This window comes from Thamnophis elegans, chromosome 1 (genome assembly GCF_009769535.1).
Source record: "Thamnophis elegans isolate rThaEle1 chromosome 1, rThaEle1.pri, whole genome shotgun sequence".
NCBI lineage: Eukaryota > Metazoa > Chordata > Lepidosauria > Squamata > Colubridae > Thamnophis > Thamnophis elegans.
In genome coordinates, this window is record NC_045541.1 from 116,107,491 (window position 1) to 116,161,028 (window position 53,538).

At 39.6% G+C, this 53,538-nt stretch overlaps 1 protein-coding gene across 1 annotated transcript; it reads left to right on the top strand.

Annotated features, from left to right (window-relative positions):
- Positions 1–362: 362 nt before the first annotated feature.
- Positions 363–34,970, top strand: LOC116505914 (cytosolic phospholipase A2 zeta-like). Its single transcript, XM_032213412.1, has 18 exons — positions 363–434; positions 3,744–3,816; positions 4,984–5,120; positions 6,809–6,946; positions 13,880–13,946; positions 15,395–15,567; positions 17,067–17,180; positions 19,054–19,091; positions 19,516–19,657; positions 20,639–20,775; positions 22,300–22,522; positions 23,949–24,063; positions 24,360–24,497; positions 26,684–26,791; positions 28,742–28,936; positions 30,949–31,115; positions 33,036–33,222; positions 34,753–34,970. Exons 1-18 carry the CDS (start codon positions 363–365, stop codon positions 34,968–34,970), a joined length of 2,442 nt encoding a protein of 813 aa, XP_032069303.1.
- The last annotated feature ends 18,568 nt before the right edge of the window (positions 34,971–53,538 follow it).

Sequence of the window (53,538 nt, forward strand, 5' to 3'; positions counted from 1 at the left end):
CTGTCAGTATAGGAAATAACTTCTGTGGAATAAATTGGGTCCTAATTTAAAAGGACAGTCATTCTCTGATTAAGAATGAGGGATAAAATTGGCATTTCCTGGTTCTGAACACAAATATTTCACTCAAGTCCTTAAAGCAAATGCTACAAATCTCTAGAGGCTATTTTTCCAATTACTCTGTTGTTATTTTTAGAGAGTCAGGAGTCAGAGCAAGCTGCAGAAGGTAACTTAAATGATGGGCTAGGACATAATTACATACTTAACGGTTTGGTGACCTCAAAAGCTTTTCCATTTTCATTGTGTTTACTATAGGGTCTGCATGTTCCTCAGCCTCCTCTCCGTTGCTGATGTTATCTTCAGCAATGCTTGGCCGATTATCAACTCGAATGCTGCCACTTCTGGCTGTTAATATTATCAAGAAAAAAGACATGGAAGTATGTGAATATAAATGCATTTATATTCTTAATAAAATTTTAAGCAAGTATTGAATTAGAGAAAATTAGATTAGTATCTGCTTCCTATGATAAAAAGCAGATAACTAAATACAACTATAGAGTCCAGACTTGGAGGGGGTTATGTGGCTCATCTCATTCAACTTCTTGTTCTATGCAAGAATCCAAATTTAGTCATTCGTGACAGATATTTATTCATTTATTTAATTCTTTAATTATTTTTTATTTCATTTTAGAAAATTTAACCCTACTTGCACCTAGTGACTCAAGGCAGCTTACACGAATATAAAAACACCATATAATAAAAATAAAAATAATAAAAATAAAAATAATAAAAAGAAAAACAGTCAAATGCATTTATAAAATAATAATCCATCATGGCAATGACAGACATTAATACAAGCTATTTATTTTTATTTTTTTAAATAGTATTTATTAAATTTTCCAACATTTAAAAGACAAACACAAAACACAAATTTATATTTATAACAGCTTTTCCATATTGATATCAATATCATTTGTAACAATCCTATTTACAAAAATTCTATCTCTATATCACTATCCTGAGTTATATCCATATTTAAATTATAATAACATTACTCGCAGATCAATATCATATATTTCTTATACATTTTACATTCTATATATTATACTTTAACATTTTATACCTTAAGTTTCACGTTTACTCTCAAGCCAGGAATACCATCTATTCCAAATTTGATAGTACTCAGTTTCTTCCCTCTCCTTCATTTCCATAGACAGTCTATCCATTTCTGCACATTCATAGATTTTCCTTCTTATAACTGGGTCTGGAGGACTATCTGTTTGTTTCCAATTCTGTGTTAAAATGATTCTACTTGCAGTCAGTATATGTAATGTTATGTATTGTAGTTTTCTCCCCATTTTCCCATCAGAAATACCCAGGAGAAGCCCAGTTCTGATTTCAACTCTATCCTCTGTTCAGTTATCTCTTCCAGCCATTTATATCTTCGCCAATATTTTCTGACCTTAGGGTAGGTTCACCACATGTGGTAGAACATTCCCTGCTTGTACCCACATTTCCAGCACTTGGTTTGGGAACATCTTAGCCCATCTGGCTGGTGGTAGATACCACCGATAAAACATTTTATAGAGGTTCTCCTTATAAGCAGCTGACACCATTAATTTGTAGTTTCTCCCTCATAATTTATCCCATTGGTCTAATTGAATACTATGTCCAAAATTTTTCGCCCAACTGATCATTGTCTCTTTCACATTTTCTTCTTCCATTTTAAACCATAATAAAAAATTATATACTTTGGTAATCATTTTCTCCCCTGTTCCTAATAGTATTTTGTCAAGTTCCAATTGTTCTCCAAAAATGCTATATTGTTCCCGATCCTTTTTTGTGTTTTGTTTAATTTTCAGGTATGGCCACCAGTCAATTTTTATACCTTGATTTTTTTAGATCTTGCTCCGATTTTAAGTTTCCTTGTTCATCTAGTAGTTCTGGATACCTTACCATTTTGTTTATGTCTAATACATTTGGATAAATTATTTCCTCCATTGTTGATATCCAAATTGGAACTTTCATATAATGATTTTTCTTAATTGTATCCCAAATGTTTATCAAAGCATTTCGCACTAGATGCCTCTGAAGGTAAACTTTATTTTTCCCTTCCCACAGGAGCGCTGCCATCCCAATTGAAGATAGTGACCCTCTAGTGTTAATACCTTCTTTTATTGTTGAACATTTGGCCATTATCCAAATTCCCAAATACTTCACTTTTTTTAGCAATTTGAACCCCCAATTTCTCTTCCAATTCCTCATGTTGCCTTTTTGTAAGGTTCTTAGTCAAATTTTTAGTTTTTTCTTTGTTTATTTTGAGCCCGGCCATTTTACCAAATTCTTCAATTTCATGCACCAGTATGGTTCCTGCCTCCAGGGGTCTTCTATAATAAAAGCGAAGTCATCCACGAAAGCTTCATACAAATCATTTAATGGGCTCCATCCCAGTATGGGTTCCCCAGGCCCGTTGGCAGAACTATGTCTTCAACACCTTCCAAATGAGGATTAGAATGGGGGTCTGTCTAATTTCTGGGATAATGATGTTCCAGAGAGAGAGAGCCACCACAGAGAAGGCCGTTCTTCTAGGCCTACCAGAACAGTGGTGGGATTCAATTTTTTTTTTTACTACCGGTTCTGTGGGCATGGTTTGGTGGGCATGGCATGGTTTGGTGGGCAACACTTGGTGGGTGTGGCAGGGGAAGGATACTGTAAAATCTCCATCTCCTCCCCACTCAAGGGGAAGGTTACTGCAAAATCCCCATTTCCTCCTGATCAGCTGGGACTTGGGAGGCAGAGAATAGATGAGGGCAGGACCAGTCACAGGTAGTATTTACCAGTTCTCCAGACTACTCAAAAATTCTGCTACCGGTTCTCCAGAACTGGTCAGAACCTGCTGAATACCACCTCTGTGTCAGATGGCCTATAAATCTTAATAAATGAGAAATAAATGAGAAATGAGATGGAACAGATCCATCCCTAGGGGATGGAACCCGCAATATTCCTTGCCTAGGTCTTTGCCTTTTCCTGAAAACAACCATTGAAGTGGAGCTTACCATCTCCCTGATTCCATGGCCAGGTTACCCTTAACTGCTTTTGTTTACCTTCTTATTGTAGCATCTACAAAAGGAGCTAGCTCTTAGCTGACCTTGATTGATCTAAGAAACTTAGAATGGTTGGGTCTGGTTAGTGCCTAGATAGAAGATCACAATGTTGCTGTGAATAAAAGCAATGACAAACCATTTATGTACTTTAGTATATTATAGTACTGCTGTGTTATTCATACCTAATTAAACTGATGCTCATCATAGCTCTGTTCCAGTATTTTTAACGTAGTAAAATAAAGAATTTAATTAGTTTAAAGTGCCCAGGGATAGATCCAGATGTGTTCCAGATATTTTGGAATAGCATTCCCACAGTTCTTTGCTATTGGTCATGATCATGGGGAACAGGTCAGAGTTATCTAGAGGATATCAGGTTGGGTATACCTTCTTTATATAATATGTAACCAATAATTATTTTAATTAGCCATTTGGTTAAAATATCAATTTGTCTCTTATGCTTATATTTTTTACATTTACATGTTGTCTCTTACATCCTTCTGCAATCTGGAGCCTTCTAGAGGTTATACAGTTAACACAGTAGAGGTTGACTAAGGGGCTAAGAATTCCAGGAGCCCAGAAGGCTTTCCAAATATATTTCTTGTTTTCTTAAATTAAAATAAATTATCTTTCTCATTGTTTCAGTTTGAGGTGCATCCTTACTATAATCTCACAGTAAAAATCCTGAGAGCCAGAAACATCCATGGCCTAGATTTATGTAAGTAATTTATTTATTTAAATTGACTCAGTGGACTCAGTGTTCAAGATATAAATGTTAATTATTGTCCACAGCACACCAATTCACTATCTATCATCAAGTTGGTATCAACTCTGTCATAATCTAAAGTACGATACTTGAGATTGGTAATTTGTAACTCAAGTGGGAATTCAGAATTCATTTGTGCGATGATCCATTTGTTTACTTTAGCATCTCATCAACATACTGGTTCTATTTTTTCAGACACCATGGCCTTTAATAATTTATTTTTCCCATGACCTCTGATGAGAAGGGTCTCAAAATAGCAAACCCAGTTAGTTTTGGAAAACACGGATGTGCAATTTTTAGGAAATGCATTGTTGCAGTTGGACACAGTTGGATAAAGTTGCTGTGTTCTTGGAGAAAATAATGGCCCATTAGGCATATGTACAAGCACACGGTATGCTTCTAAACAAAATTCTCTAGATATTAAAACAGGCACTTAATCAATTATATGGAAAGAAGAAAGGCTGAAGGGAAGTGATGAGAAGAAGCAGAATATATACATGTGGAAATTCCTATTTAATTGTTTAATATCTCCCCTGCCTAGAAATTATTACACAAACTAATTGGCATGAAAATTTGGCACTGGCATGAAAATTTAAATGCTTATTTTAATAGCAGAATCACTTATATTCAAAAGGTGGTAGGAAGCTTCAGTAGGCAAGAATCAGACCAGCATAGTTACAACAGTATTTATTGACTCAAAATTGGAACTAAGGAACTGTAGGTAAATGCCTGTCATTTATACTCTAGGCCCACAGGGCCTCAGCCAATCATAGAACTAGAAAAAGCCTGCCCAAATATAAATGTTTTAATTTTCCCTCCAAAGCTGTTGGGGTCATCTAAGGTTAGCTTCACTTTAGCACAGTTAGCAGTTAGGATCATCTAAAGGTTAGTTTCACTTTAGCACAGTTAACACAACTATATACTGTAATGTTATGTATAACATTAACAGTACTTGCTCAGAAATAAATACTGCAGTATTGGTCTGTTCAGGTTTAGGATTTTAGCCTTGATCTCTCTTTATACCTGCTTAGCTGAAAGAGGTTACAAAATACTATTGCTATATGAAGAAAAATAATTTTTCTAGGCTTTCCCTATCCTAGCATTTTTTTATGATTATAGTGTCTAAATCAGATTGTTATGTGGCCTTAAAACTTCCTACGGCATCGCCATTGATAAAAAGAACTCCAGTTGTCTATAACAGCAGCGATCCTGAATGGAACGAAACTTTCCAATACCGAATCCATAGTGCTGTAAAGGTGAGTTTGTTTGTTATCATTCTTATTATTGATATCAGCCCAGAGAAGCAAAGCTTTGTCAAACAAGGTATACTCAGTTAGGGTTCGTAACTTAGGAGTCCTTCTGGACCCACAGCTGACTTTCGACCATCATTTGTCAGCTGTGACCAGGGGGGCATTTGCCCAGGTTCGCCTGGTCCGCCAGTTACGACCCTACCTGAACCGGGAGGCCCTCGCAACAGTCACTCGAGCACTTGTGATCTCTAGGCTGGAATACTGCAAAGTGCTCTACATGGGGCTGCCCTTGAAGTGCATCCGGCGACTGCAGTTAGTTCAGAATGCAGCTGCGCGAGTGATAGTGGGCGCACTGCGGTTCGCCCACATAACACCCATCCTCCGCGAGCTGCACTGGCTTCCTGTTGATCTCCGGGTGCGCTTCAGGGTACTAATGACCACCTATAAAGCTCTCCATGGTAGTGGATCTGAGTACTTGAGAGACCTCCTCCTGCCGATTACCTCCCTCAGACCAATTAGATCGCACAGATTGGGCCTCCTCCGAATTCCATCCGCCAGTCAATGTCGACTGGCGACTACGCGGAGGAGAGCCTTTTCTGTAGCAGCTCCGACCCTGTGGAACGACCTCCCCGTCGAGATTCGCACCCTCACCACCGTACAGACCTTCCGCACAGCCCTCAAGAACTGGCTATCCCGTCAGGCCTGGGGATAAGTTCCTAATTCGCCCCACCCGAGTGTTGAATGTTGAATGCAAGTTGTGTTTTTATTGTCTTATTTTACTCACCTACTGTTTTTGTTTTTGTATTTGCACCCCCCCCCCTTTTTGATTGTAAGCCGCCCTGAGTCCCCTCAGGGAAAAGGGCGGCCTATAAATTCCAATAAAATACTAAAATACTAAATATCATATGACAAAATGGGATAGGACTCATTTTTTTTTCAAACTATGCTACAAAACTATGATGAACAAAGTAACCAGTTGAGATTTTTACTTCTACATAACATTCTGTAGTTGGTCACTATATGATAATCATGCTCTAACAAGAGTGAAAGTTTGGGTAAATTAATCCAAGGTGTTCTTAAGATCCTTGTTTCTTTAGTTGGGGGAGAATATTGGTGTATTTAGGTCCATGTGTGGGTAAAAAGTAAGACAAATGAATTGATGAACCACCAGCTTTGTCTATCAGTGTCAAAAGTGACTGACTGCTGAATTGAAAGTAAATGAAACAGCTATGTATAAACGTTAGCAGCTGGCTTACAGCATATGATTTATATGCTGATATTATTTATACAAATAGCTGATCTGTAAATAGAATGAACTACATTTTCAATTAGCCTATCCCTTGTTAAGAAATTGAGCTGTAAACTCTGGAATGAGCTCCCTTCCCCTTTTCTAACAATGTTAATTAGCAATAGCAATAGTACTTAGACTTAGATACATCATCATGCTTTACAGCCATCTCTAGGTGGTTTACAGAGTCAGCATATTGCTTCCAACAATCTGGGTCCTCATTTTTCTAACCTCGGAAGAATGGAAGGCTGAATCAGTCCTGATTTGGTGAGAATTGAACTGCTGGCAGTTGGCAAAAATAGCCTGCAATATTGCATTCTAACCACTGCACCATCACGGCTCATTAAACATGACTAAATGAGAAAACATGTGTTTGTTAAAATAGGCTCTCATTTGCACTTTGCAGAATATTCTGGAGTTATCATTCTACAACAGAGGCATTTTGCTGAGCAGTCTGAACAGTTATGATACTTCCGTTGCTTTTGATGTAGGTAATATTGCTCCAGGACAGAATCTGACACATACATTTGTGTTAAATTCTGAGGTGAGACTCTCTTTGTAACATGGGGAAGGGCATATGTTGGAAATCAAACTGTGCAAGAATGATTCAATATTGAATAGCTCTACATAATTCAAGTATATCACAATTATTGATCTAAGATAAATTAGTATCTAATAGTGAGTATATGATCAGTTCAATGCCATTAGAATGGTATCTGGGTTTTCTATCAGGTAGAAATCTTTATGTGGGGAGGTCAGAGATTCTGAATGTTTCACTCATCTATGGGAAATGTTTGAGATGTTAAATATTTTCTCTGTAGACAGATGTCTGTGAGGATCCCTCCCAACCTCCATTTTCATTGGCAGAGGCACTGTGAGCCAGTCCTTCACTGTTTCCATGGTGACCCCACAGGCCAGATCTAAACACCCTGCTGTTAAATATTCATGAGCCATGTAAATAGGCTCAGTTGGTTAACAATTGCTTCAGCACCTTTTGGAGGTCAGCAACAGCCTCTTGCGTCCTGATTGGCCAGGACGCGGCAGGAGGCTGTTGCCGGCCGAAAGATAGTTCGGATTGGACCAGGGACTTGACAGCAGTTGCTGCCCAAGTCCCGGGCTCCTATTGGTTGCCTTGTTAGTATAAATAATTTGGCGCGCATCGCGTCCTTCGGAATCGCTGTCATACTCTACCTGTTAATAAAGAAGTAGTTGTCGTTCACCCTGTGGTCGCGTCCCTCCTTTCAGTCTTCAAAACTGGCGACGAGGATGGGATTGGCGATTCCGCGACGCTAGGGTGAAAAGAGAGAGAGAAGCAGTTAGCTGCCGCCGTGTAGACCGGCAACGAACACTGCTGGAAGAAAAAAAAAATTTTTTTTTCCTCATCTTCTCTCCCTTCATCACTGTCAACATGACGTCTGCGCTGCCTCCATTTGCCCCCTTTGGTTCTGCCGGAGAATCTTGGGAGGGTTTTATGGAGAGGTTTGAGTGCTATTTAATAGCTTCGAAAAATCAAGCCCAGACCGAGGAAGAAAAGTGCAGTTTCTTCCTCTCCTGCTGCGAACCTTCAATGTTCGCGTCTGCTAGAGCCCTGGCCGCCCCAAGGCCAGCGTACAAGCTGGGGTGGGACGAACTAATGGCAAGACTGAAAAATCATTACGCTCCCACCCCATCTGTCATCGCACGCCGCTTTGCCTTTCGCCGCCGGGTCCAGAAAAAGAACGAGTCAATAAGTCAATTTTTGGAGGCTTTGCGCATTGTGGCCGCTCAGTGTGAGTTTTCGAATTTAGAAGAGAACTTGGTGGAACAGTTTGTGTGCGGGGTCCGCGATGTCAACCAGCGGAGCCGCATGTTCCGGAACCACCGCATCACCCTAATTCAGGCCGTGGAGACTGCCAGAGCAGCCGAACTATCGGAGCAGTCCACGGCCAATATTGAGCAGCTACAGCTATCTGCGCCTGAACGGCCACCTCCAGAATCTTCAACGCAAACTCATATGGTTGAGGACGAGATGCCTTTTGAAGACCTAGAGGAAGATGTTGTGGCACAAATGAGGACTCAGCCTAAACGAAAGCCCAAATCGCAGCCAGCGGCGCAACCTGCTTCAACGGTGCCCTGCCGGGGGTGCGGAGGCCGTCACAAACGCCCGGCCTGCCCCTTCCTCAATGCCATCTGCCTCAGATGCAAAGGGGAAGGCCACCTGGCAAAGGTCTGCAGGGCCCTACTGCCGGCACCGTCGTTCCTGCAACCTTCAAGCCGATCCCAGGCGCAGCCGCGCCGCCAGCAGCCGCGGCCCGCGCGGCGGGCTGAAGATTGTTATTCCACCTGTCAACCTGTTAATTCTGACAGTGCAGCGAACCAAGCCGCTGCGGGAGCCCGGAAGGTCTCAGCCTCCGTCCAGCTGGAAGGTCAGCCTTGCCAGATGGAGGTGGACTCCGGCTCTTCCCGGTCCCTCTTGCCCTGGTCCCTTTTCTCTCGACTCTGTCCTAAAGTTCCCCAGAGCCACTTATTACCGTCTGAGGTTTCCCTGAGGGATTATCAAGGGAGGTTGATTCCCACTATGGGCTCCTTCCCTATCTCGGTTCGCTACGGGCTGTTCCAAGGGAAACTGCCCATTCTAATCGTTAGAGACGACCTACCGGCCCTCTTGGGCCTGGATTGGTTCCCAGCCCTGGGATTGTCAATAGGGGGGGTACACCGGGTTGTCCCCTCTTCCATCGAAGACATATTAAAGGAATTTGCCGACGTCTTCGATGGCCAGCTGGGTTGTTATAAGGGCACCCCCATCTCTTTAAGTCTAGATCCCCAGGTTGCTCCCATTAGGCTGAAAGCCCGTAGGGTGCCTTTTGCCTTGAGGGCCAAGGTTGACGCCGAACTGGATAAACTGTTGGCGCAGGGAGTCATCGAGCCCGTTGACCATTCTCGTTGGGAGACACCCATTGTCCTCCCAATCAAGCCAGACGGGTCGGTGAGGATCTGCGCCGACTACAAGTCGACGATCAACTTGGCCCTTCAGGCAAACCCCTATCCAGTCCCTGTAGTGCAACACCTGCTCCACTCCCTGGGGCAGGGTTGCACATTCGCCAAACTGGATATGGCGCAGGCCTATCAACAGCTCCCGGTGGATGACGATGCGGCGGCTGCCCAAACCATCATCACCCATCGTGGGGCTTTCCGTTGTCGCCGCCTTCAATTCGGCGTTTCCGTGGCCCCGGGGATCTTCCAGAGCCTCATGGAGCGGCTGCTCCATGGGCTACCGGGCGTTGTACCGTATTTCGATGATGTTCTGATCGCTGCTTCCAGCTGCTCAGAACTCATCGAAGTACTCAGGAAGGTTCCTCAGTCGTTTCAGGGGCGCGGGCCTAAAACTTAAACGCAGCAAATGCTCGTTTGCTGTCCCTAAGGTGGAATTCTTGGGCTTCATGATTGACGCCCAAGGCATCCACCCCACACCTTCAAAGGTTGCCGCCATTAGGAACGCCCCAGCACCCACCTCCAAGGCGGAGCTGCAGGCGTTCCTAGGGCTCCTGAATTTCTACGCCCCCTTCATACCTCACAAGGCGTCACTAGCCGAGCCGCTGCATCGGTTGCTCGACCGATCCGCGGCCTGGCGCTGGGGGAGCCGCGAAGCGCATGCGTTCACGGCTGTCAAAGAGACTCTGACGTCAGCGGCAGTCCTGATTCAGTACAATGACAGGATGCCACTGACGTTAGCGTGTGACGCCTCCCCCTACGGAGTCGGGGCGGTCCTGAGCCATGTCCTCCCGAATGGCTCGGAGGCCCCTGTGGCCTTTTATTCCCAGACACTCTCCTCGGCGGAGCGAAATTACAGCCAGATCGACAAGGAGGCTCTGGCTGCAGTGTCCGGGATTAAGAGGTTCCATGACTACCTCTATGGTCGGCCTTTCACTCTTGTCACCGACCACAAGCCACTCCTTGGGCTTCTGGCAGGCGACAAGCCGACCCCCCCCATCCTCTCCCCCCGCATGACAAGATGGACGGAGTTCCTTGCAGCGTACTCGTACACGCTGCAGTACCGTCCGGGCAAGCAGCTAGGGCACGCTGATGCCCTGAGCCGCTGCCCCTTGCCGGAGACCGACACCGCCCATGTGCCCAGTCTCTCCATCCTCACCATCGCGTCTTCCGGCCTCCCCATCTCTGCCGCGGATGTCGCGGCCTGCACTAAGGCCGATCCAATCCTCTCCCAGGTCGCTTCCTGGGTTTTGAGGGGATGGCCCACAGATAAGGTGGCAGAGGGCTTCCGGCCCTTTAAATCTCGACAAGCGGAGCTCTCCCTCCACGGGGGGTGCCTCGTTTGGGGGGATCGAGTAGTGATCCCTGCTGCACTTCGGCCACAAGTTCTATCCCTGCTCCATAAGGATCACCCAGGCATAGCGCGGATGAAGGCATTAGCCCGTAGCTATGTCTGGTGGCCCTTGCTGGATTCAGAGATAGCGGCCTATGTAGGCCGCTGCACCCCGTGTCAACAGTCAAGGCCAAATCCCCCCGCCGGGCCTGCTCGCGAGTGGGAGGCTCCGAGAGGCCCATGGTCACGCCTCCACATGGATTTCGCTGGTCCCTTCCACGGCCAGAATTTCTTGATTGTGGTAGACGCCTACTCCCGCTGGGTGGAGCTGGTCCTGATGGGCTCCACCACGGCCGAGAGTACGGTCCGGGCCTTGAGAAGGCTATTCGCAACACATGGGTTGCCGGACCTAGTAGTTTCGGACAACGGGCCCCAATTCATGTCCACCACGTTTCAAGAATTTCTGGCCGAGCAAGGGATCCGGCATGCGCCCATAGCCCCGTACCACCCGGCCAGCAATGGCCGGGCGGAGCGGTCGGTCCGCTCAGCGAAGGAGGCCCTGGGCCGCATGGACCGGGGCGACTGGCAGGAGAGAGTGGCGGCTTACCTGCTAAGCCAACATTCCACTCCCTGCCCTACAACCAACCGAAGCCCCTCGGAGCTCTTGATGGGCCGGCGTCTGCGGACTCCCCTGGACCGGCTCCACCCGCTGTATTCAGGGGATCAGCCGAGCAACCTGGGGGTTCTCCCTCCCCGTTCGTTTGAACTGGGGGACGCAGTCTGGGCCCGTGCATTTTCCGGGCCTACGCAATGGGTTCCGGCCACCGTAACCGCCCTGACAGGCCCCTGTTCTTTTAGGGTCGGACTGGCTGATGGATCCCAATGGAGGCGCCACCTGGATCAACTAAGGAGGCGCCTCCCGCCACCGGCCGGCAGCCCGGACCCTGTTGAAGTCAACACCGCCCTTCCGGGGTTGCAGTTTGAGGCCTTTGCCACACCAGGCCTCTCCTATCAGCTACCAGAAGCTTAATCCGGAGGGTCGCATCCTCGGGCCTTCACCACACCAGGCCCGGCCTACCCGAGCGCCCCCTGCAGGGAGTTCCAACAGAAAGCTCAAGCCGCCGCAGAACAGGCCCCACCTTTAGCTACATCCTTTCCCAGTGACACTCCTCCCAGACCTAACACTATTATTCTGGACACGCCACCACGTCCCAGCTTACCATTGCCGTTGAGCCCGCCTTCTGGGCCTTCTCGAGAAGGCGTGCCTTGGAGCTACACCCCCTTCCGGGAGGAGCTACGACAAGGAGGTCCACCTCCGCCGACGACTCCTGTGGAACTGCGAAGGTCGGGGCGGGTCCGGCGCCGCCCCGCCTATTTACAGGACTACGCATGCTCCACCCGGGGAGCATGCGCGGAACTGGGGGGAAGGGGTGTTAAATATTCATGAGCCATGTAAATAGGCTCAGTTGGTTAACAATTGCTTCAGCACCTTTTGGAGGTCAGCAACAGCCTCCTGCGTCCTGATTGGCCAGGACGCGGCAGGAGGCTGTTGCCGGCCGAAAGATAGTTCGGATTGGACCAGGGACTTGACAGCAGTTGCTGCCCAAGTCCCGGGCTCCTATTGGTTGCCTTGTTAGTATAAATAGTTTGGCGCGCACCGCGTCCTTCGGAATCGCTGTCATACTCTACCTGTTAATAAAGAAGTAGTTGTCGTTCACCCTGTGGTCGCGTCCCTCCTTTCAGTCTTCAAAACCTGCGGCCCTTGAGTTTGACACCCCTGTTCTAAAATATCTCAAATATTGATATTTCTATCATACAAACTTTCCATATACTCCTTCCATATTTTTTGATCTTCTTGGAATCAGTTATTATCTGTCCATTGACATCCTTAACATGTTAGTTTGAGGTTAGAACCTCCTTCTGGATGATAGGTTAAATAAAGGAATGTAGTAATGCTACATTTTTCAGACTCCCAGGATTTATGCTTTTATAGATTACCACATGATAATCCATTTTATACCTAGATTACTATAATTACACATCATTCTAAATAGTTGAACCCTTATTTGTGAACCAAACAAATTTAATGTGTAATATAATCAGCTTCAACCTGGTGTTCTCCAGAAGTGTTGATCATATTACTCACTCACGGCAATATCTGGAAAAATGCTGGATATTTTCAACAGAAGATGATTTGATTTTTTTGTTTTTGTTTTAAAATAAGCTGAATGATATGAATCAATCACAAGATGCTAATTAAGTAGTGTAGTATATGGCAACACAAGAAATTAAGTTGTAAACAGCTACATTGGTAGAATAAATACATATTTATGTACTTTAGTTAACACTGATATAGACAGAACTATAGTAAAAATTAGTTAAGGAAGCAGAGATATGCATAAGTATTTGTGTAGCTGTGAATATCTTGGGACTGACTTGACACTTTTAACTTATCTTTTGTCTCACCGTTCAAGGAGAAAAGAGCAGAACTGGATGTTGAATTTTCATTGGAAAAATGGTGAGGTGTTTCCTTTCCTCCATCATGATGTAATAACATGCAGGCATATTCTTTAATCCATGTTTCGTTTAAACTTAAGCTATTAATGGAGTATTGCAATTATTTGTCAGCTGTTCAGAGTAGGTCAAATCGAGAAATAGACATTACAGTAATTCCATGAATGATCTTATATTTTTATAAGGTTTATTAACAGAATCTTGAAAAATCAAGATTCCAAAACCTTTCCAATGTAATGCCCTTCTGAGGGCAACATGCCTGATACACTTGTGTCTTTGGTGTCAGGTGAGGAATTCCATTTATTCTGGACATTTCTATATTTTTTGACTAATTTTCTACTAGAACTGCCATTTTTAGAGTTTATGTTTCTAGTGAATGTTATTATTTTCATTGTACTGTTATTTTGATTTATATAATCAAAGAAAATTAAGCCATCTTTTTTAATTTCCACAGCAAGCATCCTCCCTGTAGGGTCATTACTAATAGAGTTCTTGTGGTGAGTAAAGGGAATAACAATGGTTATGGAAACTCTTAATAGATAAATGATTTGTTTATATAAATCATAATCCTATTTTATAATCCTAAACAAAAAAGAATAATTAATACATTTGCAGTCATTTCTTCCCAATTGGATTTTTACTTTTTGTTTTTTTATGTAGGCACAACCTTGTCTGTGTATTAAAGGAACTATCAATAAAAGTAAGATGGCTCCATGGATAATAAGGGGTAAGTCTTTTGCAACCACAGTTCTTGGAAAGAAGGCAATGACAAGTTTCCCTGACTTATAAACCAAGCAATAATATAATTGAAATAAATATGGTTAATCAATCATATTAATGATTGATCAATCAATCAATCATATCAATCACAATTAATCACATTTTTCACACATTGTAATCGCTGAAGGCTGGTATATGGTACAGATACAGTGATATTGCACTGGAATTATTGCAGAGAGTTTTATCTGTAGAAAGTCAACTATTAAGCTGTGTTGTTGCTTCAGGCCCCATAACCAATGGAAAGCAAACCTACAAAACTTAAACTGATCTTCTTTACTTAGGGCTTCTAGATCTGGGTGCACAAATATGTTTAGCAATAGCAATAGCAATAGGAGTTAGACTTATATACTGCTTCATAGGGCTTTCAGCCCTCTCTAAGTGGTTTACAGAGTCAGCATATTGCCCCCAATAACAATCTGGGTCCTCATTTTACCCACCTCGGAAGGATGGAAGGCTGAGTCAACCCTGAGCCGGTGAGATTTGAACAGCCGAACTGCAGAACTGCAGTCAGTTGAAGTAGCCTGCAGTGCTGCATTTAACCACTGCGCCACCTTGGCTCTATTGCTTTTCTTTGCTGTTATGTCGCTAGGATGTTCTGGATGTCTTACTTCGTTGTTTGTGCCACAGTGATGTTTCCCAAACTGGCATTCTTAGCTATAATTCCCAGAATCCTAAAGTACATTCCCGAAGAGTCTTTAGCCAGGAACTTTTTTCTTATGAAGATACTCTACAGATTGTGTTTGCTGGGCTGCTGCTCTTCCCTCTATGACTTCGGATTTTGTGATTTATATCATATTATACTAGTCAACTGAAGTCTCTGCTGCCTTATCTTTTTTTAAAGGGAAAGTACTTGCTCACTGTAACAGGGTACAATTTGCTTAGAATTGCTTCTTGTGATACAGTACAATTTTTCAAGAGAGATTTTCTTTAAAAAATGTTTAGACTCACCTATGGGATAAATAATAGTCTGGGTTTTCTTAATGTACTGCTTTACTTAGTATCATTCAATTGTTGTATTCATGTTACTTTAATAAGAAATTATTTCTTCAGCAGAAAATGTAGTTGTTTGCTAGAACTTAAATGCCACTTGAATCCCCAAAGGTGTCTGAGGACCTTCATTATAACCAAACAAAGCAACATAACAACAAAGCAATACTGTATTAAACTTGCATTGCATTATAAACACAATGCCTTTGACACTTGAAGAACACTCAAATTATTCACACCTACACCCACACACAGCCCACTATCACCACTATCACCTCCTCCTCCATCATCACCAGAAAAGAGGATTGATCTATAACCATTCTGTTTCCAGGGTTCTGTGGAAAATTCATATTTTTCCATGGTGTTCTTAAAAGCCAGTTGGTTTTAAATGCTTCTTTTCACTTTTAGATAATTGCCAAATTAACTTATCAGTACCAGGGTCCTTTGAAAATCAGTTAACAATGTTCTGTGGAGAAAATTTAGAAGAAAACCATGAGGAGATTCCATTTATCTTTCATGTGAACAAAGAAGTGTCCTCTCACCTGAACCTGAAATTGTTACAAACCATAGCAATACTAGAGGTAAGATGGTGCATTTGCTTGTTAGAGCCTCAATTATTAGAGAAAGCATCCCCATTTCAACAAGTAGGCCAGAGGTGGGTTCCTACCAGTTCGCACCTATTCAGTAGAACCGGTTCGTCAAATCTACCGAACTGGTTAGAAGAGGTTCCACCAGTGGACCCGGAAAGCAAGCCACACCTACAGAAGAGGTTACAAAAAATTTTTGAAACCCACCACTGGTCTTTGGATATGATTATTCTACACTATCATGCTCATATTTATAAAACTCAGTGGCTCTGTGAAAGGTAAGGATGACTACTGCATTTGTGGCGCAATCAGAACATTGCGTGTGTTGAAATTGTTTTAACGCAAACCAAAGATGCCTTTTAAAAAACAAGTTTACATCATATTCTTATGCATGCCAGTGCTGTGTGTGAGGTAATTTAAGGTGGTTCTGACAAGTGTTGTTGGCATCTTCATATCCGGTCACATGGGCGGCAAGCCACTCCCATCCAGTCACATGGGTGGCAAGCCACTCCCACAAAGGAGGCTACGCCCACAGAGTAGGTTCAAACAATTTTTGAAACCCACCACTGAAGTAGGCATATATAATGGCTCTATAATAATTAGACATAAATTTGATACAGATTCATAAGGAGAAAATAAGTAAATTGATCAGAGGTATTTCATCTGCCAGCAGTGGCTTTATAAAGATACCCATCAGCTCGGGTCTAGGACTGTTCTCCTCATACCCTTCGCTGCCCCCTTTTCGCCCCCAGGTTTCCGCCCCCAGCCATTAACCTCTACTATCTCACCTCTGCTGTTAGGGCCCTAGCTGTTCGTGCCGGCCAATGGGACCCAGCATCTTTAGTCCCAGGCCCTTCTTCATGGGCTTTTGGGCAGAACACTGTTCACCCTGGGCTTTTGGGCTCAGGTGACACTACACCGCCAGCCAATCAGAGGAAGGGAGCGGAGAAAGAGAGAGAGAGGGAGAGGGAGGGAGAAAATGTTCTGTGTGGATTTTCCTCTCTGGCATAAACTGCTAGGGCCCTAACAGCAGAGGCAAGATGGTAGAGATGGTAGAGGTTAATGGCTGGGTGCAAAAAAAGGGGCGGCGAAGGGTATGAGGAGAACAATCCCATTCCGCATCAACTCTGCCTTAAGGATGCAATTTTATTTCACTGAGTCCTGAAAATATTTTTAAATGAACCCATAATAAAGTTAAGTAACCCCATAACTGAGCACAAGTTATCATTATTTCTCAGTGGTCTTCGACCCACCTAGAATAATTTTAAAGAAACAAAAAAACATCCCCTGCATCTGTAAAAATGTGGGATGGGCAATAGAAGCAGTAGCCCATGAGAAGATGCTTGTGTTCTAGGTATCCCAGGCATTTTGCTTCCCACATTGGCCTTCTGCTAAAGTTTGCATTCCCATTTTCCTCTTTTTGGATGGTCTTCCCGCTGGCATGTACGTAGCTTTGTATAATCTGATTTACAGCAACTTTGTTTGGTTCCTAGGAAGGATGGAGTGAGGATTTACAGGTGAAGACTTCATTGGTTGGGAATGCAATTATTCCAGTCTCAGAACTCCCTCTTGGAAAGGAAGTTGAACTGACTGTACCCCTAGGAAGGGTAAATGTTTAAATCTTTGTGTCAAAGTTAGGCATAATATAAAACCTGGTGCTGAATCTGTACTGTACAATGTTGCCTGAGAAAGTACTTTTTATATCTCATGTTCTCAGATTTCAGCATCTCAGAGAGAGGACATTCTTCCATTATATTTCCTCTGATTTCAGTTAACAACCTTTGGTTCTTTTATTTAGCATCCCATTAATTTTATATTGAGATCTTTGTAATATGTGCAATCAGACTTTTATTCAAGAGATCTGTATATACGTTCTCTTTCCGTCCATTTTCTCCCTTCTATTCAATTATGTCTGATTCCCAGAGACTCCCTGGATAAATCCCAGAAGTCTTCCTGACAAGGTTTTACAGGAATGGCTTGCCATAGCCTCCTTCCTAGGGTTGAAAGGAAGTGACTGGCCCAACATCAGTTAGGTTGTTTTATGCCTCAGACAAGGCTAGAATTCACCATCTTCTAATCTAATACCTTACCCACCACACCAAACTGGCTCTATTTTTTTCTTGTTATTGCATGATTTTCTAATTGTCCTACTTTATTAAATTGGTAATTAATTGATACCAAACTTTAATTTTTATTTTGGTTCTATCTCATTCCCCCCCGCGCTCTCTATACAGCTTGGGGTTCCATATTATCATTATTACTCATTTTTTTTATCATTATAATTTTGGCCAACTCAAAGCAGTAAACATACCTACTATTCCTGCCTATTGTTTTTCTCACAACAAGAAGGTAAATTGTGCTGAAAGGCAGTGTGTGACTGGCCCAAGGTCACTCAGCTGGCTTTCATGCCTCAGGGAGAGCTAGAATTAAATTTCTTGGCTTCTAGGGCAGTGCTTGAACCACTACAATAAACTGGGTCACTATTATGGGGATGTGTGATTTTCTTTGTAATATCTTTTATAAAGCTAGCATGGAAAAATATATCTTCAAGAGTATGGAAACTACCATATATGTATATTGCTTCATATCATCTCCTGGCTCCTTAGCAGGGGTGGGTTTTAAAATTTTAGCAACGGCTTCTCTGCCCAGTTGTTGGGTGGCCGTGGCTATGTTGGGCATGGCCTAGTCAACCTCCTGCACCATGGTGGGGGGACATTTTTGCCTTCCCCAGGCTTCTTAGGCCTCCCGAAACTTCTGACAGGCCCATTTTTCCCCTCCCCGAGCCTCTGCGCGGGCCCTGCAGTTACCTCACATCCAAAATGGGCTGTGTGGAGACTCCTGGGAGGGGTGGGAAAGGTGGGAGCAGTGGGGCGGGGCCAGCAGTGGGGTAGGATTTGGAGGTTGTCCGAATTGGCCATAATGTTAGCTACGGGTTCTCCCTAACCTGGGCGAACCCGTAGCAGCCCACCTCTGCTCCTTAGCATTCTCTTTTCTTTGCTGAGGTGTGAAATCATGGTGTTGTTGTACACTCTTTTACTTATTTGATTAAAGTGAGAAGAGTTATTTAGTTTTACTCTTAACAAAACCTCTACAGCCCGAGGCCAAAATTATCATGGTGATAAGAACAATTTATAGTTGTTTATTTCTAGATGCCTCTACTATATTGGCTAGCTCTTGACTCAGGAATGGTGATAAATGAGGACAAATGATGTGTGACACCAATGATTGTCTTATGAGAAGTTAAAGAGTCAAAGTGGTGTCTATGTGAAAGTCCATAGACCCTTTTAGCAAACAATGTGGCATACCTATGAAAAAAAGGAATATCTTCACTTAGTACTTCCTGTTTTAACAAACATATTAATATGAAGGTTTGGATCATAGCAGAGATAGAAAAAGAGCAAGGGAGTTTTCTTAATACCAAAATAAAGTTAAACATTGTATTTTGCATTAGTAAATTTAGTAGGATTCTACTTCTTCCAGGATCAAGCTTTGGATCTGACCGTGAAAGTTGAAGAAAGGTGTGTACATCAGAAAATATCTGTGAAAATCAAGATTCAGCAGCACTATTATATATAAGATCAAGTACAAATTAAAATATCTGTCTGTATTGAAGAAAGGGATACCAGGGTTGTAAGCTAGAGCAGGAAATTGAAAAAAATATCCCAGAAGAAGACTGTGGCAAAACATTTCCAAGAAAGCCACATGGATTTATTCATGAAGACACCAGGAGTGAGTTTGACTTGAAGGAGACTTTATATTACCTTAATTTACATTAAGTCTAAATAATTGGATTAACTGGCTTTCAGTATCATGGATTTAAGGAAAAATATGCTTCTGCTGGTTAAAACAAAGAATAATACCATGCAGTTGATTTTTCACACTGAAGTCAATTAGATGGAAGGATAGAATCTGGATGTTTTTATTCTTTTTTCTCCTTTCTAGGAACCATCCTATTGATATGGATATGCGTATTGGCTTTAAACTTTCCAAAGGAGAGCAAGAATTTTTGGCAAGGAGAAGGAGTATTGTTTCTCATGCTTTAAAGAAGGTATTAAAGCTGAGGGTACCACCTTGGAAACATGAGGTAGAAAATGCCTTTTTAATCAATATATTTGTTTAGTTTTTCTTCCTAAGATCAGCTTCTCTTCAGGAGTCAACAAAACTTTATTTTTGTTTTCTTTAGAGGTACAGTTTAAACTTGAGGAATTGAGTACATGTTTAATTTTGAAAAAAAAAAGCTTGATTATTTTTTCTTGATTAGCTGGAATTGATGTCCCCAGGCAGTGTTTATCAAATCTGGCAACATTAAAATGTGTGGTTTTCAAACCCCAGCATTCCTTATGCAGCATTGGGAGCACAAACAGAAACCAAATCCCCCCTTGACCATTTAAATTAGCTGAGACTTAAGAAATCCTAGCTGAATTTACAGATAGTTTAACAATGCAAAATTTATTTTTTAAGGCAGAAGATGCTGTGGAGCAAATGCTTTCTTCTTGTTCTCATTTTATTGCTCCTGTTTTCTCTGTAAGATAACATTAGACAAGATATACACAGATAGTCCTTGACTTGTCACAATGGGGACTGACATTTACATTGCTAAGTCAGGTGGTGGTTAAGTGAGTAACATCTGATTTTATGACTTTTTGTCATAATTGTTAAGCAAATCATGTGGGGACTTCCCTCATTGCCTGATGCACAATACCCATGTGATTTGCTCCTCATAAGCCTCCTGGGGAGGTCACAAATGATCACATGATCCCGACACACTGCAACTATCATTTATTTATTTATAAAATTTATTTGCCACTTATCTCATATCCAGATGACTCATAAATCTATGCAGGTTGCCAAATTCCCAAATTTTGATCATATCATCTGAGGATGTTACAGTAGTAGACAGACTATAAGAGCCACTCACAAGTCTCTTTTTTCAGCCCTGTCATAACTTTGAATGGTTGTTAAGTGAATGGTTGTAAGTCAAAACTACTTTTATATGTACTATCTAATGAAAAAAAAGGAGAAAGGATCACTTTTATCTGTCTTGAGAACATTTCTGTTTTTCTAGGTTCCTATAGTGGCTGTATTAGCTTCTGGTGGAGGGATGAGAGCAATGACCAGTTGTTATGGCAGCCTGTTTGGACTACAACAGCTGGGCCTCTTAGATATCCTCACATATTTTAGTGGCATCTCAGGGTCTACATGGTATGTAACCAAAAATCCTTATTCCTTCCAAACTCGGTTAAACGTCTGTTTAGATAAAATTTGCTATCAAAGTTTGATATTGATCTCTTCATGGCTACAATAAAAAGAGATGACCTAGATTCCTCTCCCTTAATTATTGGCTTAACTGTTATGACATAGCCTAGTAGACATAGTGTAGCCCTAAGCTACTAGAAACTGTAGAGATTGTATTTGGCAAGTGTGTACAGAATAAAGTTGAATTTGGTAAGAATGCTGCCGAGATGCATGACGCCACCATAATAGAGTGAGGAAGGGCCCTCTTCAAACAGAAGGTATAACTGCATGCAGAAACAAATCCTTTCTTAATTGGTTTATAAGGCCTTGATAAGACCGCACTTGGAATACTGCATCCGGTTTTGATCACCACAATGTAAAAAAGATGTTGAGACTCAAAAAAGAGTGCAGAGAAGAGCAACAAAGATGATTAGGGGACTGGAGGCTAAAACATATGAAGAATGGTTGCAGGAATTGAATATGTCTTGGGTGACATGATAGTTGTGTTTCAATATCTAAAGGACTGCCACAAAGATGAGAGGGTCAACCTATTCTTCAAAGCACTAGAAGGCAGGACCAGAAGAAATGGATGGAAAGTAATCAAGGAGAGAACCAAGGAGAAATTTCCTGACAGAACAATTAATCGGTGGAACAAGTTGCTTCCAGAAATTATGAGTGCTCCAACACTGGAGGATTTTAAGAAGCAATTGGACAACCATTTGTCTGAAATGTATAAGGTTTCCTGCTTAATCAAATGGACTAGAAGACTTGCAAGATCCCTTCTAATTTTGTTATTTTATTAAGTGAATCATGTGGGCTAGCTTAACCTATGAAGACTTTTATATGGAATTACAATAAAATTGTAATAAATGGGGAAAATTCTGCAATTCTGGGAAGCCTCTTTAAACTATCAGATTGTAAGGCAGTGTTTATCAACCCTGGAAAGTTTAAGATGTAGGAATTCAACTCCCAGAAGTCCCCAGTAAGCAGGTTCCCTAAATCTGTCTTTGTTTTTGAATTGTGTGACCGAGAAGCCATAATAAATAGTCCAACTGAGCATGAAGTTGGCATTCTACAATAGAGACTAGTGTTTGATCATTTCACTTATGGTTTGCATAGTACTGGAAAAAGAAGGTTAAAATATAAAGAATATGGACAAAACAATTATTTTGATTTTCTCTAGAATTTAGTGAGAGTAAATTCTTATCATAGTAGGTTTAAACTACACTCTTTATTACTGGCTTAAATGAGCTTAGAATTTATCCTAGCTCAGTTCTTTTCCTAATATATTTCTATTTCTTGCAGTATAGCACCAACATCAGAGGTGCCATATTGTTATCTTATTCCAGTCATAATGGAACATGTATGCAAGAAAAACTATGCCTGATACCCAAGCAATTAACTTACTGTCTATTAAATATTGGAAATATTTGTAGATATTTCATATCTTTTTTTTTTTTTTACTAAAATTCAAAATTATGATTTTGGTAGGTGTATGTGTATGCTCTACAAAGACCCCTACTGGTCACAAAAAAATCTCCAGAATGCAGTTGACAGTGCTCAGAAAATTGTAACAAGTGGAAAAGTTGGGGCATTTTCTGCTGAACAACTCGCATATTATTTTCAGGAGTTAATTGCCTTGGAGAAAACAGGAAGAAAGGCCACCCTTGTGGATTTATGGGGCCTTATCATAGAGTACATCCTAAACAACAAGGTAAAAATCTGCACCCTAAAATTTGTGAAAGAAGAGTTACAATATTATGAGGTAGCTTGTTTCTAATTTTAAGACTAGGAATGAATGTAATACTTCAGTTGTAACCAAAATGTATTATTACTGAGAGAGAATCAGTTTGATGTAGTGGTGGTAGCAGTAGTGGTGATAGTGATGTAGGGTAAAAAAAAGGAGATGTGAGTTCTAGTCCTGCCTTAGGCACAAAGTCAACTGGGTGATTTTGAGACAATATCTCCCAGTCCTAAGAAAGAGGCAATGGCAAATCACTGAAAATCTTGCCAAGAAACTGCCTGAACTAGTTCTGGTACCTGGCAGATTTCACCAATGACTCAAAGGCACCACAGATAAAAAAATATTACTACAATAGTATGATAAATTGAATAATTACAATTTTATAATTTCTTGATTGAACAATACTTTTTGAATATATCCCAAGTTGCAGAGAAAACAAATGAACCATGTTTTCCCGAACACAAACCATGTTTTCCTGAAAAATAAGACAGGGTCTTAGTTTCTTTTGACCCCCAAAGTAAGCACTTGCCCTTATTTTTTTTTTTTGGGGTGGTGGTCTTATTATTTTTGTGATTCAGGAGGTGGCGACTATGGTCACCTCATGGCCGCTGCTGTGTTGTGATATTTTCGGGCTTATTTTAGGGGAAGGGCTTATTTTAGCACATGCGCTCAAAAGCCTGATTGGGCTTATTATCTGGGGAGGTCTTATTTGGGGGGAAACAGGATATGCCATTGTGTATTGCTTAATGGGATGGTGTTGAAAAATTAATTTTAAGATATTAGGGTTAGGGTTACTGCATGGGATTGATGGATTATTTATGTAATGTTTGAAGGTTATTATGTCTGAGATCATATTAGTTTCCCAATAAACTATATGATCAAAATATAAACAATTTTTATTTTCTATAGGAATGGTACATCTTAGACACTAATAAGAATTGCTACCAAAGATGAAGAAGATGTAAATCTAGGCAATTTAAATGGGCAGAACTATTGACTAACTTTTAGTGTAGTAACATGATTCTTAATATTTAACAAAAAATAGGGTTTGTTTAATGATTAATTATTTATTCAATTCTAGCAGGTGCCATTATTCATTCTTAGCATTCCCTAATGCAGTATTTGTCAACTTTAGCAACTTTAAGATGAGAACTTCAGTTCCCAGAATTATCCAGCTAGCAAGGTGGCTGAGGAATTCTGGGAGTGGAAGTCCACTCAACCTAAACTTGCCAAGGTTGAGAAACACTGCCCTAAAGTGTTGGAATGAAACTTCCATAATTGTCAGAAGACAGCCAGATTGAGGAAGGTATAGCAGAGTATAAAGCTGTTAAGAATTTCACTTGGAAAAGTTAAGTGTACATCAACTGACTGTGGTGTTTTACTGTATCTTACCCAGAAGGATCCAACAAAGCTATCTGACCAACAGAAAGCAGTCATAAAGGGACAAAACCCATATCCTATTTATGCAGCTCAAAATGTGAGGTTGAATATTAAAACCAGCGAATTTACAGGTATGAGGGTAGGACTGAAGTTGGATTGCAAAGTAGTTAAAATCAAATGCAGTCTGAAACCACACAAAGGTCATTTTTCTCCAATTGGGCAAATCAAAAGTGGAAATGAAGTCAAAGCAAAATGATATTCTCTAAATTGTTGCTTTGGGGAAAATGGGTGGCGGGAGTATAAATACATGAATTTGAGCTCCTGAACAAAAGGTGCGATATAAATCTAAGAAATGTGATACATGGACTTGGACAAGAAAATAGTAGTGCAACTAAATTGGAGCATGTTTTTTCATTCATTTCTTTAGAATGGGTTGAATATACACCCTATGAATTTGGTATTTATAAATATGGGGCTTTTATACGCATGGAAGACTATGGGAGTAAATTCTTCATGGGACTATTGCTTGAGAAACATGAGGAGCCCAGAATCTGTTTCCTCCAAGGTAAGATCAGATGCATAAGCTGGTGATAAGGTAGCTATTTTTTTTTCACTAACCAACTGAAAAAATGTTACCCATGTAATATTTTGTTCATTAGGATTGTATGTATTGTACATTGTTTAAATTTATTGTAAACTATTTTAATTTGCTATTTCTCACACTTTGAAGGTTTTTTTTTATTAATGAAAAATGGGTTAGGCATTTTATAAATGGAGACAGATGGAGAAGGATCTAATCAAGTGGCTGATTTCCTTGTATGGTTGGTGGCCCACGGAGGGGTTTTTAATGAGTTCTTATTAGATGGTGGACTTTTTAAATTTTGTAAGTTGCCTGGAATCACCTATGTGTGAGTTTGGCAGCTATATAAATAATTAAATTAAATTAAATTAAATTAAGTTAAGTTAAGTTAAATTAAATTAAATTATTTTTGGATATGAAAGGACACGAATTCTACATTCCTTAGTTCCACACTCTTCTCTTGAATGAAACTCATCAGCAATAGTCTTCAACATTACTGATCTAGAAACTCAGACTGCATGCTGTAATCACTATATCCAACAGGTGGGTTCAAAAATAATTTTTCAGTCATCACACAACCGCTAGTCTGTAATTGTCACAAATTTATTACTTTATAGCTAGGATTCTGATCAAAGTGTTATCCCAACAGTTATTAAGTGCAGTGAAATTATGCAATTAAGATATACTGGATCCATTTCTTTATTTCAAATAATGTTTGTTTTGGTTTTCATTGTGAGTTTGGATGCTTGGCAACAGATTCAATTCACTTATCTGATAATCGTTCGATTTTGAAGAGTGTTGTATGGCATGGCTATGCCTGTTTTGTCTGTATTACCATTTTTGAAGCTGTCATCTGTACTCAGGTGTCAAGAGATGTAAACCCTAAATAGTCCACAATATGAAAACTTATGCAAGTTAATTAATGAATCAAAGGACATCTTCTCAATTTGCTTCATCCAGTGCCTTAAAGTTTTTATAGGCTTTGAACCTACTGAGAGACTGTTCTTCTCATTCGAACACAGGTAGTCCTTGATTTACGACCACAGTTGAGCCCAACATTTCTGTTACTAAATGAGACAGTTAAGTGAGTTTTGCCCCATTTTATGGCCTTTTTTGCCACAGTTCTTAAATGAACCACTGCAGTTGTTAATTTAGTGTTGTGGCCCAGCAGGAGCCATTGGAGCTGCCGACAGACTCTGATAGCGAGAGACCTTATGAGTCAGCTCTGGAAGATGTGGAGGACCCTGGGCAGGGTTCAGACTCCGAGCAGGGACCAGAGAGGCTGGTTGGTCACCAGGAGGTGCCTGAGGCATGGAGCAGCGGTGAAAGCCAAAGGGAGCTTGTCCCTGACGTCAGGCCCTGGAGCAGTGGTGAAGATGTCAGGCCCTGGAGCAGTGGGGAGAAGCTAAGGGAGTTGGTCCCGGATGCCAGGCAGAGACGGGCTGATAAGCGCCAGCAGCAATTACGGAGACATAGACGATAATTGGGCCCAGGTGGTTGTGATTAGGCTCCTCCCAAGAGAGTATATAAGAAGAGACTTTGGGAGGACACCTTTTGCAGGACACAACCGTTATACTAAAGCTGCAGAAGCTCTTGTGTGCATTTCTTATCTGTGGAAGTCTGGGTTGCTGCCAAAGTCTTGCCTGTGAGTTAATTACTGTGAATAAATTGGCTAACAGTCATCTTGTGTGGGTGTGACTCACCGTACGGAGGGGGGGGGGTTCAGAACACGTTAGTAACACATTGTTAAATGAATGTGACATCCCTATTACTTTGTTTGTCAGAAGGTCACAAATGGTGATCATACGACTCTAAGACTCTGCAACCGTCAAAGATATGAATCAGTTGCCAAGCATTCAAATTTTGATCATGTAACCATGGGGATGCTGCAATGATCATAAGTATGAAAAATGGTCGTAAGTCAATTTTTCAAAGCAATTTGTAACTTTGAACGATCACCAAACGAATGGTTGTAAGTTGAGGACTACCTATGTAGTAGTTGGGTCTTGGCATCATTACTCTGAATCAATCTTTGCTGCCTCTTGACTTTACTGAAGGTAGTGTGCAGGGATGATTACAGAGATCCATAAATTATGCTCAGTTGAATCTTCAGAAAACGTTCTGCAGTTTCTAGTGATCTGAAAAATCTCTTTGCTTCACTTCTATTGCAGGAATTTGGGCTAGTGCCTTTGCGGGCAATATAGATGACATGTGGGAAGATGCAGAGATTTCTCAGCTGAAATTCACAGAATCTGTGAAAGATGCCATCAGAATTGCAGGTAAAGGATATTATTTTCAACATTTTTTAAAAATATGTGTTAGAAGCATTTCTCTAATTAGGATTTCTCTCATTTTACTGACCAAACAGATACTGCTTATTGCAATTATTATTTTCTGTTACAAGCCCCTTTCCTGTGTTTATATAATATACGGTGAAGCTGTTTCAGTAAACATTTGGTGTTTGTTCCTATCACAATCAAAAGCTGTTCAGGGTAAAAGTCCTTTATTCATAATAGACCAGAAAATGGGTCTCTAGAACAATTCTAAACAACACTAGAACTAAGAGCAGTGGATGGATTCAGCCAGTTCACACCTATTCGGGAGAACCCATTGTTGGAAGAAAGCTTATTTTGTTTTTTTCCACTTTACAGGGCTAATCCTGTAAGGAAGGCAGGAAGGAAACATTCTGGTATTGTTTTTAGCCTAATCTTTATTGCTCTGCTTACAGAAACTGCCTCTCTGGTTAACCCTTATTACATTGTAACAGCTAAGGCGAAGCGCCCATTGATCTAAATGATGTTGAGTTGGTCACACCCACACAGTCACATGACTACTGAGCCATCCAGCTGGTTATTAGGGCAGAGAATCCTAATGTTACATTGTTGTTAAATTATTTGAATCCCACTACTGACTAAGAACATGCATTATAAAATGCATTACATTCCTGCAATATTTTAAAAAGCATCTATAGAAACCGCTTGCATAAAGCCATTATTTTGAATTACAGAAATAATCCAATATTTACGTAAATGTAATTTGTTTAATCTAATGGGAGCACTTTTTCTAACACGGGATTCTATGATTTTGAAATAAAAAATAGCAATAGTTTGGCTGCCTGGTATAGATAAACATAGCATGATCTTATTTCAAGGGCACCACCATTTTTGAACTAGAGTGTGATCAACATGACTGATATAATAACATACGTATATTAAACATTTCCCATATAATTTGGATGTGAGGTATGGAAATTAATGAGATGCAGAGAACCTTGTATGTTACTTCAAGATGGTTACCTTCTAGTATTTCCTGTCAAAATGCATTATGCATCTATTCCAGGGGTGGTCTGCTGGGGGTTCACAGGGATTTGGGAGAACCTCTAGCTAAGATTCTGTGCAGTTTGGAGAATCCCCAAATCCCACTCCTGGCTGGCCCCACCCACCCACCCCTCCCAGGAGTCCCCATGCAGCCTGTTTTGGATACAGGTAAGTGCAGGGCATGCACAGAGGCTTGGGGAGGACAAAAAATGGGCCTGCCTGAATTTCGGGCCCATTTCCATCCTCCAGAGCCTTGGGAGGCCATTTTCACCCTCCCGGAGGCTCAACAAAAGTCTCCAGAACCTGAGGAGGGCAAAAACGCCACCCCCCGGTGCAGGAGGCTGACTAGGCCACACCCACCATGGCCACGCCCACCCAGGAAACAGACAGAGAACCCCTTGCTAAAAAATTTTGAAGCCCACCCCTGATCTATTCTATCTTTACAGATTGTCTTTGATAAGAAAAATAGTATTAGAAACCATTTGTTTTACAAGTAAATTATTTCCATAAAAAGTGATGAATGCAGAAAGGAGATTGCTTGGAATAACTTTTCTACAGTTAGATTTCTTACTGTTCATTCAAAATAAAAAAATGCTGCCATTTAAATTCATATACGTTTGCCGCCTTGTATATACTGATAATATTAACTGAATATTAACTTTTTTTCTGAGATTCTTGAAAAAAGGACCATGTTTTCTTGAAATAACATACAAATTTCAAGTATAACTTCTTAGCATCTCTTTTTAACTTTGACTCAGTAAGGTTAGGTCTGTGCGGCTGGCACAGTTTAAAGTTAAAGTTGCTTGTACCCATAAACCACAATAATTTATTCTATACACAAGTGATAAAGTTGCCTGTATAATGGAATAACGTAATGGAAGTACTTCAACTATGCAGCTTTTTGTCTTGCAGATGAACTGTTGGGTTCTCAGTCTCTTGACCCTTCACTGAAACAGTCTCAAGGTATCATGCCAGGAGGAGTCTTTACACATTTATTTAGCAATTTAGTTAAATCACGAATCACCACCGGGGGAAATTTTAACTTTCTTCATGGACTGCATCTGCATCGGAACTATGTAAATGATCAAGAATTTGTAGCATGGAAAGGTAATGCTGTGCATAAGAACTTTGGCTGTAAATAACTGAATTTTGGGTCACAGAATTACAAATATGAAATAGATGCAACCAGGGGTGAAATGCTACCGGTTCAGGCCGGTTCGTCTGAATCAATAGTAAAAAATGCTATCGTTTGCCCGAACCGGTAGTAAAAAAATGATTGAAAAAGTAAAAAAAAAGTTCCAACAATCAGCTGTGTGACAATCAACTATGCTTCTCAATCTTTGGAACTTTTTTACTTTTTAAAGCATTTTTTACTACCGATCAGCTGTGCAACAATCAGCTGTGCCTGATTGTCTGTGAGGTTCCGCTTCTTTCAGGGGCCATTTTGTGTGAAGTCCAGCTGTTTTTGCATTGTGTGTGAGTCAGTTATGCAGCCACACCCACCCAGTCACATGCCCACCAAGCCATGCCCACCCAGTCATATGACCACCAAGTCACACCTACCAAGCCACACCCACAGAACCGGTAGGGAAAATTTTTGAATTTCACCATTGGATGCTACCCAAGTTTATGCTGCTTTATAAGAGCAAGTAAGGCAGTTTCTATTCCGTGACCATTGTAGTAAAAATTATAAGACAGCAACTAAAGAAGTTTAACTTCATTCTGCTCTGGATAGAGTGAACTGAAGTAGTGTCAATACAAGAATTCTGATGAATTCTGTTTTCCAACTGAGAAATCTATTTATAGACAAATCAAGGCATTTTATTATTGAACTGGTTCTTTTGATGTAAGGGGGAGGAGGTCTACAATCATCACAGTCAGTACAATCTACCTGTGGATTGCTGATGAAATACTAGAAAGGGAAAAATCCCTTGGATTTTAGTAGATCCTAATCAAGAAGAAAAGGAGTGGAGAATTACAAAACAGGTGGAAATCCAGATAAGGAAGAAAAGGAAATGGAAGCTGTGAGTTTGGATATGGGAATAGTTCAGAAATGGAGGAAGTTTCTGATAAAGGATGGAAGAGGAAAGAGGAGGGAGGAGGGGATGGGAACAGGGCAGTCTTAACAGCATTATGGGCCCAGGGCAAAGCAGTTTACTGGTGTCCCTATGATAACTATTCACAGGAATAAAGATGAAAATGGTTGATAAAATTAAACATATATTTATTTTATTTGCACTTCCAACAAAATCGGTGTTGAAACATTAAAAACAACAACTAATGCAACATGATAACCATTTGAACAATACACGAGACTTGAAAAATACAATAATACTCTGCAAGCCATACAGTTGCTGTATTTATATGATACAAGGTGCATTGAAGGGATAACATACACAGATTAGTAGGGGCCTCCTATGCTCGTGGGGCCCATGGGGAAGTGCCCATCAGGTCCATACGTTAAGACAGCCCAGGGTAGGAAAAGCAGCTGAGTGTTCCAGAGGAGGAAGGAAGATATGAAATAGGTAAGGGGTTGCTTTGAAGATTGACATGTGAATCAGTGATTCCCAGGCCAGAGAAGGCCATTTGGTAAGCCATCAAACATTGCATCAAGGAGCAGTTAAGAAATCAACTGTCAATATGACTTCATTCTAGATTAAAGATTCTAATTTGGTTGAAGCATGCTTAAAGGCTGAGCTATTAACTGAATCATGCCTCTTGCCAAGCCATCAGTTCAAAAGCATGCAAATGTGAGTATGATAAATAGGTACCGTTTTGGTGGGGAGGTAACAGCATTCTGTGCAACTTGGCATATCGCCATGTGGCTGCATGACCTCTTTGGACACCACTAGCTCCGCAGGCTAAAAAACAGAGATAAGAACCTCCTCTTAGCTAAACTGCAACTCAGCAAAGCTGTGATTAACATCTGAATACTGGTTGAGAATCCTAATAACCTCAATTTATCAAGGAGCAGTGTAATACCAGGACAATACAATTCTTATTGTTTCCAAGCAAACAGTTTTTGTTTTTCTTATGAACACAGCATATTGATTTCCTTTTTAAATTAACCTTTGGTGAATCTGTCTGTTTCAATAATAATGGTTTTTGGGATATTTCAGGGACACATCTGGATGCTATACCTAATCAGCTGACACCCCAAGAAAGCAGTCTGCATCTAGTAGATGGAGGATTTGCTATCAATTCCCCCTTTCCATTGGTGCTTCAGCCAGAGAGAGACGTGGATGTGATCTTCTCATTCAATTATTCTTGGCAAGCTCCTTTTGAAGTGAGCATTATAAATAAACTTGAAAGAAACGGCTTAGAATCTTCTGATCTGCTATACCATATGTGAATATTGATCCTTAGTTCTAGTTTATGACAATGCTTTATTACTGGACCACTAATAATTTCTGGGTCAATGCTTGAATACCCCAAGTGCAATGACAAATACAATATTTATTAATTAATTTGTGAGGCCAAGGGTTGAGTCTGAGACTTTATATGTACAAAACACATATCCACTGAGTTATGGCTTGCTTCTTTTAATGTTTTATTAAAACTTTATTAAAGTTGCTTTAACTTGGCCAGTTAGGTCTTACAATAGTTTCAATTTGGGATAACTTTATTATAATTATAAGAGTTGGGAAGGGCTAATTAAGCATCAAGTCTAATATAGCAGTCCCCAAACTTGGCAGTTTGGCGGTCCAGCTTGGGGGGTGGAGAGGGGAACCCGGATTGCGTGAATGTGAGTGGTGAGCTAGTATGCATGCACACAGCTCAATTTGTGCAAGTGGTGGTCTGGCAGCATGCGTGTGAGTGCCCGCTGGCCTGCCACTTGTGCAAATTGAGCTGCACGCATATTCTGCCCAGCCACTTGTGTGGCCCAATTCTAAATGCCATGGCCTGGTAGTGGGCTGCAGCCCAGGGGTCGGGGGTCTGTAGTCTAATAATCTGTTCATGGTAGGAATAAGCAAGAGAACCCATAACTTTCATGGCAGTTGATGTGTACTTTCTGTTATCAGTCAGAATCTCCCTTCCTGTATGATAATCCTTTCTCAGTTCCTTCAACTATCAAAGCTTTTAGACTCATTTTGAGTATCCTAAGTTCCTCAGATTTATGTATTATTATTATTATTATTATTATTATTATTATTATTATTGCTATTTTGTGCCCTTGATGAATTAAGCAGGAGTCTGAAATATAGTGGAATAATATGACTTGTTATTTAGGAACTATATTTTGCAGTTCAAAATTGCATTAGCCTTTTTTTGCTACAGTATCACACCATAGAGTAATATTTGGTTTATTTCTTCCTTCATTTTTTCACATTTTTGAACTGCCCATGCCCTTCAGGGTTAACTGTTATGCCAAGTTCCACCATGCCTAACATCTTTACAGTCCTCAGTTAATGGCAATTGGGACTGGAATTGCCACTATTAAGTAACAATGTAGAATGCAATCTCATGGAATTGCATTGTTTAGCGATGGCAGTTCCAGCGCTCTAAGCCAGAGATCTGTAACCTTGGCAACTTTAAGCCCGGAGGAGCAAAGCTGGCTGGGGAATTCTGGGAGTTGAAGTCCACCAAAGGTTGAAAAAACCACTTGTTCAGCACTATGGCATGTTCGCTGAATGAATAGTCATTGACTGAAGACCACTTGTGTTCCCTGCAACTGGTGTGTTTCCTAAAGAAAAAACTCTGCATTTGTTTATTTCTGAATCTTTTCTTTTTTAAAGGGTATTAGCCATCATGCTCAATTTTCTCTCATATGAAAAGTTATGGATTAACTGATATTCACTGCTTGGGATTGTACTATGCCAAGATTGCACCACTCATGCTGAAGTGTCAGATTGAGTCAACACTAGAGCATGGCGGGGGGAGGGATATCTAGTTCATTCGGTGAAGAGTTCTCAGTTTGTTCTCAGTCTTACCTTGGAAATGATCTCTTTGGCAGCTCTTTCTGCTCATACTCATTACCTGCGTTTGCTTTATCAAAGAATGGCGGCAGTTACAAATACTTGTTTAAGGCAGCATTGGTTCAACACAATAAATTACTTCTTCCACAAGCTGGAAATGTATTGTATTGGAAACTATACTGTTAAGATATTCTAATGGGTTAAATCTCAATTGTGTTCATTTTCAAAATATCAGCATAGCTGATTTTCAATTTGGTATACATTTGAAACTTTTCCTTCTCTCCTATCAGGTCTTGCATCAAGCACAGAGATATTGTGAAGAAAGAGGCATCCCTTTCCCACACATTGCTGTGACTGATAGTGACAAAAAGCAACCAAAGGAGTGTTACATGTTTTTGAATGCTACAGATCCCAGGGCCCCCATTATCCTTCATTTCCCCTTGGTGAACGAAACATTTAAAAAATACAAAGCACCAGGTAAGCAATGCATTGATTAATGGATTGATTGACTGTATGCCATCAAGTTAGTGTCAAATCATGATGGCTTCAGAAATTGATAGGATGATCAATTTCTGCCTGGTCAAGTCTTTCAATGGTGCACTCATCACTGCTATAATTAGCCACTCACTTTGTTATTGGTTGTTCTCTTTTTCCCCCCCTAGAAAAGTTGAGACTTTGAATAATGTGTCTAAAATAGGATAATTTTAGCTTGGTCATGTGGGCCTTGAGTGAGACTCTAGATTTGTTCTGTGGTCTGTGTTTGTTTTCTTCATTATTTATGGTGTTCTACCCTAACCCTAACCCTAACCCTAGCACCAATGTTCAAAAGTATTAATACTCTGTCCTGCTTTTTCAAAGTCCAATTTTTACTTCCATAGAGTCGTTCCAGGAAACCCATTTCTTGCACAATTCTATATGATTCTGTAGATTGATTATGTACCTTTAAGTCATTTTTGATTCCTAGCATCCACATAAATAGATATTCACCATGATGGTATAACCTGATCTTTATAGTGCACTCATTGCTACTGTAACAGAACTCATCCATCTTGCTGTTGATCATTGTTTTTTTCCCTGTTTTCTTCCATCTTTCTTGGCATTAGAGGCTTTTCTAGAGAGCTACATCTTTCCATAGTATTATCAGAAGGATGATAATTTGAGCCTGGTGATTTGTGCCTTGAATAAGAACTGTGGTTGATTTATTCAATGGTGCACAGTATTCTCATGAGTCTTTTAAGCTCAAGTTTAAAAGTGTTAATAGCCTTGTATTGTCTTGCAAGACATAGGAGGAACAAAATTGCAGTGAATGGGACAATTATTTCCTGTTCCTAAAAGCATGGAGCATCCAGTTTATTGATGTATTAAATTACATTTATTAGTGACAGATATTAAAATGCCATACTGCATTATAAATTAGTTTTCAGTCATTCTAATATATTTATAAATAAAAACAACACTTTTATACATAAAAAATAAGATAGAACTAAAAATGCAGGATAATTTTGTGTTGTTTTCATGTTTTGAAAAGTACATGGAATACTAACTGGTTTTCTTTATCTTTTTGAATTGAACTGAATGTGCAAATTCAGTTCCATGTTATTGAACTGAATGTGCAAATTCAGTTCCATGTTATTTAATGGGGTGTTAGTGTATACTCTATCTATACGTATGTTTGTACAAGTTTGTGTGTATAAGTGAGGCCTCCATGATAGCTGTAAAAAGGTTAGGATTGGCAAATACAACTCTGAAGGTTTGGCCCTTGTTGTACATGGGGCGTAATTATAAGAAAAGAACAGGGCTGTGATTATACAGTCAACATCTTAACTTTTTGACTCTCTATGTTCAGCCCTGTATGCAAGTGTGTGCAATGCATTCCTTTTTCTAAAAGACCTTTAGAATCTTGCAACTTTCTTTGCTATTTTTCAACCTTCTTCAGAGTTAACACAAGTAATTGTGATTTAGTGGCAAATCTAGGCAAACTACTCACTTTTTCTTCTCTTGTTCAAGGAATAAAACGTGAGACTGAAGAGGAAAAGTCTTTTGGTGACTTCCAACTATACACAGAAGATAGTCCTTATAGTTCCACGAACCTCACCTATGAGCCAATACAATTTGATAGATTGCTGCAATTAAACTGTTACAATATTATCAACAACAAGGATACCATTACAAAAGCTCTCACTATGGCCATGATGCGAAAGAAATTCAAGAAAAAGAGGAAATGATGCACCCGCCCACACAGGTGCATACACACATAATTGGATTCGATTAGAGCTGGATGATTAAGTACCAAAAGGCTTAAGGAGTTGAGAGGATGTATGGAGCAGATACTTTTCTATGAAATTTTAACATTTGGGGTTTTTGCAGTAAGGGCAGAGGCAAGCCAACTGTATAAGTAAGATTGTGAAGATGCAATTTTAATAGTAGCAGTATTAAATATGCATTAATTTGTGTTCACTTTTCTTGTATTCTTCCTATACACTGCCTATTCACACGCTAATCTAATGCAACAAGAAGGTTTAATCTAAACATTTAAACAATAAGCATTTTTAAAGGAGAAAAGTCATTCCCGCAGCCCCCAAACAGATCATTCTGTGATAATATCTTTAGCAGGAATTTTTCTGGTGCATGCACTCCCAGGCAATTATGGGTGGAGAACTTCTCAGTTGCTGACAGAGCTATTTTACAGGAGCCAAAAGTACCTCTCATAAGTGGGTGCTTTATTTTCCTATAACATTTTGCAAGTGGCAAAATACAAACTTTAATCCAACTAGATTTTGTGGAAAATGAGTATCTCCCTGGGCAGAATCTTAGATAGTTATCTACAAGCTGGAAATGCCTTAATGAGTGGCCTGTCCTGTTAAAGGTACTAGAATGCTATAGGTGTTTTGATAATGCATTTCTTTGCTGTCATTTTGTGCTCAACTATTGGCAGGTCACCAAGTATCCTGCTCTGCCTCTTCAGTTTTGTGCCAAAAGGAATTCCTTCCTAGAACTAAAAAGCAAAAGATAACAGCATTTCTCAAATGTTTGCCATAGTGCAATACACCTTGGGGCATGTTGTTTCTGATTTTGGCACCTGCATCATGCAATACTATCCAGCTATATTACTAAAGTAAAGAAGTTGGGAACTGGATGTTCCTGTCCTTTGTTCCAGGACTGATGATGTTACCTAGTTTGGTAATGAAATGCCTGCAAGAAAACAACCAAGATCAGATAGCACCAAGGACACATCAATTCAACCCTGAGCTACTCTCTTCTGTTTATTCCAATAGCTATGTAGGCAATTTGAATTAGACCTGGTTAAAGTCAGCATTGTGGGACCTTGGAGGTCTTTCTAAATTAGGATCAATTGCTCCTTGAAAAAAGGTATCCTGACACTGGATGTTTTTAAGAAGAGTCTAGACCCATGATGGTGAACCTATGGCATGCATGGCACAGGTGGCATGCAGAGTCATTTCTTAGGGCACACAAGGCATTGCCCTGTCAGCTCCAGTGCACATGCACGCGCTGGCTAGCTGATTTCCGCCCTCATTTTCGGCCTTCATTTTTAGCTGTTTTCAGGGAAGCCTCCTGAAGCCTCTGGAGGGCTAAAAACGGCCCTATGGGCAACCCGGAAGTAAAAAAATGGGGCGTTTCTGGCCTCCAGAGGGCCTGCGTGGGTGGGGAGGCCGTTTTCACCCTCCCCAGGCTCCTAGAAAGCCTCTGGAGCCTGGGAAGGGCAGAAAACAGGTTCACCATGCCATCGCATGCCAAAAGCGAGGGGGGAGGGCAGATAGGTCATGCACAAGGAGGGGGCATGCGCATGCATGACCCCCCACTCCCCCTGCTTTTGGCATGCAATGGCACGGTAACTATTACAGGCAAAAATGTTAGCCATCCCTGGTCTAGGCAGTCACTTATCTAAAATGGTATAGGTGCTCCTGCTAGAGCAGAGGGCTGGATTAGAAGATCTCCAAGGTCCCTTCCAGCTCTATTCTATTCTAAACCTTGTAATTCTATCTGCACAAACCCTCCTGACTGTAGCGGAGAGAATGGGTTGAAGCACAACAGTGAGAGACGAGTTCTGGGACTGGCTCATGTGACTCTTAATGTTGAATAGAACAAGAGAGTATAGAAGTGCATTGTATATATTTAGAAAACTATGACATTTTATTACCAATGCCCACACATCGCACTGAAGCTGTGCCGTTTAACTCTGGTCGTCCCCAACGTTAAGACCACAATTGAGCCCACAATTTCTTGTCAGAAGGTCACAAAAGATGTTCGCGTGACACAAGGACACTGCAACTGTGATACTGAGATCTGAATTTTGATCCTGAGGTTGCTGCAACAATCGTGTGAAAAACAATCATAAGTCACTTTTTTCAGTGCGATTATAACTTTGAATGGTCACTAAATGAACTGTCGTAACTTGGGGACCACCTATAAGCCAGAACTGACTAGATTCAACATGCTAGTCCAGAACCAAAGAAATCATATTATGGCTCTACAAAGTATGTGAACCCAGTCTTTGTTATTTTGTAAACTAGTTAAAATACTAATGTGCCATATGATCCCAGTCTTTATATGTGAATTGACTTGGTATTGTTGGCATTCTATAGTTTTTTTTTATGACCCTGTTCCCCATGTTCCTACAGGGGGATTAAACTTTGATGCAATGATATGTGCTTTCGTTGTAAGCACGTACTGTACAAATCATCAAGATTGAAGCCAAACAACACAATCTATCTGTTTATCCACCATCCATCTTGTTTCAAAGAAAAGCTTTTACTTTTTTAGTGATGTCCCTCTGGAAGATAAAGCATAGCATGTGGAGAGGTGATGGGTCCTGAAAGCATGTGTGTATGTATGAAGTCATGACCCATGGGACAGCTAATTGCAGACAGCAGAATAAGAGTATAGCTGGACAAGTCTTGGACATAGGAAACATAGGTTGGAAAATAAATTAACTCTTGGTGGTGGCTGAATTTCATTTAGTCCCAAAGCAGGGGTGAAATTTGGCAGGTTCTGGAGAACCAGTAGCAGAAATTTTGAGTAGTTTGGAGAACCGGCAAATACCACCTCTGGGTGGTCCCGGAGTGGGGTGGGAATGGAGATTTTGCAATATCCTTCCCCCAGGAGTGGTGTGGGAATGGGAATTTTGCAGTCCTTCCCTTGGCATGCCCACCAAGCCATGCCCACAGAACCGGGTAGTAAAAAAAATTGAATTTCACCACTGTCCCAAAGGTGCTTTTTTCAAAATGCAACTGTACTTTCTGGTACCAGAAAGTACATGTGCAGGAGTGCAAATAATGGAAATCCTATGTGACGCTTAAGACTATATTTGAAGAAAACTTATAGTTATGCTTCCTAATGCAAAATAAAATTAAAATAAGTTGAGCCATGGTGGTGCAGTGGTTAGAATGCAATATTGCAGGCTAATTCTGCCAAGTGCCAGCAGTTCGATTCTGACTTCCATCCATCCAAGGTCAGTAAAATGAGGGCCCAGATTGTTGGGGGCAATATGCTGACTCTGTAAACTGCTTAGAGAGGGCTGTAAAGCACTGTGAAGAGATATCTAAGTGCTATTGCTATAATTAAAAAAAAATACTATTGCTGTTGCTATTGTTAGTTTAAAACCTGTTTAAGTCTAGTATAGGTAGTCCTTGATTTAGGACTACAATTGAGCTCAAAAATTCTGTTGCTAAGTGAGACATTTGTTAAGTGAACTTTGTTCCATTTTGCAACCTTTCTTGCCACCTGTAATCACAATGTTAAACAAAATTATTCTTCCTGAAATCTAATACTGTATATTCAATCACAATGGCACAATAGAGGAGCAAGTCCATATTATATTCTGTCAGTGTCTTCTTTCCAGTGTCATTGACTTCTTGTAGTCAATGTATAACTCAGTAAGATAGGATACTAGCGTGATCAAGTCACTTCATACAAAGAATTGTTTCAATCATTCAATTATCCACTTTAAAGCATCCTTCTCTCTTCACTTGGATTCTTCCTAAACATTCCTCAAACTTTTTATAGTAGTGTAAATGCATATACATTATCTGGCAGTTCACCAGGGACTTATTTTAGGATTGTGATTCTCGTGATAAATGTTTGTGAGAGACTAAAACACTTAACATCCCTTTGAATGGCAGCATCATAAAAAAACTAGGACTCATTTGGCAAAAATTATAGGGATTCTTTAAGTCTTGATCGCTTCCAATGGGAACTAAAATTCCTTTGGGAAATTAGCTTAGAACACGCCTTCATTGAAAGTCATTTTCATTTTTCAGACAGACAGCCAAGTTAGAATCTTATAGCAATAATCCAACAAATCTTCTATGCCTGTTCAATGACAGACACAATTCCACACTTAAACTTTAATGATAGTGATTCACAGCATGCAGAGTGGCCCAACATGATTGAATGATAACATTCTGACAGGTGCATTTCGGCATAAATTTAATGTTCTCTCAACAGCTTTTCCAGAAAGCTGGAATGGCTCATTTTAACTGGATGAGCCATTCTTCCTGAAAGGTTCATTAAAACATCACATCTTAATGTGTGAATGGTAAAAGGAAGAGTGGGTGGAGATGAAAGTTAAGTGGGGAATGTGCAATACCAGTGAGGGAAGTATTGTGTAAGAAGGAGGGAAAAAATGGCTGGAAAAGCTGTGGGATGTAGTGGAGGGAGAAGGAAGAAGGAAAAGGGGCATTAACATGAATAGATGCAGGGTGGATGGGAGGGAGGGAGAGAGGGAGGGAGGGAGGAACGAAGGAAGGAACGAAGGAAAGTTGTTGGAGTCATAAACTTTCTGTATTATAATCAAGACTTTGGGTTGCATTTGTTAAATTGTTTTGTTTTCTGATACTGTGAACTGGCAAAAAATTTAGGCAGAATTGATTGATTTAGATGTTCATGTGTATAAGATGTCCATATTCAGAATATTTTAAAAAATGATTTTTTTGAAGCAAAAGAATAGTGAAATATATTGGGGTTTTGATACACTGAAATAGTAAAGGAGAGTAGTTCAATGCCTTTGAAAAAAATATTTATCAAGGAGATATATTCTTTATGTTTTAGATATGTTATATTATGGCATTTGTGAGGGACTGTGAATTTTGGGTAGTTTTCATTAAAAGTGGTCTTTATTGCTGCCATTATTGGAGAATGGTGCAGCATGACTTGAATTATCAAGCCATGTTTCTATTCATTGTTTTTGTCTCTGTAGTTTTAAAAAAATATTTGGGGGTAGGTGGGTTTGAAGGTGATAATTTTGTCTTTTGTTCTGCTTTTATTCTTTTTAGAGTGAGATCTGAACTGATATTTAATTTTTTGGGGGGGGGGGTGTAACTGGTTGTTTGGGGGCACTAGTCTTTCATTTTATTCTGTGGGAAGTAGATTCCAGTCTCTGATTGACAACCTGCTAAGATTTGTTTCTGCTGATGCTCTTGGAGATCTTGGTGGCTTTGAATACCATTGATGGTAATATCTTGCTGAACCACTTTGGGGAGATGGAGATACTGCTTTTTTACAATTCAGCTTCTCTCCTGACCATAAATTTCAGACCTCAAGTCTGCATATCTCTATCAATATATCTAACTGTATCTCACCTTCCTTATTCCCTCCCTTTCTATCAGCCTGTATCTTGCCTCAGTCACTTATATGGTTCACATCAGAAATTAAAATATGGACAGTGTCTTCCTGCATTCTAAAGCAATGGTAGCCACAATCAAAACTCAACTGACTGTGGATGGCTCCTGTAATTGCAAAAGCTAAATATTGTAATAGTATCATTCCCTGTTTGATCACTGTCCTCTTTTTCATTGGCCCGCATTTAGGATATTGATTTGAATATGCTTTACAGCACCTTTTCATACAATTATTTAAAAGGACGTTAAGGCATTTCTATAAAAGCTTCATACAAAATCCAAAAGCTTAAAAAAAAAGCTTTAAAATGTGATATTCCTTTTCTTAAAAAAAAAAAGGAATCTACTTAGATAAGAAAATAGGAGGGAAATTAAATGCACATTTGCATTTTATTTATTTCTTATCACTTGGGGGGGAGAAATTTGGGAACAATTGTTACTGTTTGAGCTTCTATCCCTGTTGGAAGAAATTTGGTTTCCTATATTTGGATACATTATTAGACAATCAACTCCAAACCAAAACCATTATTTGTCTGATTACTGTTGTGTTCTTATGTGCTTATCTGGTTGTTGTTGGCTGCTGAAAAGGGTCTTTTAGTTTCATTGTAGCTTTTTTATTGTCTCTTTTGAATTCTGCAAAAAATCTTATTTATCTCTATGTGTCTATTGATGGCTGATCTGTCTGAGTGCCAAACTTGGAGGAATTCCCTAGAATTTTTGGATTTAGCTTAATCTAGGATGGTTCATTATTATCACATTGGTAATGAACACAGATGGTGTGTAAATGAGGCAAACATTCAAAAGAGACAATAAAAGAGCTAAGACACCCAAGAAATTGCTAAGGAAATAAATAATGAAGCAGAAAACTTTATCCTAATCAAGGAACTACCAGGGAGAAAACCACACCCCCACCAATACAGGCAAGGCAAACTACTGTATATAAACAGGAAATAAACGCCACACTCACTAGCACTAATGATGTTACCTGGTTGGGTAATGAAAATTCTGCAAGCAAACAGTCAAGTTCAGAGAGACCAAGGACTCCACAGTATGAGCCAACAGTGTACAGCAGCAGCCAAAAAAGCCAATGCAATCCTAAATTGTATTAACACAGGATAGAATAAAGATCAAATGAGGTACTCATCCCACTCTATAAAGCCTTAGTAAGACCACATCTAGAATACTGCATCCAGTTTTGTCACCACACTATAAAAAAGATGTTGAGGCTCTAGAAAAAGTGCAGAGAAGAGCAACCAAGATAATTAGGGGACTGGATGTTAAAACATACAATGAATGGTGGCAAGTACTTGGCATGGCATGGCATAGTGAAGAGAAGGACCAGGGGAGATAGGATAGCAGTGTTCCAATATTTGAAGGGCTGCCACAGAGAGGAGGGGATCAAGCTATTTTCCAAAGCACCTGGAGACCAGATAAGGAATAATGGATGGAAACTGACTAAGGAGGGACTAAGGAGGGATTCAACCTAGAAATAAGGAGAAATTTCCTAACAGCTTGCCTTCAGAAGTTGTGGGAGCTTCATCACTGGAAGCTTTCAAGAAGAACTGGACTGCCACTTGTCAGAAATGGCGTAGGTTCTCCTGCTTGGGCAGGAAGTTGGACTAGAAGACCTATAAGGTCCCTTCCAACTCTGCTAATCTGTTAAATCTGCATTTCTTCTATTGCCACTTATATATCCTATTATAGCAAAGCTTAGAAAGCTCCAGTCTTAATCAAGAGCAATTTTAGCTGATAACATAATAGAGTTTCTTGGCTGATGTTTATGCAGATCTGTTAAATGTCCTTCCTTCATCAGTTACATAAAGCAGAGTTCCCCAATATTTCTGGCTTTCCAGACTGGCAGGTGGGGAGAGAGGGGATGGGTCTGTGTGAGTGATGTGCATGTGCATACAGCTCCATTTGCATGAGTGGTGGGCATGCGTGTCTATTGCTCATGCAAGTGGGGATGCACGCATGTGCTCACTTGCCACTTATGTGACCCAGTTCTGAATGGCTCAAGACCCAGGGGTTGGGGACCCCTGACATAAAGAATGAAACAAAGAATTCTCCAATTTTATTATTGTTATTGTAATCAGAACTTGTTGGTAGTTGATATCTCAAGCATTAACAGACTCAGAGGTCCAAGACTAGAATATGAAAGTAATCATCCAGATTGGGCAGTGAGTGCAGAGGCAGGCAACACAAAGTAAAGTAGGAATGTATTTCATATGTAGCAGATAATGAAGATCTGGAGACTGTTTCACTCAGGGGATAAAATTCTTGGATTGGACAGATGGGATCTAAAAAGTGATGGGTGTGTGTTATACACTGCTTAGTAAATACTTTTAGCAGAGGCTAAAAGATCTCTGCTAAAAGATATCTATTACATATATATCTAAATAGACGGGGTGTACAAAGATGCCATCATTATGTCCTTACACCCAAATCTTACACAAGGACATAAATCATCCTAGTTGCATGATAATATCACAGAAATCTCATCGTTTTCTCACTTGCTTTCTGGAGTTGCTCTGACTCTTGAAAGATATAAACAAGAGTATAGGATCAGCAGGAGAGGTGGCCTTATGGCATTAGAGCCCGGCTCCCAACCTGAAATCATAGTACCTTATAGCAACATTTCTCAGTGTCAAGAAACAAGATTGAAGAAGGAGAGGAAAAGGTGTTTAGGATTGGTGATGCTGATTCATCCCATGATTTCAATCCAAATATTTATAATCTGTGCTCCTTTTCATCAAAGTTAATTTCAAATAATACTAATAACCCTTTCAATTAATTGACAAGGTTTTATTCCAGAGTGATTTTGAAGATCATTCAACTTGAAACTTAGATAAACAATGACATCTTATTTGTTTTCTTAATCTTAGGCATATTTTGTTATGAAAAGCATAATTCTCTCCCCAGTCCCTCCCCAACATTGTTCATGTACTGTAGTAGAATTCCTCTATATCTTGGACCCTGCTTTTGACATGATTTCCTGATGGAAAGATGTTAAAATAGTTCTTCCTGCTTCAGAGGTGTGACATTTTATTTTGTGGACAGATCCTTTAATATGTACCACTAATTATCCTAAGTATTTACTCTACAACTGAATTTGAAAGGAAAGAAATTGCAATAATATTGAACAAAGCCCTCTGCAAACATAGGTCACTACAAGAAGGGATGACAATAGCATGATTTTGCCATCATGTTAGCAACATTCCCTCTCTGTGTAAGTCTTCATAGCAATAGCACTTAGACTTTTATACTGCTTCACAGCCCTCTCTAAATGGTTTACAGAGTCAATATTGCCCACAACAAACTGAGTCCTCATTTTACCAATCTCATAAGGATGGAAGGCTGAATCAACCTTGAGCTGGTCAGGATCAGAACGAAGTGCTCCCTTTCGACACTCGATGCTAAAAGGTTTGCCATCACTGTCCTAATACATGAGGGCAAGTATGATATTGTTGCTATTACTGAAACTTGGTGGGATGGAATCCACAATTGGAACATAGCACCACATAGACAATGTCAAAAGAAACGGACTCAGTTGTGTTGTATGTAAGAATTACTACACCTTTACTGAAATAAATGATATCAAGGATGAAAGCCTTCTTGAAAGTATTTGGGTGAATGTTAGAGAGAAAAATGACTTTGTTATGGGTACATGCTAAAGGCCAGCCAACTGAGCAGAGATGATTTTTTTTTGCAAATTGATTAGCTGAGGTGCACAGGAAACAGACCACTGTAGTACTGGGGGACTTTATCTAACCTAACCTCAACTGAGAAACAAACTGCAGCAACAGATTGGATAGATTCTTGAGGTGTGTAGCTGACAACTTTGTCATCTGAAAGGTGGAGGAGAGAACTAGAGGATCAACTATACTGGACTTAATTCTTACTAATAGGGATGAAATGGTTGAGAGAATTGAAGTCTTAGGATCCTGGAGGGAGAGTGACCATGCCATACTAAAATTCACTTAAAACAAGCACAGAAGACTGAACAAAGTCAGGCTAGTGTTTTAGACCTTAAGAGAGCTTAATGTTTTCAACAAAATAAGAAGAGAATAACAAGAATTTTATGGTTGGTAATCCTAGAGGAAAAACATTCCCAGGATGCTTGGGAAACTGAAAAATGAGATAATAAAGACCTAAAAAAACCCACCATCACAGAGACAGAAAAACAAGAGACTCCAGACAAGACCAGCATGGTTACACAAATAGCTCTCTGATGAACTGAGGGACAAAAAAAGGACAAGTATACAAAATGAAAAGAGGGGCATATAACTAGAATGGAATATCAGCAAATAGCCCAAAGCTATAAGGACTGAGTCAGGAGGGCTAAGGTTTGTAACAAATTCCAGAAATAAAAACAACAACAAAAATAATTTTGCATGCTTTGGGGTGAACAGTCCCATGTCTATTTGCACATTCCTGGGAGCTGATAAAAAATCCAGCATATTGTCTGTCTGTCCGTCCATCCATCCATCCATCCATCCATCCATCCATCCATCCATCCATCTTGATTCTGGACTGCCCATTTCCCTCAAGCTTAACTTTTTCTTCTCAATTTAAGAACTCAGTAAATCATTTTTCTAATAACAGCATGTCTAGTTTGACATATCTCACGTTTTCTCTCATGGGTTACATGTAATTACTATGCTCTTACCATTTAGTCAGGTAACTGAGAGTTAATTTGCCTTATTTTATAATACACATAATCATTTATTGTAAGACTAGTTGTTTAACAGTGTTTTCTTCTTATTTACCAATTGATTTGTGCCGTGTTTCTAAGTACAATATCACTGCTTTATTGATGATTGTTGCAGTTTTGTTAGACTGACAATTGTGAGATTTCACGGAAATTTCAGAGAAATTTTTAGAATACTTGGTTAACATTTAGTCCATCAGTCCTTGCCATTCTTCATGGTGCACATGAATTGTTCCAGCTTACCACTGAGGTATGAATTTCCAAAGATAAATACCCAAATAACTAGCAAAGGAAGGGAAGTCTGTCACTGAAAGGATGACCATGGGTTTTTTTTTAATGACCATTTCAGACATATCATAGGATGAAAGGTTCATACTGAGATGGGAAATTATAACCTAGAGAGAGATGAACATGAGTAGCTGAGTAACTGAGTACTGGAAAATGAGAAATGTTTCTAACGCTGATAAAAAGATAAGGGAGAAGGTTTGTTCTCTGAGCTTGTAGTTGGTTTCCAAACATTTCATTACCAGATTACAAACCAACATGAATGGTGAATGTGGTAATGTATAGTGATTCAGGTTACACCTCAAGGTCTGTATGCTAATATTTAGGTGTGATTTAACATTCTCAGTTGATTATCTGCCAATACTTGGCCTAATTTTCCCAGGATGTTTAAGTTTAGGTGAGGCTACTACAATTGGAGAAATCCATGACTCTCTATCTAGTTTTTCCAGTCATTCTTCTGGTAGCTTTTTGTATGCAATGGAATGTTGCAATATGGCAAGACAAAGAGTTGTTACCAATATACCAATTTCTGTGGAGGCTAATTTGAAAAGTCTTGTGCTTTCTTTTTTTTTTTTTTAATTAGAAAGTTTTTTAATTTTAATTTGAAACAAGTACAACATCTTTCTTTACATCTATAGAAAATGTATCAGTCGATCACAAATAAACTTTGGTACATCTCCTCCACAGTCAACAAACATAACTCATATTAACTCGAGCATTTTAACTCAGATATTCATACCTATCACCATCATCATATATCCATTTTCATTTGACTGTAATTATTATTTAAAAATATTAATAAAAGTAATAATCTTGAACAATACATGCCCACACCAGTGGGAAAAGAAAAAATCAAAAAGAAATAGCAAAAGAAAAAAAGCAAAAATAAAACAAAAAAAGACAAAAAGGACAAAAGACAAGGCAGGAAAGGAAAAAAAAAACAAAAAAAGGAAAAAAAAAGAACACAGGTATCTATTATAAAAAAGAAAAAGTATATCAACTGGTTACAACATGCTTTGGTGCATCTCTTCCATTAACTCATATTAATTCAAATATCTTAACTCAAATGTTTACCATATTAACATCATTATACCTCCACTTTTAGTTAACTATATTTATTTAAACATCCTTCATCCTTAATTATGCCAGAGAATTAATCCATAACACATGCTGACATTTCATTTACTTGTTTGTAAAATCCTCTATTTACATCAAATCCTCATATCCTATTTTAGCTGAACATCCATAATATTTAGTTATATCATATATCATAACATTTTCCCCATATTAATTAACATTTAGCTGTATATATTTTATTTAGTTTTTTAATAGTGATAATTATTGTAATTAATACCCTTTATGTATAATCCAAAAATGTTTTCTCATATCCAATTGTTATTTATCATATCAACTCCACATTATATACATTACTATCAATATCAGTTATTATTCAGCTATATCTATTACAAAAAAGAGTAATTAGATGTAGCTAATTTTCAATTGTATTCTTCAGTCTATCAGCCTATGTCTCTCCAGTAGCAAAACTTCCTTAGTCCTCTTACCATTCCTAAAACAAATTCCCCTAACGTTTTTATAAGCAAGTCCAAACAGAAATATCTTCGCACCTTTTTGCTTAGGATGCCTCTGACATAATAACTTTGTCCTTGGCTTGTTCCAATCAATTTATCTTTGACTTTCAAGGGTGGTGTCGAAAGTTCTGCAAATAATGTTTCATAAAGTATAAATTCTTTGATGTTACTCATTCCTCCTGGAATCTGTCTTTTGAGATAAATTTTCTGTATGGCCCCCCCTTTTTTCAAACGTTACATCTCTTTCTCTTTCTGCCTCCAGAGTAAAACAGACGCCCGGCGTGTCAGCAGATTGAGAAACTTCCTTTCTGACATTCTTCATTTGGATTTCAGGAACACTCAAACATTCAACGCTCTGACTCTTTTTTTCATAGTTTGATGTTAAAAACAAGAGATAGTCGATTTTTTTTTCAGATTTCTTTTCAGATTTTTCATAAATATCAAACAACTTCTGGAAAGTGGAGAAAATCTTTTGAAATGAATCACTTGAAGCAAGTACAGACGCCATGATGATGTGACGCAGATGAAATTGCAAGTAGGGACACGCTGGGAGCTATGCAGTCTTATCTGATCTTAGACCAACACAGCCAAGCAATAAAGGTGTCAAATTATAGTAAATTGGTTTACAGCCCACTTAAGGAGAGCTGTGAGGGAGTGTTGAAGTAAAATAAACTTTCCTTTATCCACGTAAACAGCATTCAAAACATTTAAGAAATAAAGTAACCACCAACCATAAATCCATTAAAAAAAAACAATTCGCCGCTAGATTCTTCTGTTCTTTGGTTTCAATTAGCTTAAATTTTAGTGCGGACCGTCTCTCTCTTTGAGTAATAAAATCAGCTTACCAGATGGAAACACTTCTACCATTCTTAGGGGCTGCCTGCAGTTTCGGTTAGCATAGAGCTAATCCAGGAAGGTATGGCAAAAGGGGTTAAGTTCCGAGCCCCCCCGAGACCTGCGAACGTCTCTGAGGTCACTGGATCTCCCCAAACCTTCACTGTCTCTCCAGGACAGCTAGGGTCGTAAACGGCCCGTCCATTTCTTCCGGAATAGGGGAATTTCAGGAATGGCCTGAAACTCCGTCTTCTCACTGCTAAGCCCCGCCTTCTTTCAAAAGTCTTGTGCTTTCTACAGTAATTTCACAAAAACATAAAGTTTTAAGATCTCTGCGGTCACGTAGTCCAGCCAGTAGGCTAGGCTAGTGCTGGGGCATGATAGGCTAAAGGATTTGCAATAGAGCCTCTCTTTGAAGACCCATAGTGTAGGAGAACATAGCATTTCATGAGACACTCTATTTCACTTTCTGACACCTGTTATTATCAGGTAATTTCTCCTAATGTTTAACTTGAGTCTCTTTCCCTATTGTTTAAACCCAGTCCTGCCATTTGGGTTGACAGACAACACTCATGCCTCTATATAACAACTTTAAGTATCTAATGGCCACTATCATATATTTAAAGAGTCTTGTAGTATCTAAAGTGTCCTTAACCATTCCTTCTAGGATTTTGCTTCAGCTCCTGCATCTTCTTGGTAGCCCTTCCCTGAATTTGCTGTAGTTTGTTGATATCCTAGGCTGAAGTAAGGGCTGGCCAAGGTAGAGTTGAATGGAACAACGGATTCCAGGGATTCAATTCTGTGTTCCTATCGATACATCTCAAAGTAGCATTTGCCCTTTTAAAATGTATTATTCATTGTTTTAAATAATTGATAACAAAGGAAAAAGAACAGCATAAAAATAACATGATTATATTACACATCACATATATACATTGTCGATGTAAGTTGTCAAAGAAAAGAAAAAAAATCACATAATTTGCTTTAACAATAAAACTAAACGTGACAAAAGAAAAAAATGCCATTATAACAATAGTTACAGTTCCAATACAAATATTATTCAAGTAACTATATATTTCTAATACATTTATACAATATTTTTTAAACTTCCTGTATACATTTCTTGTGTACGTCTATAGGTAATCTGCTCATTACTGGGAAGTGCAATCAGTCTTCAATCCATTGAATAAATGGAGCCATATACTTATTTTTCTAATTCTGAAGTATCCGTGTTTTAGCTATTGTAAGAGCATGGAGAATCTATTTATGTTATATGATTGTCAAATTTCATTGATGTGTATTGTATGCAGTTCAAAAGAATGTTTTTGAAAAAATATTGTTCACAATAATTAAGGGGAGAAGCACTTTAGAAATAAGGAGAAATTTCCTGACAGTTAGAACAATTAATCAGTGGAACAACTTGCCTTCAGAAGTTTTAAATTCTCCAACACTGGAAGTTTTTAAGAAGATGTTGGATAACCATTTGTCTGAAGTGGTGTAGGGTTTCCTGCCTAAGCAGGGGGTTAGACTAGAAGACCTCTAAGGTCCCTTCCAACTCTGTTATTCTATATTCATATTTATATAATCCACTACAAAAAAAGTCAGTTTTCTGAATGGAAAAGTAGATGCAGATCCATAGATTGCTTTCAGATGGAGCTTTTGCTTTCTATCCTCCTAACATACCTTCTTGTGATTAGAAATTAGATGAAAAAGTAATAGTAAGATACAAAAATATTTAGAATAGAAAACGGCGCTATTTGCATGTACTATAAAATTTCACAGTCAAAAGGATTGTGAAATAAAATTGTTGTGGCATCCCAAGCATCTCTAAATGTCTTCTAAAGCTAGTCTGGTTTATTTATTTGCATTCCTTTTAAAGGCACTAGAAATTATTTTATTTATGGGTCACATCAAATAATAAAAAAATGTATGAATTATATGAATTACAAAAACATTAATGAAAGCCTTAAAGGATTACAAGATTGCCTAATGTAAATAGTAATGTAGGATTATACAGTTTATTATTATTGTGGCCCAACAGCAGCCGGCTGAGTTGTTGGTGGAATCTGACAGCGATGAACACTATGGGACTGCCCTGGAGGCTGAAGAAGACTCTGAGGGGTGTTCGGAGTCAGAGCAGGGACTAGAGAGGCCTGTTGGCCACCAGGTGGTGTCTGAGTCAGGTAGCAGTGAGGAAGAACAGAGAGAGGCTGTCCATGACGTACATATGCGTAGGGCTGCGAGGAGGAGGGAGCAGCTTTGGAAAAAGTGTCATAGAAGGAAATAGGAACATGTGGCTACTGATTGGCCCCTCCCAGAGAGCTTATAGGTGGGGCAATGGGAGGGGGATTTTTCAGGAAACAATAATTTACTGATCCAGTCGTAGAGAAAGATTGGGAGAATTTCGTGAGTTCAAGCCTTGTTTCATAGAGATAGCTTTCTGGGCTCCCAGCCAAGGGGTTGTTTATCTCCCTCCTTAGTTCTGGCAGACAGCCAAGTCTGCGTCCGTATATATTGTGGAGGCTTGGGACAGAACAATTATATACACTATATATACAATAAAATATTGTATCAACAGATAACATCAACACACCATTTCCTGTGATCCTGACATTATGTACTCTTATTGTTGATGCAATCCAAAATTGCACTACCTCTTTTGGTACCTCTGGTATATACTGAATCATACTGAATCTCTGGTCTGTCAGGATGCCCAGATCCTTTTCACAATTACTATGCCACTCCAGCTATTGTCTAACTTGTACCTGTGCATCAGGTTTTTCCTATTTAACTGCAGAATCCTACTTTTTTTAAAAAAATCAGCGAATAGCATTTTTCTGGGTATGATTCAGTGTACAACAAGGGTCATTGAACATTCAGCCTGTTGTTTGACACATTAGTAATAGTCTTCTTTCCCAACTTTGATATTCTGCAAATGAGATGAACATCCTTTTATCCCATCATCTGTATCAGATGCCACATGTATTACTGTAAATAGAATGCATCTGATAAGAATTAGACTTCCTGTAAAATAAGTTTTCTTATGATTCTTGTAAAATTAATCCCCTGTGGTTTACTTTGAATACAGTATATTGGACACATGTTTTACCAAGAGTTCTAACAAAGAAGAAAGAAGATAATTCAAGAAAGATGAAGAAAGACTAAAGGAAATGAATTTCTTTGCTTAAAATAAAAAAGAACAGAGATGGAGATATTTCAGGTTGATGCACTGAATGTGCAATTGGCTCTAGGTTGGGAGAATAAATGCTAGAAGCTAAATTCAGGATAAATTGGCCAGGATTTTCCTCCATAAAGCTAATTGTTCAAGAGCACTCTTGAGGTAACTAGATAATTTTCAGCTTTTTAATATAGAAAATATTCACTCAGCAATGGGTTATGATTTCTGTGGTTTAAGATCCCTAGAACAAATATATTGAAAAGCATTCAGTTATAATGCATTGATTTGTTAATATCTTAAAATATGCATACATTTCACTTCGAATGAAATTGTATAAAATCAATTTAACTTTTCTATTAGCAAAACTCCACAGTGCTTCTGCAGGAATAGGAATAACTAGGCTGAATCAAAATATTCTTTGGGAGACAGGCAGCATATAAATTTAATAGTAACTGGCAACTGTGACATCACATGGTTGTGAACAGATAATAACACTATCCAACGGACATTCTTATTACCCGGAAATACTGAATTTATCAGAGCTGAACATCCTAACTTTACAAAAGACACACTCTGCTTGGCTTTGCCTATATTCTAAACACTACCTTAATAATTATTGATTTGGATTTAAATTATTACATTTCTACCAGTTTTAGACTGTGAATCTAACTATAAATGACCCCCACACAATAATTCTATAATTCTGTCTCTGGAGCGCACAGAATAAGACTGTAAGCAACCTCTTATAACTTTTGGCTATTCTGATATTCTGGTACAACTTGGACACCCATCATAGGAGTCAATTAACTACCATCTGCTGCTGATTATGTAAGGTTTTAACTTACTGAAAACTAACACACATGCAGTCTGCAGGAAGCCAGAATCATCTGAATGATGTAGATATGAACAGGTGTGACAGATAGACTGTACTGGTGCAGATTCACATTTAGAAAGGCTGAATGAAGCCTCAAGAAACAGATATCAACTAATAATATTTTGTTTAATTTAGAGTTATATCCCACCCTTTTCTAGGAGCTCAAAACAGTTTGCATTTCATTTTATTCCTAAAACAAGCCTATGAGTTTGTTGAGCTGAGAGTGTACTTGGGGGAAAGTCATCAGGTGAGTTGCAATAGCTAAAAGTAGATTTGAACACAAGCAACCCCTACTCCTTCTGGTAGTCCAATATCTTAGTCATTGCGCTACATGGGCTGATGAATCAAATTCTTCTATATCTAATAGTCCAGTCTGAGTTTAAGGTATTTGAGTGGAAACTGTGGTCTCTTTCGTTGTCTCATTTGGATGATTATCTTCCTAGTCTGATCACTTGGTTGTCATGATCCTTTTATCAGTAAGTTCCTGGGTTGGAACAATTGTCTATATAAATAATTGGGAATTATCAGTGATCCTGAATCTCTTATGAAACATAAGTAAGATTATAGAACCTACTTCCTAGGAAATTTGGTTTGGCAATTTCTCCTAGAAAACAACAAATATTGCATAATAACACTGGAGATTAGTGATTTTAAGATGCTAGCTGGAAAATTCAGGGTGTTGAAATCTACACATGTTAAAAGTCAGCAAGGTTAAGAAATTCTGCTGCAGGATATCAATTTCCAACTTTTATGTGAATGATGCCAAAATTGGGGGAGAAAATCAGAAGCCTTGTTAAAAGAACCCACATTCTGATATCCTGGCCATTGTTTTATTCTCAGATAATGTGAAATGAAAGCTTTGACCATTGAACTTTCATCTCACCCAGCAGCATTTCTACCCTGCCACAAGTGTCTTTACTTTTCCTCTTGAGGCTGTTCAGACTCCTTCTAGCTGGAGTCTTTCTGGATTTTACTTCATTAGTCATTACCGACTAAAAGGAGCAGTGCTTATCTCTGTTTCAAGGCCATTGGGCCAATGCTGTCCGAAGAAATTTCCACGGTCATGTGGCCAGCATGTTATTATGGAATTCTGTTACCTCCCCACTGAAGTGGTACCTACTTATCTGCTCATATTTGCTTGCTTCTGAACTGGTAGGTTGGCAGGAGCTAGGGTGAGAACAGGAGTTCATCCCATCGTGTGGTGTCATGGTCTCAAAGTCATCCCGATGTCTTAACTGCTGAGCCACTGTGCCTTCTAGCTGACCAACGAGGAAATGCTAGATACAGGAGATAGCTCAAATTCTTCATAGTGTTTCCTTCACTGGTTTTGCTTTTCATACTGAAGACAAAGAGTTATTGCTATTGACACCCACAATAGCGACTAATCCTTAGTCAGGTGTGTTGCAAAGCTGCCTGTCTGAGCAGCCAGGAAGTCATGGGGGATTGGGATCAAAGTGCCATATACTTTCACTTCAGGACATCCCAGGGGATGGCTTGCCTCTTCCCATTTCTCCAGAATTTTCAGTCACGATTTGAAGGCACCATATTTTGCTAATGGGGTGCCAATTCTTTGTGTTATTCAGAAATTTTTAATGGGAAACACTTTGGATTTTAGTGTTTTCTTGAGTCTTGATTTTATTTATTATTGATAATTGTATGTTCCTTCCCACTAAATATACAAACACACACAC

Excerpts from the sequence above, each read along its gene's own strand:
- LOC116505914 (XM_032213412.1), top strand. The coding sequence starts at position 363 with ATGCTTGGCCGATTATCAACTCGAATGCTGCCACTTCTGGCTGTTAAT. Across the intron at positions 435-3,743 it reads TCAAGAAAAAAGACATGGAA|TTTGAGGTGCATCCTTACTA; the intron begins GTATGTGAATAT and ends TCATTGTTTCAG. Across the intron at positions 13,947-15,394 it reads GGCTCCATGGATAATAAGGG|ATAATTGCCAAATTAACTTA; the intron begins GTAAGTCTTTTG and ends TTTCACTTTTAG.